Source organism: Hyla sarda, chromosome 11, assembly GCF_029499605.1.
Source record: "Hyla sarda isolate aHylSar1 chromosome 11, aHylSar1.hap1, whole genome shotgun sequence".
In the NCBI taxonomy this organism is placed as follows: Eukaryota; Metazoa; Chordata; class Amphibia; order Anura; family Hylidae; genus Hyla; species Hyla sarda.
In genome coordinates, this window is record NC_079199.1 from 103,771,123 (window position 1) to 103,843,040 (window position 71,918).

The following is a 71,918-nucleotide window of genomic DNA, read 5'->3' on the forward strand; positions in this document are numbered from 1 at the left end:
TCACCGCTGCCCTGGATGTCGCCCTCCATCGCTGTGTCCCCGCCGCTCCGGACCGTCACCGCTGCCCTGGATGTCGCCCTCCATCGCTGTGTCCCCGCCGCTCCGGACCGTCACCGCTGCCCTGGATGTCGCCCTCCATCGCTGTGTCCCCGCCGCTCCGGACCGTCACCGCTGCCCTGGATGTCGCCCTCCATCGCTGTGTCCCCGCCGCTCCGGACCGTCACCGCTGCCCTGGATGTCGCCCTCCATCGCTGTGTCCCCGCCGCTCCGGACCGTCACCGCTGCCCTGGATGTCGCCCTCCATCGCTGTGTCCCCGCCGCTCCGGACCGTCACCGCTGCCCTGGATGTCGCCCTCCATCGCTGTGTCCCCGCCGCTCCGGACCGTCACCGCTGCCCTGGATGTCGCCCTCCATCGCTGTGTCCCCGCCGCTCCGGACCGTCACCGCTGCCCTGGATGTCGCCCTCCATCGCTGTGTCCCCGCCGCTCCGGACCGTCACCGCTGCCCTGGATGTCGCCCTCCATCGCTGTGTCCCCGCCGCTCCGGACCGTCACCGCTGCCCTGGATGTCGCCCTCCATCGCTGTGTCCCCGCCGCTCCGGACCGTCACCGCTGCCCTGGATGTCGCCCTCCATCGCTGTGTCCCCGCCGCTCCGGACCGTCACCGCTGCCCTGGATGTCGCCCTCCATCGCTGTGTCCCCGCCGCTCCGGACCGTCACCGCTGCCCTGGATGTCGCCCTCCATCGCTGTGTCCCCGCCGCTCCGGACTGTCTCTGCTGGCCGGGATCGTCGCTCTTCATCACATCACTGCGCATGCCGCTCCTATTGGATGACGGGGCGACGTGATGATGACAAAGGAGAGCGACGGCGATGCAGAGTATCCTGAAGAGGACGCTCCGGAGCGCAGGGGACAGGTGTGATCATCAACGGACCACATGGGGCACCTTAAAAGGCTGGGCATTATCGGCAACATAATTGCTGATACCGATAATTGGTCGATCCCTAAATATATAAATATATACAAATACATTATATATATAAATACACATATATATATATATATATATATACACACACACACACACACACACACAAATGAGCAGAAATTGTCCATAGAGTGGGGCCCTATCAAGCCAAGGGCCCAGCATTCCCATCCCCTTCAGTTCATAGCACCGAGGCAGCCAATCACAAGCCAGCAGTGGAAGGAATGAGATGCTGGGCACGCTAAACAATCGGCCCCACCTTGTGGACACTTGGGGTAATACCTCTGAATAGCTGTCCAACCCTATCTGGTCCTGTGAGCAGTTACACTAAACAAGAACATTCATCAGATCCTTTTATTACTAAATATTGAGGATTTTTACTCCAATGTGGAGCCAAATCTTCTATACCCGAATACCACTTAAAAGTATTCACACCCTAGGATGCAGGGACAGTCAGGCAGGACATAAGACACAGGATTGTTTTATTTCACTTTTATTAGAAAACCCTCCATTGTTCCACAAGGGGGCAGTGTAGAGCCCAGTGCTCAGTAGCGCCCCTTCCCTGTACAGATGACACTTAGCAGGTAAAAGGCTTTTGCACCCAAAAAAAATAAAATAAAAAAATAATCGTCCCATAGACACAATTATAAGGGTTTATGCTGCTGTGGTGGCACCGACAGAGTAACTGCACATCCATAGTGACCCTCCCCACAGGAAAAAAAAAAATTTTTTTTTGTTGTTGTTGAAGTCAATGAATATGCCCCAATATTCGTGAGGTCATGGAGCGCCACACACTGGAGATCAGATGGTGCCAGAGCTGCCTCAGGGGGGCGCCTGGGGTTTCCTGGAGAAGGCAGCAGTAGGTGGTGAGGTATGACACAGCTAGTCCGGAGTATGAGGACCCCCTCAGTTCTTCTTGGGTTTGGGGGTGTCGTATTTTCTCTTGCTTGAAAACCAGAGGAGGAGTGGGATCCCGATGGAGGGCAGAGTCATCACTCCGAAGGCCGCCCAGTCCAGCTATAGGGAGAAAACAAGAATGTCAGTGTGACAGAGCCGCCATCCTACAGATAAGGCTGCAGCAGCGCCCCCTAGTGAGCACACTATGTGCAGACACAATCTGAACAAGAGAACCCAGATCTTAGTAAATTATTACAGAATGTGGCTGACCGGACCCACGTGTACCATCACAAGTATTTACTGTGTCCCCTGCTGACGCAGTACAAAACAGAAAAATACGTCGGGTCTTTGGTGACACTCAGTAGCATTTGGATTTTTAATGACGGCGACAGCCAGGTTGGTATTATCCATCTTGACTCAGTTTTCTGGTAATGTAAACAACATATTTACTACCATGACCCCCTTGCAGAAGCGTTTTTTTTTTAATTTTTTTTACACAATCAATGTGTCTTCAGCTGTTGCAAAACTACAACTCCCAGCATGCCCGGACAGCCGTTGGCTGTCCGGGCATGCTGGGAGTTGTAGTATTGCAACAGCTGGAGACACTTTTTTGCAAAACACTGCTTTATGGACACATTTTTAGATTATTCATTGTCCCATCCATGTAGCCATTTGGGGGCTTGTTTTTTTTTTTTGCAGGATGAGTTGTATTTTTTAATGGCAATGTTTTGGGGTACATAAAACAGTTTTTTTTTTTTAATTAAATTTGTTTTGTGGGGCAAATGGAGAGAGAAAGGCAAATGTAAAATTAATTTTCCTTACACCAAACAGGATAAATAAAATGTGAGAAATATGATAAATCCCCTCCCCTGAGGAAGCTTCAGAGAAACCCGTCAGGCACACTGATACCACAGCGGTCTGTATGTGTGTAGTATTGCACCTGCCCTCCTAGCTGGCAGGGTAATTATAATAGCCACTGGGGTGGGGGATTATTAATCCGTGTCCCCCCCCCCCCCACACACACACACACACGTGCAGTTTCTATGTCATTTAAGAAATGGCACATGTAACATAATAAATTGTGAGAATTTTTTAAAATGAGGGGAAAAAACTAAGCAGACTAGGGAGTGGAGTATACGCGTGCAAAAATTATACGCAGATTACAAATACAACAAATCTGTGCAGGCTAAGCCACGCCCCCTTCTCGTGCAAAAATGTCATGCATTGTGCTGTGTATGATCTGAGCACTGACAGGCTGACCCCTCACCCCAACAACCTCTGCAGCAATGCTGGCAGCACTCACATTTCTATTTCCCCACAGACAACCTTTGGATATGACGCTGAGCACGTGCACTCAAAAAATGACGAACTTCAAGAACAATAGCGCAAAACAATCCTAAATAATCAGATGATCTATCCCATGAATCAGGTACAACTACATGAACCAGCATTGCTGCACTCTCATGGATTATATACGTATATCTGCACGGCTTCGGTCACATGACTATTGTACTGAGTAACACGGTCACGGTCATATTTGCTGTATGACTATATCGGCTCTTTATTGGATGATGTATATAGGTCTCAGCGATGTCTCGTCTGTAAAGTTTATGAGGAATTCTCCTAATAAAGCAGAAATATGGGATTTTATGATTCTGTTTTCTTTGTTGGTTTGGTACAATTGTTGTACGGCTGCAGTTCATTTTGTACAGGTGTCTTAGCCCAAGATTAAAGGGGTACACCCGGGAACTGAATCCCATCAGGATAGGGCATAAGTATCTGATTGCGGGGGAGGTCGGACCACTGGGACCCCCCGTAATTGCCTGTACAGGACGCTGGCTACTTACATGTCTGTGGCGCACTCCGGTCCTGACCTTCCTGGAGGAATACGTGACGGCCAATCACCCGCTGAGGTGGGAGACCACTGTACAGGAGATCAGCGGGGGTCCCAGTGATCAGACAGGGGATAAGCCTCTGATATGTTCAGGTCCCTGTACTTCACTAAATCCATCCAGTTCTCATTAACAGCTCTAACCCAACCATTGTTTTCTTGTACTTTGTATTGATGTTAGGGACCCTGATAAGTGTTGGGACCTTTTTAATGTAAACGTTGCGTTAAACGATTTCTATCACTAATACTTTAATGGTAAGTTCCTTCAGTGCATAACATTTTTTTTTTTTTTGACGAGCTGGAGACATCAAAATGAATTGTGATTCCTCATTTCCCAGGACTACCCCCTTTAAATGTTATCCCCCGTCCACAAGGAACTGTCTGACTGGTGGGTGGTGCAAGTGCATTAATATATATATACAAAGGATAGGGGATAAGATGTCAGATCGCCGGGGTCCCGCTGCTGGGGACCCCGGGGATCGCTGCTGCAGCACCCCGCCATCATTAATGCACAGAGCGAGATCGCTCTGCACGTAATGACGGGCGATACAGGGGCCGGAGCATCGTTACGTCATGGCTCCGCCCCTCATGACGTCATGGCTCCGACCCTCGTGACGTCATGGCTCCGCCCCTCGTGACATCACGGCCCGCCTCTGTCAATACAATGGGTGGGGGACGTGGCGGTCATCACGCCCCCTGCCATAGACTTGCATTAAGGGGACGGGCCGTGATGTCATGAGGGGTGGAGCCATGACGTCACGCTGCTCCGGCCCCTGTATCGCCCGTCATTACGTGCAGAGCGATCTCGCTCTGTGCAGTAATGATGGCGGGATGCCGCAGCGGCCATCCCCGGGGTCCCCAGCAGCGGGACCGCGGCGATCTAACATCTTATCCCCTATCCTTTGGATAGGGGATAAGATGCCAGGGGCGGAGTACCCCTTTAAAAGTGCAGCTTCATTGTGTGTGTATGTCCATGTTATAGGTGCAGATTCATAATATATAAGCACACAATGAATCTGCACTATATAATATTATATATATATATATATATATATATATATATATATATATATATATATATATATATATATATATATTTTATAGTTGCAGATTCCGCTGTGACCGGTATAGATATTTCCCATCATATCTGACTTCATACGTCCATAAATTCTACATAATAAAGAATCAGGACTCCTGAAGGCGTCGCTACTTACAAAATGTGGGGAGAACCGTCTGTCGAACTCTCTCTGAGCCAGGATCCCTCCTTGTCCGGGGGCGCTGGTGTACCCCACCTGTCAGCAGAAGACAAGACGTCACCCTCAGTTATCACTGGCTGCCCCCACAATGTTCCTGTTTATCTATGGCCACTGGACTGACTGGTACTTACCACAACCTGAGAGCCCTCCTGAGCCAGGTAAGTGATGGTGGCAGAGGTGAAGTTGAAGTACCCGGCCTTTAGGGGGCGCAGGACCACGGTGTGGGAGACGTTGCTGGCTCTGAAGACGGGGGAGAGTTAAGGAAAAAGGACACAAGGGGGTGAGAGGCACAGACATAGCATAACGGGAGGACCCCTAATGTAGGATCGGGGGGGGGGGGGGGGGGGGGACACTGACACCATCGTCATAAGCCGACTGTCCTCTTAAAGGGCCCATGTGGGTGCAGTATTCAGCCTGACATGAGATGGGGCATCAGTCAGTGACCCATCCAGTCAGCGTAACGCTAGACTGGTGTGTCTCCAGCTGTTGCAAAACTACAACTCCCAGCATGCCCGGACAGCCGAAGGCTGTCCGGGCATGCTGGGAGTTGTAGTTTTGCAAAGAGTTACAGAGGCAGGAAATAGTCATCAGGGCAACAGGGCATCTAGAAGACACCCCGCTATCCACCACCAGCTGGAAAGAACATGGGGTAAAACAAAATTTTTGTTCTTGCACTCCTTATGGTAAATAAAAAAAAAATAATCTTTCTAATATACTTTGTATAAAATAAAAAAAATAAAAAAATAATAATAATAATAATAATAATAATGAAAAAATAGATTTCTATGTTTTGTGTTAAAAAAAAAACTGCCACTAGGTGTCTCCCTACTTGTCCAGAGCACATTTCCCCCCAAGCCCCCCCCCCCCCATCTCTTGCACAGACTTTGGACTCCTGCTGGCCTGGCAGAAGTCCAAAATCAGGAAATGCAGTCTGGAGTGCTAAGGTGTGTGTGCAGCCTTAGCCAATCACAGCTCATTGCACACTGAACTTCTCTGGGCTGTGTGTAGCAGAGTGAGGGAGGAAGTTCTCCCCTGTATGGCTTCAGATGATGTCACGCCTGCTGGGGAACGCCCCTTCCCAGTCTGTGAATCTGATTGAGCAGAAAATACAGAGCAATATCCAGGTAGAAAACTAAAAAATAATAAAAATAAAGGCCGGGGGTGGTTTATCATGATGGGGGCAGTGACCTAGGGGGGGAATTATATAATTTTACAAGATCATGACAGGTACTCTTTAAGTGAAAGGATACGGGGCGATTCTGTCCCATTTAACATTCAGCATCCCGGAGACGATCCCGAAGTCCTCAGGAGGGAAGGAATCGTCGGAAAGCTCCACATCCAGGGCGGCGCTAGAGAGAAGAGAGGCAAATTATAAATACAGGACCCTGGGGTACAGAATCACTCCTCAGGGGTCTCACTGGTTTATTACTAATAATACCCCTAAGATCACTCAACCCCTGGAAGAGTATAAGGCAATGGCCCCAAACTTGTGGACCTCCAGCTGTTGCAAAACTACAACTCCCAGCATGCCCAAGGTTGTAGTTCTGCAACAGCCGGAGTTCGAGAGTTTGAAATAAAAAAAAAAAAACAGATTTAATTGAACTCTGTGACCACAATGGGGCGTCATTCAACTATTAGAGTCAGAAAGGGTAAAAGTAACTGGGATTATACTTGTATGTACACTGGGTGTTTACTCACGAGCAGTCAGGAGTCTGGGAAAGCTGGATGATAGGCATTCCGTCACCAAGCTTTCCCGGAAACCAAACTAACCAGGACCTGTACGGACGCGGCCTTACGCACACTGTATGAACAGGCAGATCTCCCTGCAGGAGCTTGGGTAGGATGGGTGACTGGCTATATGAAATCAGGCATAGCGATCATCACCTTGCTTTCCTAAAGGGGTGCTCCAGTGTTTAAAAACCACTCCGTGTCTGGTCTCCATTGTCATAGCTGTACATGAGCAGCGGAGGGGTCACCGCAAGCCCTGGCAGATCTACCAGACAGGACTCCAGGAAAGCTGGGTGAATGGCAGTACAAATATTAAAGCAGTTTCCTGATGTGGTCTGTGTTTAACCCCTTAAGGACTCAGGGTTTTTGCATTTTCGTTTTTTCCTCCTTACCTTTTAAAAATCATAACCCTTTCAATTTTCCACCTAAAAATCCATATGATGCTTATTTTTTGCGTCGCCAATTCTACTTTGCAGTGACATTAGTCTTTTTACCCAAAAATTCACGGCGAAACGGAAAAAAAAATAATTGTGCGATAAAAATCGAAGAAAAAATGCCATTTTGTAACTTTTGGGGGCTTCCGTTTCTACGCAGTGCATATTTCGGTAAAAATTACACCTTATCATTATTCTGTAGGTCCATACGGTTAAAATGATCCCCTACTTATATAGGTTTGATTTTGTCGCACTTCTGGAAAAAATCATAACTACATGCAGGAAAATTTATACGTTTAAAAATGTCATCTTCTGACCCCTATAACTTTTATTTTTCCACGTACAGGGCGGTATGAGGGCTCATTTTTTGCGCCGTGATCTGAAGTTTTTATCGGTACAATTTTTTGTTTTGATCGGACTTTTTGATCGCTTGTTATTCATTTTTTAATGGTATAAAAAGTGACCAAAAATACACTTTTTTGGACTTTGGAATTTTTTTGCGCGTACGCCATTGACAGAGCGGATTAATGATATATTTTTATAGTTCGGAAATTTAAGCACGCGGCGATACCACATATGTTTATTTTTTATTTTTTTATTTACACGGTTTTATTTTTTTTATGGGAAAGGGGGGTGATTCAAACTTTTATTAGGGAAGGGGTTAAATGACCTTTAACACTTTTTTTTTACTTTTTTTTTGCAGTGTTCTAGGTCCCATAGGGACCCTATAACACTGCACACACTGATCATTATTATCCCATAGGAACCTATAACACTGCACACACTGATCTCTTATACTGATCATTATTATCCCATAGGAACCTATAACACTGCACACACTGATCCCGTATACTGATCATTGTTATCCCATAGGGACCTATAACACTGCACACACTGATCTCCTATGCTGATCATTATTATCCCATAGGGACCTATAACACTGCACACACTGATCATTATTATCCCATAGGAACCTATAACACTGCACACACTGATCTCTTATACTGATCATTATTATCCCATAGGGACCCTATAACACTGCACACACTGATCATTATTATCCCATAGGAACCTATAACACTGCACACACTGATCTCTTATACTGATCATTATTATCCCATAGGGACCTATAACACTGCACACATTGATCTCCTATGCTGATCATTGTTATCCCATAGGGACCTATAACACTGCACACACTAATCCCTTATACTGATCATTGTTATCCCATAGGGACCTATAACACTGCACACACTGATCTCGTATACTGATCATTGTTATCCCATAGGGACCTATAACACTGCACACACTGATCTCCTATGCTGATCATTATTATCCCATAGGGACCTATAACACTGCACACACTGATCTCTTATACTGATCATTATTATCCCATAGGGACCTATAACACTGCACACACTGATCATTGTTATCCCATAGGGGCCTATAACACTGCACAGACTGATCTCTTATACTGATCATTGTTATCCCATAGGGACCTATAACACTGCACACACTGATCTCCTATGCTGATCATTGTTATCCCATAGGGACCTATAACACTGCACACATTGATCTCCTATGCTGATCATTGTTATCCCATAGGGACCTATAACACTGCACACACTGATCTCTTATACTGATCAATATTATCCTATAGGGACCTATAACACTGCACACACTGATCTCTTATACTGATCATTGTTATCCCATAGGGACCTATAACACTGCACACACTGATCTCCTATGCTGATCATTATTATCTCATAGGGACCTATAACACTGCACACACTGATCTTATACACTGATCATTATTATCCCATAGGGACCTATAACACTGCACACACTGATCTCTTATATTGATCATTATTATCCCATAGGGACCTATAACACTGCACACACTGATCTCTTATACTGATCATTATTATCCCATAGGGGCCTATAACACTGCACACACTGATCATTGTTATCCCATAGGGACCTATAACACTGCACACATTGATCTCCTATGCTGATCATTGTTATCCCATAGGGACCTATAACACTGCACACACTGATCTCTTATACTGATCAATATTATCCTATAGGGACCTATAACACTGCACACACTGATCTCTTATACTGATCATTGTTATCCCATAGGGACCTATAACACTGCACACACTGATCTCTTATACTGATCAATATTATCCTATAGGGACCTATAACACTGCACACACTGATCTCTTATACTGATCATTGTTATCCCATAGGGACCTATAACACTGCACACACTGATCCCTTATACTGATCATTGTTATCCCATAGGGACCTATAACACTGCACACACTGATCTCCTATGCTGATCATTATTATCCCATAGGGACCTATAACACTGCACACACTGATCCCTTATACTGATCATTGTTATCCCATAGGGACCTATAACACTGCACACACTGATCATTGTTATCCCATAGGGGCCTATAACACTGCACACACTGATCTCTTATACTGATCATTATTATCTCATAGGGACCTATAACACTGCACACACTGATCTTTTATACTGATCATTATTATCTCATAGGGACCTATAACACTGCACACACTGATCTTATACACTGATCATTATTATCCCATAGGGACCTATAACACTGCACACACTGATCTCTTATACTGATCATTATTATCTCATAGGGACCTATAACACTGCACACACTGATCTCTTATACTGATCATTATTATCTCATAGGGACCTATAACACTGCACACACTGATCTTTTATACTGATCATTATTATCTCATAGGGACCTATAACACTGCACACACTGATCATTATTATCCCATAGGGACCTATAACACTGCACACACTGATCATTATTATCCCATAGGGGCCTATAACACTGCACACACTGATCATTGTTATCCCATAGGGACCTATAACACTGCACACATTGATCTCCTATGCTGATCATTGTTATCCCATAGGGACCTATAACACTGCACACACTGATCTCTTATACTGATCAATATTATCCTATAGGGACCTGTAACACTGCAAACACTGATCTCTTATAATGATCATTGTTATCCCATAGGGACCTATAACACTGCACACACTGATCTTATACACTGATCATTGTTATCCCATAGGGACCCATAACACTGCACACACTGATCTCCTATACTGATCATTGTTATCCCATATGGACCTATAACACTGCACACACTGATCTCTTATACTGATCATTATTATCCCATAGGGACCCATAACACTGCACACACTGATCTCCTATGCTGATCATTATTATCCCATAGGGACCTATAACACTGCACACACTGTTCTCTTATACTGATAATTGTTATCCCATAGGGACCTATAACACTGCACACACTGATCTCTTATACTGATCATTATTATCCCATAGGGACCTATAACACTGCACACACTGACCTCTTATACTGATCAATATTATCCCATAGGGACCTATAACACTGCACACACTGATCTCCTATACTGATCATTATTATCCCATAGGGACCTATAACACTGCACACACTGATCTCCTATGCTGATCATTATTATCCCACAGGGACCTATAACACTGCACACACTGATCATTGTTATCCCATAGAGACCTATAACACTGCACACACTGATCATTGTTATCCCATAGAGACCTATAACACTGCACACACTGATCTCCTATACTGATCATTATTATCCCATAGGGACCTATAACACTGCACACACTGATCTCCTATACTGATCATTATTATCCCATAGGGACCTATAACACTGCACACACTGATCTCCTATGCTGATCATTATTATCCCATAGGGACCTATAACACTGCACACACTGATCATTGTTATCCCATAGAGACCTATAACACTGCACACACTGATCTCTTACACAGATCACTGGCATGTATTAACACGCCTGTGATCAGTGTTATCGGTGCTTGACTGCTCCTGCCTGGATCTCAGGCACGGAGCAATCATTCGTCGATCGTACACAGAGGAGGCAGGTAAGGTCCCTCCCGGTGTCCTGTAAGCTGTTCGGGACACCGCGATTTCACAGCGGCGGTCCCGAACAGCCCAACTGAGCAGCCGGGATACTTTCACTTTAGAAGCGGCGGTCAACTCTGACCGCCGCTTCTAAAGGGTTAATACCACACATTGCCGTTGATGAGCGCCGGGACCGACACGATGTGATGCGAGGTCGCAGCGCGACCCCGCTTCATATGGCGGGAGCTGGCGCAGGACGTAAATATACGTCCTGCGTCGTTAAGGGGTTAAAGGGGTACTCCACTGGAAAACATTATTTTAAATCAACTGGTGGCAGAAAGTTACATATTTGTAAATTACTTCTATTTAAAAATCTTTACCCTTCCAGTACTTATCAGCTGCTGTATGCTCCAAAGGAAGTTCTTCTCTTTTTGAATTTCTTTCCAGTCTTATCACAGTGCTCTCTGCTGACACCTCTGTCCATGTCAGGAACTGTCCAGAGTAGGAGCAAATCCCCATAGCAAACCTCTCCTGCTCTGGACAGTTCCTGACATGGACAGAGGTGTCAGCAGAGAGCACTGCGGTAAGACAGAAAAAGAACTACACAACTTCCTGTGGAGCATACAGCAGCTGATAAGTACTGGAAGGGTTAAGATTTTCTTAATAGAAGTCATTTACAAATCTGTTTAACTTTCTGGCATCAGTTGATTTAAAAAAAAAAAAATAATAATAATAATAATAATAATAATAATTAAATAATAATGTTTTCCAGTGGAGTACCCCTTTAACATACTCCAGCTTTTGAAAAACGTATCTCTATGAACAGGATACGGGATAAGTATCTGATCGCGCTGGTGGGGGGGGGGGGGGGGATATTGGGGGTCTGACCGCTGGGACCCCCATGAACAGAACAGGGCCCCACATGCTTCATGCATTCTCTATGGGGGTCTCAGACTCATGAGCACTGTACTTGTGGATCTCCAGCGCCCCCCATAGAGAGACACACTCCATGCACTGGGGACCATATGTCTGTACATCATGGGGGTTCCAGTGGTCAGACCCCCTACGATCAGATACTTATCCCCAATCCTGTGAATAGGAGACAAAAATTTAGAAAATGCTTGACACCTTGACACTTGTTACTACTATCCACCCAGCTTTTCTGGAGTCCTGACTGGTAGATCTGCTGCTGTTTCTGGTGACCCCTCCTGTGATCTTGTGAAGATATATATATTACTATAGTCTCCACACTGCCGTCCCCCCAAGGAGCAGATAAACCCCCCCACCCTGTGGCCCCTGCGGCCCTCACCTGGAGCCCACATTGTAGATGTTATACTGCAGCGTCAGGTCCTTCCCCTCCACCGCGTATCTGTTCAGTAGGGTCTTTGACGCCAACAACCGGGCGCCTTCCTCGCACCGGACGACCGCCAAGAGGGCGAGCAGCGCAGCAAATAACGTCTTCATCTGCAGGGAAGAGAGAAGCGTCAGCGTGAAACAAAAAAAAACGGTCTTAAAGGGACAGTACACTCATTCATTAACTGTGTGAGTTACCTGCACATCACATGACCTGTATCGTCTTATGTCAGTGGTCAACAAACGTTGCAAAACTACAACTTCCAGCATGCCCGGACAGCCAACGGCTGTCCGGGCATGCTGGGAGTTGTAGTTTTGCAACAGCTGGAAGTTCACAGTTTGGAGATCACTATAAGAATAAAGATAAATGTCCCTTTAAAAGCTAATACAACCCCCATCAGATCCTCCCATAATACACATACTAGACTATTAATATGAAATAATAAAGCAGAGGCCTCCGAGGCTCCAGTAAGACCCATAGTAACACATACGGCTCCATACGTCATGTATAAGGCATTACAACGTAGAGATGAAGGGGCCGCTCAGTACATATACGTGGCCCCGTCACCACCACCACCACCCCCTTCGGCCCCTCTTACCCCGCCGGTTTCCAGCTCACACTGACTCCACACCGGGCTCTACGTGATCACACACTGAGGAAGGACACGTCAACCCGCGACAGAACGGATATCCGGCCCCGCTGTGCCCGAGCATCATGGGAAATGTAGTCAGGGCCGGCCGTGCCGAGTCACGTGACCATGTATCCTGGCAACGCGGTGCTGTGAGAGAAAAACCGCCTGCGCCCGCGGGAAATACAACACTCGTCTGAGGAGAGCGATGACGTCACTGCACTAATATATATTACTTATATGTATAGAGCGGTGACGTCACTACTGTAATATATATCACTTATGTGTATTGAGCGGTGACGTCACTACTGTAATATATATCACTTATATGTACACCCCTAGATTAATGCTGTGAGGTAAAAAATATTGTGAGGTGAAATAAGAATCCTCACTATGCCCCTCTAGATGAATGTTATGAGGTAAAACCTCAAATATTACAAATAAAATCTTACTATACCCCCTAGATAAGTATTGTGAGGTAAAATCCCCTAAATGTAAAATATATATATATATATATATTAAAGTACTAAAATCTCACTATACCGCAAAATGGAAACTGTGAGGTAAAAAAAAAAACTAAATATAAAACAAATTCTCACAATACCATAGACAAATACTACGTGACAAAAAGCTCCAAATGTAATTCTTATTATATATAAATACTGTGAGGTAAATACCCCTGTATACAAAATAAAAAAAATAAAAATGGAGAGATTTATTAAAACCTGTGTAGCGGAAAACTTGGCAGTTGCCCATAGCAACCGATCAGATCGCTCCTTTCATTTTTCAAAAACCTTTTAACCCCTTAAAGGAGTAGTCCAGTGGTGACCCAGTGGTGAACAACTTATCCCCTGTCCTAAAGATAGGGGATAAGTTGCAGATCGCGGGGGGTCCGACTGCTGGGGCCCCCTGCGATCTCCTGTACGGAGCCCCGATAGCCTGCGGGAAGGGGACGTGTCGACCTCCGCACGAAGCGGCGGCCGACACGCCCCCTCAATACAACTCTATGGCAGAGCCGAAGCGCTGCCTTCGGCAATCTCCGGCTCTGCCATAGCGATGTATTGAGGGGGGCCTGTCAGCCGCCGCTTCGTGCGGGGGTCGACACCCGCTATCTGGCCGGAGAGCCTGGCCCCCGTACAGAGAGATCGCAGGGGGGCCCCAGGGGTTGGACCCCCCACGATCTCAAACTTATCCCCTATCCTTAGGATAGGGGATACGTTTTTCACCACTGGACTACCCCTTTAAGGACCCAGCCCATTTATACCTTAAGGACCCGGCCATTTTTTGCACATCTGACCACTGTCACTTCAAGCATTAATAACTCTGATGCTTTTACCTTTCATTCTGATTCCGAGATAGTTTTTTTCGTGACATATTCTACTTTATGTTAGTGGTAAAATTTCATCGATACTTGCATAATTTCTTGGTGAAAAATTCCAAAATTTTATGGAAAAATTTAAATTTTTGAATTTTTTTTTAACTTTGAAGCTCTCTGCTTATAAGGAAAATGGACATTCTAAATAAATGATTCACATATACAATATGTCTACTTTATGTTTGCATCATAAAATTGACGAGTTTTTACTTTTGGAAGACACCAGAGGGCTTCAAAGTTCAGCAGCAATTTTCCAATTTTTCACAAAATTTCCAAAATCACAATTTTTCAGGGACCAGTTCAGGTTTGAAGTGGATTTGAAGGGCCTTCATATTAGAAATACCCCATAAATGACCCAATTATAAAAACTACACCCCCCAAAGTATTCAAAATGACATTCAGTAAGTGTGTTAACCCTTTAGGTGTTTCACAGGAATAGCAGCAAAGTGAAGGAGAAAATTCAAAATCTTCATTTTTTACACTCGCATGTTCTTGTAGACCCAGTTTTTGCATTTTTACAAGGGGTAATAGGAAAAAAAAGCCCCCCAAAATTTGTAACACAATTTCTCTCGATTAAGGAAATACCTCATATGTCAAGTGTTCGGCGGGCGCACTAGAGGGCTCAGAAGGGAAGGAGCGACAATGGGATTTTGGAGAGTGAATTTTGCTGAAATGGTTTTTGGGGGGCATGTCACATTTAGAAAGCCCCTCTGGTGCCAAAACAATAGAAAACCCCACATGGCATACCATTTTGGAAACGACATCCCTCAAGGCACGTAACAAGGGGTCCAGTTAGCCTTAACACCCCACAGGTGTTTGACAAATTTTTGTTAAAATCGGATGTGTAAACGAAAAAAAAATTTCACTAAAGTGCAGTTTTTTCCCCCAAATTTACAATTTTTACAAATGGTAATGGGAGAAAATGCCCCCTAAAATTTGTAACCCCATCTCTTCTGAGTATGGAAATACCCCATGTTAGGACGTAAAATGCTCTGCGGGGGAACTACAATGCTCAGCAGAGAAGGAGTCACATTTGGCTTTTTGAAAGGAATTTTTTTTTTAACTAAAATGCAGTTTTTTCCCTAAATTTTACATTTTTACAAGGGGTAATAGGAGAAAATGAGCCCAAAAATGTGTAACCCTATCTCTTCTGAGTATGGAAATACCCAATGTGTGGATGTCAAGTGCTCTGCTGGCGAACTACAATGCTCAGAAGAGGAGGAGCGCCATTGAGCTTTTGGAAAGACACGGCACAAGGGGATTAAGATGAAAGGGGGGGAAAATAAAGAAAACTCTGAATGAGGAGGTGTGTCATGCGACGTTTCGGCCGTCCAATTACAGCCTGCTTTCTCAAGCAGGCTGTGATTGGACGGCCGAAACTTCGCATGACTTTGGGTGAATAAACCTCACAAACCGTTTTTCACTACATTGGTGTGCTGCTGGATTTACTTATTTTTTGGATATCTACTTCACGACTCCTGACCAGAGCCTATACCGGCTGGCACCCGGCACCTGAGCAACTTTTAGTTGTGCTGCTTCCTCCTTTGTGTTTCGTATATATATATATATATATATATATATATATATATAGTGCTATATTTCTTCTTTTTACGTGTACTTTTCCCTCACATTCTGGTATTTGTAGTCCTTTTCGCCCTTCCTCTCCCTATAAGCACCTCCCCCCTCATACACCTGTCCTACATCTTTCCTCTCACAGAATCGTCCTCAAAATGGCGTCCGATCCAGCTGCTGGTCACACCCAGTAGAGCCAAATTTGGCCAATTTGGTTTCCAAATTGCGAACCCCAGATGTTGCAAAACTACAACTCCTAGCATGCCCGGACAGCCAACGGCTGTCCGGGCATGCTAGGAGTTGTAGTTTTCCAGTATCTGGAGGGCATCCATCTTGTGGTAAATCCTGACAGGATAACTTTATTAGGCGGTTCCGTACGATTACGATACCCAATGTATAGAGTTCCGTTGTGTTTTACTATTATAAAAAAAAACTTACAATTTTTTAAAATAAAACCTTTGCACCCCCATATTCTGACCCCTCATAGGATACAAAGAGATGCAACTTTTGTTGTTTGTTTTTTTTGGCCTGAAAAAAAATGCCACACGCTGCGCCAAACCTTCTCATTTTTCAGCTGTTTTTTTGTGGCGTGTTTTTTTTTTCTTTTCAATATTGTATATTAGTATAGGTGTTCTTTTAATTTGGCGCGTTACCCCTCTGTGATTCTTACATCATGTGACTCCAGGGTTTCTATTGGGGAATTAGGGGGGATGGGAACACCAATATCCATACAAACATGGCAATTCACCTATAGAAAATGCCATGATTGAAAAAAATTCCAGGGTACGCTGCTATTTTGAAAAACTGCCATTGAGCCATAAAACACCAGAAAATGGTGATAAAATGTAAAAAATTATAATAATAATAACTCTATGTAGATCTGGCTTTGCATATTTTCCTATTGCAGTGGACCTCCTTATGGTACAAAACTACAAGTCTCAGCATGTCCGGATTGACTCTCAGCTAACATCTGACCACAACATTTTTGGTGTCACCACTAGGGGTCAGTGTGGAGCTGATTTTTCTCTATGATGTCACCACTAGCTGTCAGTGAGCAGATGATTTTCTCTATGATGTCACCACTAGGGGTCAGTGTTGAGCTGATTTTCTCTATGATGTAACCACTAGGGGTCAGTGAGGAGCTGATTTTCTCAATGATGTCACCACTAGGGGTCAGTGTGGAGCTGATTTTCTAAATGATGTCACCACTAGGGGTCAGTGTGGAGCTGATTTTCTCTATGATGTCACCACTAGGGGTCAGTGTGGAGCTGATTTTCTCTATGATGTCACCACTAGGGGTCAGTGTGGAGCTGATTTTCTCTATGATGTCACCACTAGGGGTCAGTGTGGAGCTGATTTTCTCTATGATGTCACCACTAGGGGTCAGTGTGGAGCTGATTTTCTCTATGATGTCACCACTAGGGGTCAGTCTGGAGCTGATTTTCTCTATGATGTCACCACTAGGGGTCAGTGTGGAGCTGATTTTCTCTATGATGTCACCACTAGGGGTCAGTGTGGAGCTGATTTTCTCTATGATGTCACCACTACGGGTCAATGTGGAGCATATTTTCTCTATGATGTCACCACTAGGGGTCAGTGTAGAGCTGATTTTTCTCTATGATGTCACCACTAGCTGTCAGTGAGCAGATGATTTTCTCTATGATGTCACCACTAGGGGTCAGTGTTGAGCTGATTTTTTTTTTTTTTTTGAAACTGTAGTTTTTATTAAAGATTTTACATGTGAAGAAATCCAAACAGGGATATAACACAAAAAACATTGCAGAGGCTGAGGCCCCAGATAATACCACAAGGTACGAAGCAGAAACAGGCAGGTAGGTAGTCAGATCAAGCCCGTAGGCGGCAATAAAACAAACACCCAGCAATCAACAACTGGAAAGTAGTCAGAATAATCAAACAATCCACCGCCAGGTGAAAGAACTGAAAAGGCTTGGCAAGCCAAAAACAAGGAAGGGGGTAGAATGGAGTTAACAGACAGACAACACCAAAGACAGACACAACCGACCACAAAAGGGCAGAGGAAAGGGAGGAAAAAAGAAGGGAGAGAGAGAGGAAAAAGTCAAGGCGGCTGTCTATCGGAGAAGCGATCCCAGAGCTGTTGAGCTGATTTTCTAAATGATGTCACCACTAGGGGTCAGTGTGGAGCTGATTTTCTCAATGATGTCGCCACTAGGGGTCAGTGTGGAGCTGATTTTCTCTATTATGTCACCACTAGGGGTCAGTGTGGAGCTGATTATCTCTATGATGTCACCACTGGGGGTCAGTGTGGAGCTGATTTTCTCTATGATGTCACCACTAGGGGTCAGTGAGGAGCTGATTTTCTCTATTATGTCACCACTAGGGGTCAGTGTTGAGCTGATTTTCTCTATGATGTAACCACTAGGGGCCAGTGAGGAGCTGATTTTCTCTATGATGTCGCCACTAGGGGTCAGTGTGGAGCTGATTTTCTCAATTATGTCACCACTAGGGGTCAGTGTGGAGCTGATTATCTCTATGATGTCACCACTAGGGGGTCAGTGTGGAGCTGATTTTCTCTATGATGTCACCACTAGGGGTCAGTGAGGAGCTGATTTTCTCTATTATGTCACCACTAGGGGTCAGTGTTGAGCTGATTTTCTCTATGATGTAACCACTAGGTGTCAGTGAGGAGCTGATTTTCTCGATGATGTCACCACTAGGGGTCAGTGTGGAGCGGATTTTCTCTATGATGTCACCACAAGGGGTCAGTGTGGAGCTGATTTTCTTTATGATGTCACCACTAGGGGTCAGCGTGGAGCTGATTTTCTCTATGATGTCACCACTAGGGGTCACTGTGGAGCTGATTTTCTCTATGATGTCACCACTAGGGGTAAGTGAGCAGCTGATTTTCTCTATGATGTCACCACTAGGGGTCAGTGTGGAGCGGATTTTCTCTATGATGTCACTACTAGTTCAGTGTGGAGCTGATTTTCTCTATGATGTCACCACTAGGGGTCAGTGAGGAGCTGATTTTCTTTATGATGTCACCACTAGGGGTCAGTGTGGAGCTGATTTTCTCTATGATGTCACCACTAGGGGTCAGTGTGGAGCTGATTTTCTGTATGATGTCACCACTAGGGGTCAGTGTGGAGCTGATTTTCTCTATGATGTCACCACTAGGGGTCAGTGTGGAGCTGATTATCTCTATGATGTCACCACTAGGGGTCAGTGAGGAGTTGATTTTCTCTATTATGTCACCACTAGGGGTCAGTGTGGAGCTGATTTTCTCTATGATGTCACCACTAGGGGTCAGTGTGGAGCTTATTTTCTCTGATGTCACCACTAGGGGTCAGTGTGGAGCTGATTTTCTCTATGATGTCACCACTAGGGGTCAGTGTGGAGCTTATTTTCTCTGATGTCACCACTAGGGGTCAGTGTGGAGCTGATTTTCTCCATGATGTCACCACTAGGGGTCAGTGAGGAGCTGATTTTCTCAATGATGTCACCACTAGGGGTCAGTGTGGAGCTGATTTTCTAAATGATGTCACCACTAGGGGTCAGTGTGGAGCTTATTTTCTCTATGATGTCACCACTAGGGGTCAGTGAGGAGCTGATTTTCTCTATTATGTCACCACTAGGGATCAGTGTGGAGCTGATTATCTCTATGTTGTCACCACTAGGGGTCAGTGTGGAGCTGCCCCTCTCCATGATGTCACCACTTGGGGTCACTGTGGAGCTGATTTTCTCTATGATGTCACCACTAGCGGTCAGTGAGCAGCTGATTTTCTCTATGATGTCACCACTAGGGGTCAGTGTGGAGCTGCCCCTCTCCATGATGTCACCACTAGGAGTCAGTGTGGAGCTGCCGTTCTCCATAATGTCACCACTAGGGGTCAGTGTGGAGTTGATTTTCTCTATGATGTCACCACTAGGGGTCAGTGTGGAGCTGCCCCTCTCCATGATGTCACCACTAGGGGTCAGTGAGCAGCTGATTGTCTCTATGATGTCACCACAAGGGGTCAGTGTGGAGATGATTTTCTCTATTATGTCACCACTAGGGGTCAGTGAGGAGCTGATTTTCTAAATGATTTCACCACTAGGGGTCAGTGTGGAGCTGATTTTCTCTATGATGTCACCACTAGGGGTCAATGTGGAGCATATTTTCTCTATGATGTCACCACTAGGGGTCAGTGTAGAGCTGATTTTTCTCTATGATGTCACCACTAGGGGTCAGTGTTGAGCTGATTTTCTAAATGATGTCACCACTAGGGGTCAGTGTGGAGCTGATTTTCTCTATGATGTCACCACTAGGGGTCAGTGAGGAGCTGATTTTCTCTATTATGTCACCACTAGGGTTCAGTGTGGAGCTGATTATCTCTATGATGTCACCACTAGGGGTCAGTGTGGAGCTGATTTTCTCTATGATGTCACCACTAGGGGTCAGTGAGGAGCTGATTTTCTCTATGATGTCACCACTAGGGGTCAGTGTGGAGCTGGTTTTCTCTATGATGTCACCACTAGGGGTCAGTGTGGAGCTGATTTTCTCTATGATGTCACCACTAGGGGTCACTGTGGAGCTGATTTTCTCTATGATGTCACCACTAGCGGTCAGTGAGCAGCTGATTTTCTCTATGATGTCACCACTAGGGGTAAGTGAGCAGCTGATTTTCTCTATGATGTCACCACTAGGGGTCAGTGTGGAGCGGATTTTCTCTATGATGTCACTACTAGTTCAGTGTGGAGCTGATTTTCTCTATGATGTCACCACTAGGGGTCAGTGAGGAGCTGATTTTCTTTATGATGTCACCACTAGGGGTCAGTGTGGAGCTGATTTTCTCTATGATGTCACCACTAGGAGTCAGTGTGGAGCTGATTTTCTGTATGATGTCACCACTAGGGGTCAGTGTGGAGCTGATTTTCTCTATGATGTCACCACTAGGGGTCAGTGTGGAGCTGATTATCTCTATGATGTCACCACTAGGGGTCAGTGAGGAGTTGATTTTCTCTATTATGTCACCACTAGGGGTCAGTGTGGAGCTTATTTTCTCTGATGTCACCACTAGGGGTCAGTGTGGAGCTGATTTTCTCTATGATGTCACCACTAGGGGTCAGTGTGGAGCTTATTTTCTCTGATGTCACCACTAGGGGTCAGTGTGGAGCTGATTTTCTCCATGATGTCACCACTAGGGGTCAGTGAGGAGCTGATTTTCTCTATGATGTCACCACTAGGGGTCAGTGTGGAGCTGATTGTCTAAATGATGTCACCACTAGGGGTCAGTGTGGAGCTGCTTTTTGTGGCCCTTCCATGATGTCACCACTAGGAGTCAGTGTGGAGCTGCCGTTCTCCATAATGTCACCACTAGGGGTCAGTGTGGAGTTGATTTTCTCTATGATGTCACCACTAGGGGTCAGTGTGGAGTTGATTTTCTCTATGATGTCACCACTAGGGGTCAGTGTGGAGCTGCCCCTCTCCATGATATCACCACTAGGGGTCAGTGAGCAGCTGATTGTCTCTATGATGTCACCACAAGGGGTCAGTGTGGAGCTGATTTTCTCTATTATGTCACCACTAGGGGTCAGTGAGGAGCTGATTTTCTAAATGATTTCACCACTAGGGGTCAGTGTGGAGCTGCTTTTTGTGGCCCTTCTCATCCATCACTCGCGGACTGCAGCATCTTCACCTTATTTAGTCATGTTAGGGTGTAGCTCACTAGTTGGCACCAAAAACTACAACTCCCAACATGCAGCGCGGAGCCCTATAGTTGGTCTATGGAGCAGAACGAGAGATCTCGCGGCAGCCATACACTCTGTATACGCAGTAACCAAGCACAAGGACTACATTTCCCGTCAAGCAGCGTTGCCTGTCACGTCCGCGCATGCGTAGAACCCAAGCGGTTACCATGCGGCTTTCAACGGCAAGTGCGACGCCAACCAAGCTTACGCAGCCTAGCCCTTCTAGCCCCGCCCTCTGTCAGGGGATTGGCGGAGACGCCGTGGCGGCGGCTCCTATTGGTCGGCGGGGTGATGCCGTTCTGTTAGGGTGTGCTCAGGAGGCGGCTTTGCTCTTTCTTTCTCCAGAAGCTTCTTCCCTTTGCCGACTCCGTGGTGTCCTCCTCCAGCCGCCGCCAGGATGATGGGCCGCCCGGTACTCGTGTTAAGTGAGTGTCCGCTGGGCCGGGGACGGGAATACCGTCTGACAGAGGGGAAGGCCCCGGGAAATCCGCTCAGTCATAGTCCGGGCCCCTGAGGGCCACAGCGCCAATACCTCTGCTTGTTGTCAATATAAGGAAACATTCAGAAGATTAAATGCAGTCCAGACCTAGTGCTGGTCTCAGCTGAGGGTTTGGTACAATGTATCTGGCCCAGGGAGTCCTATATACCAGTTGTGGTATTGCAAAACTACAACTCCCAGCATGCCCGGACAGCCTCTGGCTGTCCGGGCATGCTGGGAGTTGTAGTTTTGCAACAGCTGGAGGCACCCTGGTGTAGAAACACTCCTCTATACATATAGGCAGAACAAATCATTGCTTGCTGTTTGTTACAATGTGTCAGGCTGGAGTTCTGAGGCTACGCTGGGCTGAAATTGTAACAAACCCTCACCTGTGAGTAGTATTTGGGTCGTGGAATAATGTCGCTTACTGACACTCGCATAGGCTCTGTGTATGGGAGGGAGTGAGAGCTTATATGTTATACATAGTGAGGACTCAGTATACGGGAGTTATGGCGGCTCGGGTGGTGAGGTGCATTGTGGGGCAGATCCTGTCCCCTCGGTCTGATAATGTGACGTTTGTGTCTCAGGTCAGAACATGAAGAGAGAGTCTGGGAGAAAGGTCCAGACCGGGAACATAAACGCTGCAAAGGTAGGTGCATCCCGGACAAACCCCCCAATACATCCTGGACCGGACCCCCCGGCATATCATGGACAAGCCCTCCCAATGGCCTGAGATCAGAACAAATCAGACGAGCCCCTGATACATCCTGGACCGGACCCCCCCGACATATCATGGACAAGCCCTCCCAACGGCCTGAGATCAGAACAAATCAGACGAGCCCCTGATACATCCTGGACCGGTCCCTGGCTGCCCAGTACATCCCAGACGAGCCTCCCCAAAATACATGCATGACTGCGCCTGTCATACATTCCAGAAGAGCCCCCCCCTGACTGCTCAATACATCCCAGATGTGCCCCAAATCTCTAAGATTAGTGCATCCCAGACTTGGCCCCCCAACTGCTGAGATCAGTACATCCCAGACGATTGCCCCGCCCTGACGGCTGAGATCAGTACATCCCGGACGATTCGCGCCCCCCCAACTGCTGAGATCAGTACATCCCGGACGATTGCCCCGCCCTGACGGCTGAGATCAGTACATCCCGGACGATTCGCGCCCCCCCAACTGCTGAGATCAGTACATCCCAGACGATTGCCCCGCCCTGACGGCTGAGATCAGTACATCCCAGACGATTGCCCCGCCCTGACGGCTGAGATCAGTACATCCCAGACGATTGCCCCCTGACGGCTGAGATCAGTACATCCCGGACGATTTCCCTCCCCCCCCCCCCCCCTCTGATGGCTGAGATCAAGTACATCCCGGACGATCTCCCCCCCCCCCCTGACGGCTGAGATCAGTACATCCCGGACGATCGCCCCCTCCTCTGACGCCTGAGATCAGTACATCCCGGACGATCGCCCCCCCGACGGCTGAGATCAGTACATCCCGGACGATTTCCCTCCCCCCCTCCCCCCCCCCCCCCCCCCCCTCTGATGGCTGAGATCAGTACATCCCGGACGATCGTCCCCCCTCCTCTGACGCCTGAGATCAGTACATCCCGGACGATCGCCATGACGGCTGAGATCAGTACATCCCGGACGATCGCCCTGGCGGCTGAGATCAGTACATCCCGGACGATCGCCCCCCCCCCCTTACGGCTGAGATCAGTACATCCCGGACGATCCCCCTGACCTTCTCCCATCACATCCTGGACCAGCGCCCCAACCGCTAAACTTTGTGCGACCCCTTTCACATCCCGGATGAGCCCCCTGACCGCTTCTTGTCTCTTGTAGACCATCGCAGACATAATCCGCACCTGCCTGGGACCTCGCGCCATGATGAAGGTTAGTGACCGCCTAGATTGTAAGCTCTTCACCATCGCACAGAGACATCTATAGTAAATCCTCATTACTTTTCAGATGTTGCTGGACCCAATGGGAGGAATTGTGATGACCAATGACGGAAACGCCATCCTGCGTGAGGTGGGTGATGGGCAAGACCCCCATACTCCTATTGATCAGTGCCATGGGTGTATCCTCAGGCTATACATGCCGAGTCCTGGTGACACAGCTCATGTTTGTACTACATTGTAGCAGCCCTTCAGCTGTGTGAGCAGGACTTGACATATGTGATGTAAGATGTTTAGCAATGGGGGCTCGGTAGGGGGCGCTATAGTTTGCTTCACTGACACTTCCCCTTATGTCTTCATTAGATCCAGGTGCAGCACCCGGCCGCCAAATCCATGATTGAGATCAGCCGCACGCAGGACGAGGAGGTTGGAGATGGCACCACGTCTGTCATCATCCTGGGTGAGGCTGGTGCCCTCTTCTCTGGGCTGTTGGGTGGTATCGGTGATCTCGCTCGTACTCATTGCTCCCTCTTCTGCCCACAGCTGGGGAGATGCTTTCCGTTGCTGAGCAGTTCCTGGCTCAACAGATGCACCCGACTGTAGTGATCAGCGCCTACCGCAAGGCCCTGGACGACATGATCGCCACGCTAAAGGAGATCAGGTGACCGCCCGTCTGCTGCTAGTACAGGTCACGCAGGGTTTGTCTCGAGTGGTACATTGGGGCTTTTCTATCTGCCACTCAGGAGCATCGGAAAGCTGGAGGGAACCTATAGGTGACCAATAAAGGGGTACTCCAGTGGGAAACAAATTTTTTTCATATCAACTGGTGCCAGATAGTTAAACAGGTTAATGACTACTGTAAAAAAAAAAATCCTAATCCTTTCAGTACTTATCCGCTTCTGCCTGCTCCACAAGAAGTTGTGTAGTTCTTTTCTGTCTGACCACAATGCTCTCTGCTGACACCTTCTGACATGGACAGAGGTGTCAGCAGAGAGCACTTTGGTCAGACAGAAAAGAACAACTCAACTTCAGCAGCTAAGTACTGGAAAGATTAAGATTTTATATAAAAGGGATTTACAAATCTGTAACATTCTGCCACCAGTCTTCTTTTCTCTCCCCCCCCCCCCCCCCCCACCAGAGTACCCCTTTAACTTTTGTGTCAAACATTTATTGTGGTCTCTTAAACCTTCACGGTAAACAACTCTACAAACCCTGACTGCGCTTTCTCCCTGCAGCACCCCCGTGGACACAAGCGACCGGAAGCTGATGCTGAACATCATAAACAGCGCCATCAACACCAAGGCCATCAAACTGTGGGCAGATCTGGCCTGCAACATTGCCCTGGACGCGGTAAAGACGGTGGAGTTTGAAGAGAACGGCAGAAAGGAGTTTGACATCAAACAGTACGCCAAAGTGGAGAAGGTGAGTCCTGGATCCGGGGACCTGGTGCCTGCAGTCAGGTGGGAGCTGCTGGTCCTGGTTTACATTGTCTCTCATTTCCAGATTCCAGGCGGGATCATTGAAGATTCCTGTGTCCTGCGCGGCGTCATGGTGAACAAGGATGTCACACACCCCAAAATGAGGAGGTTAATCAAGAACCCGCGCATCATCCTCCTGGACTGCTCCCTGGAGTACAAGAAGGGAGAGAGCCAGGTATGGCCGTCCGGTGTATAGACTGGAACACTCTGAGCTAATAGGGGCCACAGCTAAATATGACACGTCCGTAGGGGCCACAGCTAAAAATGACACGTCCGTAGGGGGCCACAGCTAAATATGACACGTCCGTAGGGGGCCACAGCTAAATATGACACGTCCGTAGGGGGCCACAGCTAAATATGACACATCCGTAGGGGGCCACAGCTAAATATGACACGTCCGTGGGGGGGGGGGGGACCACAGCTAAATATGACGCGTCCGTAGGGGGGACCACAGCTAAATATGACGCGTCCGTAGGGGGGACCACAGCTAAATATGACGCGTCCGTAGGGGGGACAACAGCTAAATATGACGCGTCCGTAGGGGGGACAACAGCTAAATATGACGCGTCCGTAGGGGGGACAACAGCTAAATATGACGCGTCCGTAGGGGGGACAACAGCTAAATATGACGCGTCCGTAGGGGGGACCACAGCTAAATATGACGCGTCCGTAGGGGGGACCACAGCTAAATATGACGCGTCCGTAGGGGGGACCACAGCTAAATATGACGCGTCCGTAGGGGGGACCACAGCTAAATATGACGCGTCCGTAGGGGGGACCACAGCTAAATATGACGCGTCCGTAGGGGGGACCACAGCTAAATATGACGCGTCCGTAGGGGGGACCACAGCTAAATGACACGTCCGTAGGGGCACAGAGCAAATCCTGGGTGTATTCAGCCACCACTTGAGGGAGCTCACTGTAGATTGATTAAAGGGGTATTCCGGCTTTATACTTAGGATAGGGGATAAGATGTATGATTGAGGGGGTGCCGTTGCTGGGGACCCCCGCAATCTCGGTGCAGCCCCGGCATTCTGTGTTGGGCGCTGCATCAGAGACGGGGACATCACGGCCACGCCCCTCCATTCATGTCTATGGGAGGGGGCGTGACTTCACTAGGGAGCGTGGACGTAACATCCCCGTCTCGGACGCAACGCCCAGCACAGAATTCCGGGGCTGCACCGAGATCGTGGGGATCCCCAGCGACTGGACCCCTGCAATCAGACATCTTATCCCCTGTCCCAGTGTTTCCCAACCAGGGTGCATCCAGCTGTTGCACAACTACAACTCCCAGCATGCCCAAACAGCCTTCGGCTGTCTGGGCATGCTGGGAGTTGTAGTTCTGCAACAGCTTGAGGCACTCTGGTTGGGAAACACTGCCGTATCCTTTTGGATAGGGGATAAGATGTTGTATAAATCTGCTTACGTGGGCCCCTAGTGGTGGCTGCAGGGACTCCTCTACGTCTGTGTATATGATGATCATAGTATTTGGGTCCGGTCAGAATAATTAAAGGGGTATTCCAGGCAAAACCTTTTTTTATATATATTTCAACTGGCTCCGGAAAGTTAAACAGATTTGTAAATTACTTCTATTAAAAAATCTTAATCCTTCCAATAGTTATTAGCTTCTGAAGTTTTCTGTCTAACTGCACAATGATGATGTCACGTCCCGGGAGCTGTGCATGATGGGAGAATATCCCCATAGGAACTGCACAGCTCCCGGGACGTGAGTCATCAGAGAGCAGTTAGACAGAAAACAGCAACTCAACTTCAGAAGCTAATAACTATTGGAAGGATTAAGATTTTTTAATAGAAGTAATTTACAAATCTGTTTAACTTTCCGGAGCCAGTTGATATATAAAGTCTTGGCCTGGAATACCCCTTTAACCCTTTCTGTTCTGCCCCCGCAGACTGAGATCGAGATTACCCGGGAGGAGGACTTTTCTCGCATCCTGCAGTTGGAGGAGGAATATATCCAGCAGATCTGTGAGGACATTGTCAGACTCAAGCCCGACCTTCTGATCACAGAGAAGGGGATCTCAGGTAAGTGCCGCGCTCCATACCCTGCGCCATCTCTCTGTGCTGTGGAGCGTTCTGAACGCTATCGCTCTCTGGTATCAGCTGTTGTTCTGTGCTGGGTTTTCCCACCCTAAAACATCAAAATAAAGTCCCTGATGGGGATTAGGGCTTCCTAAGGCTATGTTCACACATCAGAATTTCTGAGCGGAATTCTGCAGGAATATTCTGCAAAATTTACTGCACATTATATGCAATGGGATTCTGCAGTTTTTTTTTTTTTTTTTCTCACAGCGGGCATTCTGCCGTGGAAATTCCACATTCTTTAACCCCTTAAAGGAGTAGTCCAGTCCTGAAAAAAATATCCCCTATCCTAAGGCTAGGGGATAAGTTTCAGCCCGCAGGGGGGGTTCGACCACTGGGGCTGCCGGGGCAAGGGGGCGTGTTGACTACCGCACAAAGCAGCGGCTGACCCGCCGCCTCAATACAGCGTTACGGCAGAGCCGGAGATTGCCGAAGGCAGCACTCCGGCTCTGCCATAGTTTTATTGAGGGGGCGTGTCAGCCGCCGCTTCGTGTGGTGGTCAACACGCCCCCTTAGGATAGAGGATACGTTTTTCAGGACTGGACTACTCCTTTAAGGACCACAGGGTTTTAAATTTTGGCACTTTCTTTTTTTCCTCCTCACCTTCTAATAATCTGAAAGCTTTAAAGGGGTACTCCCGCGCTTAGGCATCTTATCCCCTATACAAAGGGTAGGGGATAAGATGCCTGATCGCAGGGGTCCCGCCGCTGGAGACCCCCATGATCTTGCATGACGCACCCCGTTTATAATCAGTCCCCAGAGCATGTTTGCTCTGGGTCTGATTACCGGCGACCACAGGGCCAGCGGTGTGTGATGTCACGCTCTGCCCCTCAATGCAAGCCTATGGGAGGGGGTGTGACAGCTGTCACGCCCTCTCCCATAGGCTTGCATTGAGGGGGGTGGAGCGTGACATCACATGGGGCGGAACCTTGACGTCACTATGCTCCGGCCCCGTGATCGACAGTAATCAGACCCGGAGTGAACGCGCTCCGGGGACTGATTTTAAAAGGGGTGCGGCGTGCAAGATCACGGGGGTCCCCAGCGGCGGGACCCCCACGATCAGGCATCTTATCCCCTAAGCGCCAGAGTACCCCTTTAAACTTTCCACTTACAGACCCATATGAGGGCTTTTTTTTTTTTTTTCTTTGCGCTACCAATTTTGCTTTGTAATGACATCAATAATTTGTGGGGCAAAATTGAAAAGGAAAAAAAAAAAATTGGGGGCTTCTGATTCTACACTGGGCACTTTTCAATAAAAAAATGACACCTTCTCTTTATTCTGTAGGTCCATACGATTAAAATGATCCCCTACTTATATAGGTTCGATTTTGTTTTACTTCTGTAAAAAAAAATTTTTTTTTACTTTTTGTGCCATGATCTGTAGTTTTAGTGCGGTTTAATTTAATTATATATATATATATATTTTTTTTATAGTTGGGACATTTTACGCACCTGGGATACCACGTTTGTTTTTTGTTTACATTTTTATTTTTCGGAAAAGGGGGTGATTCAAACTTAGTGAAGGGGTTAAATCACATTTATTTATTTTTTAAACTATTTTTATTTGTCCTTGTGTTGCATACACTGTTCAATGCCATAAATGATATGGAAAGACTGTTATGGATTAGAAAAGAGAAGCCTCCATCTTTGTTCTAATCGTGTCCTCTATTATTTTGTTCCTGTATTTAATGAAATTAAGAACCTGAACGTGTGAACGCACAACGAGGTCTGATTATTATTGGTTTATCGGATATTGTAGTCTTTGGTATAACATACATATATATATATATATATATATATATATATATATATATATATATATATATATATATATATATATATATATAATTTATTTCTGTGGTTCTCATTGGTTTATTGGCTATTTTAGTCTCTGTCTCTTATATATTTTCTTTCTCTTAGATCTTGCTCAGCATTATTTGGTGAAAGCCAACATCACCGCCATCCGGAGGGTGCGCAAGACTGACAACAACAGAATAGCGAGGTAATGTGAGGGGGCGCCAGGATTGGCGGTGGGGGGGATGGGTGTCATGTGATGTCAGCGCTGGTGTCTCCCCTAATTGTGGTGCATTTATATGAATAATAGGTTTTTGTGCTGATGTTTGTCTGAACTATTTCTCCTCCCCCCTTCAGGGCCTGTGGCGCTCGTATCGCCAGCCGCACAGATGAGCTTCGGGAGGAGGATGTAGGGACAGGCGCTGGGCTCTTTGAGATCAAGAAGATCGGTGATGAGTATTTTACATTTATCACAGAATGCAAAGACCCCAAGGCCTGCACCATTATGCTGCGCGGGGCCAGTAAGGAGATCCTGGCGGTGAGTGCGCCCCCTGCCTGTGACGTGTGACTGCTCAGAGTACAATAAACCCATTTATTTATAATATCCATCTTGTGTCCTATTGTAGGAGGTAGAGCGCAACCTCCAGGACGCCATGCAGGTCTGCCGCAACGTGATGATTGACTCCTACCTGGTGCCAGGAGGGGGCGCTTCTGAGATGACTGTAGCCCATGTCCTCACTGAGAAGTCCAAGACCATGACCGGGGTGGAGCAGTGGCCGTACCGCGCTGTGGCTCAGGCTCTGGAGGTCATTCCGAGGACGCTGATTCAGAACTGCGGAGCCAGCACTATCCGGGTGCTGACATCACTGCGGGTGAGGACGGGTCCTGGGGTGGTGTCCGCTGCAGGGGGATGATGGGAGTTATAACAATCACTGTCTTATCTACAGGCAAAACACACACAAGACGGCTGCCAGACCTGGGGTGTGGACGGCGAGACTGGGGTGCTGGTGGACATGAAGGAACTGGGAATCTGGGAGCCATTGGCTGTGAAACTGCAAACATACAAAACTGCTGTAGAGGTAAGGAGGAGCCCTCTGGATCCCTCTAGTACAGTGTTTCCCAACCAGGGTTCCTCCAGCTGTTGCAAAACTACAACTCCCAGCATGCCCGGACAGCCGAAGGCTGTCCGGGCATGCTGGGGGTTGTAGTTTTGAAACAGCTGGAGGCACCCTGGTTGGGAAACACTACTTTAGTTAGTAGTACATGGAGGCTACTTCTTCTAGACATCTTGAAATACCAGGGTCACAATTTGTGGGGGCGCTGACTTTAAAGGGTTAATCCGGTGGAAAAGCTAAACAGATTTATAAATGGCTTCTATTAAAAAATCTTAATCCTTCCAGTTCTTATTAGCTGCTGAATACTACAGAGGAAATTATTTTCTTTTTGGAACACAGAGCTCTCTGCTGACATCACGAGCACAGTGCTCTCTGCTGACACCTCTGTCCATTTTAGGAACTGTCCAGAGCAGCATATGTTTGCTCTGGGGATTTTCTCCTACTCTGCACAGTTCTTAAAATGGACAGAGATGTCAGCAGAGAGCACTGTGCTCGTGATGTCAGCAGAGAGCTCTGTGTTCCAAAAAGAAAAGAATTTTCTCTGTAGTATTCAGCAGCTAATAAGTACTGGAAGGATTAAGACTTTTTTTAATAGAAGTGATTTACAAATCTGTTTTAACTTTCTGGCACCAGTTGATTTAAAAAATAAATAAAAATAAAATAGTTTTCCACTGGAGTTCCCCTTTAAGCTGTACTCGTGTTAATCCGCTGTTCTCTGCCGCCCGTAGACCGCCATCTTGTTGCTCCGTATCGATGACATTGTGTCCGGTCACAAGAGGAAGGGAGAGGATCATGGGAGGGCGGCTCCAGCAGCTCCAGAGAACCCCCAGGAGTGACGACCTATGATCATGTGACCCACGGTTTGCTGATCCCTCCAGGAAGCGCTTCCAGCACTTGAGGAGACGTCTCGGCAGACGCAGATACTTCGGCATGTTATGTGTTTGTGTGCTGCGCTGTGGTGGGAGACGTTCCTTTTTTTTGTATTTATTACTGTCTGAGTGGATGGGGGCGCAAACGTAGTTTGGGAGGGGTGCCCGGCAAGATGGCGCACATCCTGACCCCAATAAAATAAAACTTCATTTCAAACTAAGACTTGTGTGAGATCTGGATTATTTATAGAAGGTGAATGTGCAGTTCACCCAGTCATCCTGCAGGGGGCACTGTGACAGGAATGACATCTGGTGATGGAAGACCCTGCTATGACTGTCTTCTGTTATCAGGAAGGCTGCCTGACCAGTTGCCCATAGCAACCAATCAGATTGCTGCTTTTATTTTTGAAAAGGCCTAAAAAAAAAAAATGAAGCGATCTGATTGGTTGCTATGGGCAACTGGTCAACTTTTCCTCTGCACAGGATTTAATCTCCCCAAGCGACCCTAGGTGAGTGTCCGTAAATGGAGACCCTGGGGGGGGGGAATTCTTAGGCTGCATGCACACCACGTTTTTGCAATTCAGATCCTGTATCAGGTTTTTGATGGGAAACTGATTCCTCAAAACCGGACTAAACTGTATCAAAACGTGTGAACAAATTGTAATCCGTGTACAGTTTGAAGAATGATGTCCGGTTGCATCCGTTTTTTTTAAAGAAAATAAAGAGTACGTTAACTTTTTACTCCATTATGAATAAAGTTTCACTTGTTTGATTGAAATTCCAAGAAAAAAAAAACTGCAAAGTCAAAAACCGTATGGTGAAAACCGGATGGAACCCTACGCACGTACGGTTCCCATTGACTCCCATGTTAAAAAAATTATAATAATAATTATACGGTTTAATATGGTTTTTCACCCGGGCCAAATAAACGTGGTAGTCAGCGGTTTTGGGTACGGGTAAAAAAAAGGACAAAACTGACTAAACCTGATGATTTGTTTGACATATGTTTTACAATATTAAGTTAATGCATACGGTTTTCTATACGGTTTTGTGCGGTTTTTAATATGAAACTGTAGACGGGAGCTGTATAGCAAAAACGTGGTGTGCGTGCAGCCTTAGACTATATTCACACCTCAGCATGTCTGTACCGACCGCGCCGATTCCGCAGAAAACGGACAGGTTCATTCTTTCTGTGGACACGGAAATCGTAATTTCCGGCGTGTGGACAGCGCAGCAGAAAACCATTAATTACAATAGGACTCTGCTGCGCAATCTCTCTGTGAATCTCCCAATGTGGAATCCCACACGGAAAACTCCGAGGTGTGAACTTAGCCGTTAGAGATGAGCGAACTTACAGTAAATTCGATTCGTCACGAACTTCTCGGCTCGGCAGTTGATGACTTTTCCTGCATAAATTAGTTCAGCTTTCCGGTGCGCTGGAAAAGGTGGATACAGTCCTAGGAGACTCTTTCCTAGGACTGTATCCACCTTTTCCAGCCCACCGGAGCACCGGAAAGCTGAACTAATTTACGCAGGATAAGTCATCAACTGCCGAGCCGAGAAGTTTGTGACGAATCGAATTTACTGTAAGTTCGCTCATCTCTAGTAGCCGTATTGGTAGTCCTGACGTTGCAGGTTTGAGGCTGCGGTTTTGTCTCTCCTTTTCACGGTTTACGTCGGTGCGTTTTAATTTTGCTGTATGCAAAAAACGTGGTCAACAAGGCAAAAAAAAATCCTATATGTTAAATGGAAACAAAAACAGTGTGAACGTGTCCTAAGGGATACACACGCAGACAAATTCTGCGACCCAAAAAATTGTGACACTTACGATTTGTCGGTAAAAAAAAAATCAATCGCAGGTCGCAATCGAGTTGTTGTAGTTGCACATATGTAAGAACAGGTTCACACTGCGCTTCTATCTCTGAGTCGCTGTTTCTGTTAAAGTACATGAATTCGCAGGACGCACAAAATGTGGTCAGGAACGCCATTGTGTGCAGCAAAAAATATCTATAATGTTAAAGGGGTACTCCACTGCCCCAGAGTCCGGAACATTTCTGTTCCGAACGCTAGGTGGGGGCTGTGAAGATCGTGACGTCACGCCACGCCCCCTCAATGCAAGTCTATGGGAGGGGGCGTGGCGCTGCCACGCCCCCTCCCATAGACTTGCATTGAGGGGGCGTGGTGTGACGTCACGATCCGCGCAGCCCCCACCTAGCGTTTGGAACAAAAGTGGCAGTGACTTCACGACCCGCGCAGCCTGCACCCAGCGTTAGGAACAAAATGTTCCAAAAGCTGGGGCAGTGGAGTACCCCTTTAAAGGGGTACTCCTGTGGAAAACTTATTTCATTTTTATTTTATTTTTTTTAATCAATTGGTGCCAGAAAGTTTGTAAATTACTTCTATAAAAAAAAAAAAATATCTTAATCCTTCAGCACTTATTAGCTGCTGAATAATACAGAGGAAATTATTTTCTTTTTTGAACACAGAGCTCTCTGCTGACATCACGAGCACAGTGCTCTCTGCTGACATCTCTGTCCATTTTAGGAACTGTCCAGAGCAGCATATGTTTTCTATGGGGATTTTCTCCTATTCTGGACAGTTTTTAAAATGGACAGAGATGTCAGCAGAGAGCTCTGTGTTCCAAAAAGAAAATAATTTCCTCTGTAGTATTCAGCAGCTAATAAGTACTGGAAGGATTAAGATTTTTTTTTTAATGGAAGTAATATACAAATCTGTTTAACTTTCTGGCACCAGTTGATTTAAAAAAAATAAAATAAATAAATCCTCGGGAATACCCCTTTAAGTCAATGGATTGTAGACGTTATAGGCATCGTTATGGACAGAAGAGACACTGTAGGCATCGTTATGGACAGAAGTAGACGTAGGCACCGTTATGGACAGAAGAGACACTGTAGGCATCGTTATGGACAGAAGTAGACGTAGGCACCGTTATGGACAGAAGAGACACTGTAGGCATCGTTATGGACAGAAGAGACGCTGTAGGCACCGTTATGGACAGAAGAGACGCTGTAGGCACCGTTATGGACATAAGTAGACGTTGTAGGCATCGTTATGGACAGAAGTAGACGTTGTAGTCACCGTTATGGACAGAAGAGACACTGTAGGCACCGTTATGGACAGAAGTAGACGTTGTAGGCACCGTTATGGACAGAAGTAGACGCTGTAGGCACCGTTATGGACAGAAGTAGACTTTGTAGGCATCGTTATGGACAGAAGTAGACGTTGTAGGCACCGTTATGGACAGAAGAGACACTGTAGGCACCGTTATGGACAGAAGTAGACGTTGTAGGCATCGTTATGGACAGAAGTAGACGTTGTAGTCACCGTTATGGACAGAAGAGACACTGTAGGCACCGTTATGGACAGAAGTAGACGTTGTAGGCACCGTTATGGACAGAAGTAGACGCTGTAGGCACCGTTATGGACAGAAGTAGACGTTGTAGGCACCGTTATGGACAGAAGTAGACGTTGTAGGCACCGTTATGGACAGAAGTAGACGTTGTAGGCACCGTTATGGACAGAAGTAGACGCTGTAGGCACCGTTATGGACAGAAGAGACACTGTAGGCATCGTTATGGACAGAAGAGACGCTGTAGGAACCGTTATGGACAGAAGTAGACGTTGTAGGCACCGTTATGGACAGAAGAGACGCTGTAGGCACCGTTATGAACAGAAGAGACGCTGTAGGCACCGTTATGAACAGAAGAGACGCTGTAGGCACCGTTATGAACAGAAGTAGAAGCTGTAGGCACCGTTATGGACAGAAGAGACGCTGTAGGAACCGTTATGAACAGAAGTAGACGCTGTAGGCACCGTTATGGACAGAAGAGACGCTGTAGGCACCGTTATGAACAGAAGTAGACGCTGTAGGCATCGTTATGGACAGAAGAGACACTGTAGGCACCGTTATGGACAGAAGAGACGCTGTAGGCATCGTTATGGACAGAGGAGACGCTGTAGGCACCGTTATGAACAGAAGTAGAAGCTGTAGGCACCGTTATGGACAGAAGTAGACGCTGTAGGCACCGTTATGAACAGAAGAGACGCTGTAGACACCGTTATGAACAGAAGTAGATGCTGTGGGCACCGTTAAGGACAGACATAGACTCTGTAGGCACCGTTATGGACAGAAGAGACACTGTAGGCACCGTTATGGACAGAAGAGACGCTGTAGGCATCGTTATGGACAGAAGTAGATGCTGTGGGCACCGTTAAGGACAGACATAGACTCTGTAGGCACCGTTATGGACAGAAGAGACGCTGTAGGCACCGTTATGAACAGAAGTAGACGCTGTAGGCATCGTTATGGACAGAAGAGACACTGTAGGCATCGTTATGGACAGAAGAGACGCTGTAGGCACCGTTATGGACAGAAGAGACGCTGTAGGCATCGTTATGGACAGAAGAGACGCTGTAGGCATCGTTATGGACAGAGGAGACGCTGTAGGCATCGTTATGGACAGAAGAGACGCTGTAGGCATCGTTATGGACAGAGGAGACGCTGTAGGCATCGTTATGGACAGAAGAGACGCTGTAGGCATCGTTATGGACAGAAGAGACGCTGTAGGCATCGTTATGGACAGAAGACACGCTGTAGGCACCGTTATGGACAGAAGTAGACGCTGTAGGCACCGTTATGGACAGAAGTAGACGCTGTAGGCACCGTTATGGACAGAAGAGACACTGTAGGCATCGTTATGGACAGAAGAGACGCTGTAGGAACCGTTATGGACAGAAGTAGACGTTGTAGGCACCGTTATGGACAGAAGAGACGCTGTAGGCACCGTTATGAACAGAAGTAGATGCTGTAGGCACCGTTATGGACAGAAGAGACGCTGTAGGCACCGTTATGGACAGAAGAGACGCTGTAGGCACCGTTCTGGACAGAAGTAGACGCTGTAGGCACCATTATGGACAGAAGAGACGCTGTAGGCACCGTTATGAACAGAAGAGACGCTGTAGGCACCGTTATGAACAGAAGAGACGCTGTAGGCACCGTTATGAACAGAAGAGACGCTGTAGGCACCGTTATGAACAGAAGTAGAAGCTGTAGGCACCGTTATGGACAGAAGAGACGCTGTAGGAACCGTTATGAACAGAAGTAGACGCTGTAGGCACCGTTATGGACAGAAGAGACGCTGTAGGCACCGTTATGAACAGAAGTAGACGCTGTAGGCATCGTTATGGACAGAAGAGACGCTGTAGGCACCGTTATGGACAGAAGAGACGCTGTAGGCATCGTTATGGACAGAGGAGACGCTGTAGGCACCGTTATGAACAGAAGTAGAAGCTGTAGGCACCGTTATGGACAGAAGTAGACGCTGTAGGCACCGTTATGAACAGAAGAGACGCTGTAGGCACCGTTATGAACAGAAGTAGAAGCTGTAGGCATCGTTATGGACAGAAGAGACGCTGTAGGCACCGTTATGAACAGAAGTAGACGCTGTAGGAACCGTTATGGACAGAAGTAGACGTTGTAGGCACCGTTATGGACAGAAGAGACGCTGTAGGCACCGTTATGGACAGAAGTAGACGCTGTAGGCACCGTTATGAACAGAAGTAGACGCTGTAGGCACCGTTATGAACAGAAGTAGACGTTGTAGGCACCGTTATGGACAGAAGTAGACGCTGTAGGCACCGTTATGGACAGAAGTAGACGCTGTAGGCACCGTTATGGACAGAAGAGACGCTGTAGGCACCGTTATGAACAGAAGTAGACGCTGTAGGCATCGTTATGGACAGAAGAGACACTGTAGGCACCGTTATGGACAGAAGAGACGCTGTAGGCATCGTTATGGACAGAGGAGACGCTGTAGGCATCGTTATGGACAGAAGAGACGCTGTAGGCATCGTTATGGACAGAAGAGACGCTGTAGGCATTGTTATGGACAGAAGAGACACTGTAGGCACCGTTATGGACAGAAGAGACGCTGTAGGCACCGTTATGGACAGAAGTAGACGCTGTAGGCACCGTTATGGACAGAAGAGACGCTGTAGGCATCGTTATGGACAGAAGTAGATGCTGTGGGCACCGTTAAGGACAGACATAGACTCTGTAGGCACCGTTATGGACAGAAGAGACGCTGTAGGCACCGTTATGAACAGAAGTAGACGCTGTAGGCATCGTTATGGACAGAAGAGACACTGTAGGCATCGTTATGGACAGAAGAGACGCTGTAGGCACCGTTATGGACAGAAGAGACGCTGTAGGCATCGTTATGGACAGAAGAGACGCTGTAGGCATCGTTATGGACAGAAGAGACGCTGTAGGCATCGTTATGGACAGAGGAGACGCTGTAGGCATCGTTATGGACAGAAGAGACGCTGTAGGCATCGTTATGGACAGAGGAGACGCTGTAGGCATCGTTATGGACAGAAGAGACGCTGTAGGCATCGTTATGGACAGAAGAGACGCTGTAGGCATCGTTATGGACAGAAGTAGACGCTGTAGGCACCGTTATGGACAGAAGTAGACGCTGTAGGCACCGTTATGGACAGAAGTAGACGCTGTAGGCACCGTTATGGACAGAAGTAGATGCTGTGGGCACCGTTAAGGACAGACATAGACGCTGTAGGCATCGTTATGGACAGAAGAGACACTGTAGGCACCGTTATGGACAGAAGAGACGCTGTAGGCACCGTTATGGACAGAAGAGACGCTGTAGGCACCGTTATGAACAGAAGTAGACGCTGTAGGCATCGTTATGGACAGAAGAGACGCTGTAGGCACCGTTATGAACAGAAGTAGACGCTGTAGGCACCGTTATGGACAGAAGTAGACGCTGTAGGCACCGTTATGGACAGAAGTAGATGCTGTGGGCACCGTTAAGGACAGACATAGACGCTGTAGGCATCGTTATGGACAGAAGAGACACTGTAGGCACCGTTATGGACAGAAGAGACGCTGTAGGCACCGTTATGGACAGAAGAGACGCTGTAGGCACCGTTATGAACAGAAGTAGACGCTGTAGGCATCGTTATGGACAGAAGAGACGCTGTAGGCACCGTTATGAACAGAAGTAGACGTTGTAGGCATCGTTATGGACAGAAGAGACACTTTAGGCATCGTTATGGACAGAAGAGACGCTGTAGGCATCGTTATGGACAGAAGAGACGCTGTTTATTGAAATAATGGACCGAACTGGAGATCCTGTAGAGCCTTGTGTATCCGCAACTACCTCTAACACATGGAATCCAAATATCTGTAAGATGGTTTTTCCCCAGGCTCTCTGGGCATGCCTGGGAGTTGTAGTTTTGCAGCAGCTGGAGGCACCCCTGGTTGAGAAACACTGAGCAATACTATATACTATTATATAGTCCAACATGCTGGGAGTTGTAGTTTTGCAACAGCTGGAGGCACCTCTGGTTGGGAAACACTGTACTAGAGGATCCAGATGCCTTGGGCCGTGCCTCCTCCTTACCCTCGCTGGGAGTTGTAGTTTTGCAGCAGCTGGAGGCACACTAGTTGGGAAACACTGATCTATAGGAATGAATTGAGGCGGTTGCCCATAGCAACTATTGCGCCTAATTTCCCAGAAGGCTGCTGGGGCTGGTTTGTTACTCAGGAATAAGGGGACTTTGGCCATCTATTGTGTTTTGGGCCCTAAACTTCCCTTTAATTTTGTTTTTAGTTTTGATATATAGTGCACTTCGCCTTTAAGAGCTCTGGCTCCTCCCCCTCGGGCTGCGGTCAGCTGACTGCGAGTCACATGCCTCGGGCGGAAGCGCCGGTGCCGGACAACAGTCATGTGTACGCGGGTCTGGCTGCTGCTCCTGGTCGGGGCGCTGGGGGTCCGGGGGGCCCCTGAGGACGAGGAGACCCGCCAGGTGAGGACAGCGGGGGGCGCTGTAGAGTAACCTACTGCAGTTTGCGGAGACTACAACTCCCACAATCCCCCGGGAGGCTGGGGAACAGCTGGCGGCGGTTATTATGGCTCGTGCTTCTTTGGGCAGGCTGGGAGTTGTAGTTCCCGAGCTCTAGGGGGGCTTATAGCACCTGGGGGCCGCATGTGAACTATGATTTGATGCTGGGACCTGTAGTTCCACATTGTACAGTTATGTCCCACAGGCTTTGTTTTCTGTCTTGCTGGGATTTGTAGTTCTCCCCCAGTATATGCAGTGGGGGGGGGGGGGGGGGGGGGGGGAATCTCCAGGGGGAGGGGCTAAGGTGTTTTTCTCAGCAGCTCTGACCCTGACTCATCAACCAGAAACTCATTGGCCCCTCCCCCAGCACTGGCCCCGCCCACTTCACCTGAAGAGGAACTGATACCAGTGCAGTGTGTACAGAGTCCAAAAGGTCCTGAGGGGTCGGACGTTACATATAGGGGTCCTCTCCTGTCTCTGAGGGGTCGGACGTTACATATGGGGGTCCTCTCCTATCTCTGAGGGGGCGGACGTTACATATCGGGGTCCTCTCCTGTCTCTGAGGGGTCGGGCGTTACATATCGGGGTCCTCTCCTGTCTCTGAGGGGTCGGACGTTACATATGGGGGTCCTCTCCTGTCTCTGAGGGGTCGGACGTTACATATAGGGGTCCTCTCCTGTCTCTGAGGGGTCGGATGTTACATATCGGGGTCCTCTCCTGTACTGAGGGGTCGGACGTTACATATGGGGGTCCTCTCCTGTCTCTGAGGGGTCGGGCGTTACATATGGGGGTCCTCTCCTGTCTCTGAGGGGTCGGACGTTACATATAGGGGTCCTCTCCTGTCCTCTCTGAGGGGTCGGACGTTACATATAGGGGTCCTCTCCTGTCTCTGAGGGGTCGGACGTTACATATAGGGGTCCTCTCCTGTCCTCTCTGAGGGGTCGGACGTTACATATAGGGGTCCTCTCCTGTCTCTGAGGGGTCGGACGTTACATATGGGGGTCCTCTCCTGTCTCTGAGGGGTCGGACGTTACGTATGGGGGTCCTGTCTCTGAGGGGGCGGACGTTACATATAGGGGTCCTCTCCTGTCTCTGAGGGGTCGGACGTTACATATAGGGGTCCTCTCCTGTCTCTGAGGGGTCGGACGTTACATATAGGGGTCCTCTCCTGTCTCTGAGGGGTCGGACGTTACATATAGGGGTCCTCTCCTGTCTCTGAGGGGTCGGACGTTACATATAGGGGTGCTCTCCTGTCTCTGAGGGGTGGGACGTTACATATGGGGGTCCTCTCCTGTCTCTGAGGGGTCGGACGTTACATATAGGGGTCCTCTCCTGTCCTCTCTGAGGGGTCGGACGTTACATATAGGGGTCCTCTCCTGTCTCTGAGGGGTGGGACGTTACATATGGGGGTCCTCTCCTGTCTCTGAGGGGTCGGACGTTACATATAGGGGTCCTCTCCTGTCCTCTCTGAGGGGTCGGACGTTACATATGGGGGTCCTCTCCTGTCTCTGAGGGGTCGGACGTTACATATGGGGGTCCTCTCCTGTCTCTGAGGGGGTCGGACGTTACATATAGGGGTCCTCTCCTGTCTGAGGGGTCGTACGTTACATATGGGGGTCCTCTCCTGTCTCTGAGGGGTCGGACGTTACATATGGGGGTCCTCTCCTGTCTCTGAGGGGGCGGACGTTACATATAGGGGTCCTCTCCTGTCTCTGAGGGGTCGGACGTTACATATGGGGGTCCTCTCCTGTCTCTGAGGGGTCGGACGTTACATATGGGGGTCCTCTCCTGTCCTCTCTGAGGGGTCGGACGTTACATATAGGGGTCCTCTCCTGTCTCTGAGGGGTCGGACGTTACATATAGGGGTCCTCTCCTGTCTCTGAGGGGTCGGACGTTACATATAGGGGTCCTCTCCTGTCTCAGGGGTCGGACGTTACATATGGGGGTCCTCTCCTGTCCTCTCTGAGGGGTCGGACGTTACATATGGGGGTCCTCTCCTGTCCTCTCTGAGGGGTCGGACGTTACATATGGGGGTCCTCTCCTGTCCTCTCTGAGGGGTCGGACGTTACATATGGGGGTCCTCTCCTGTCTCTGAGGGGTGGGACGTTACATATGGGGGTCCTCTCCTGTCTCTGAGGGGTCGGACGTTACATATGGGGGTCCTCTCCTGTCTCTGAGGGGTCGGACGTTACATATAGGGGTCCTCTCCTGTCTCTGAGGGGTCGTACGTTACATATGGGGGTCCTCTCCTGTCTCTGAGGGGTCGGACGTTACATATGGGGGTCCTCTCCTGTCTCTGAGGGGGCGGACGTTACATATAGGGGTCCTCTCCTGTCTCTGAGGGGTCGGACGTTACATATGGGGGTCCTCTCCTGTCTCTGAGGGGTCGGACGTTACATATGGGGGTCCTCTCCTGTCCTCTCTGAGGGGTCGGACGTTACATATAGGGGTCCTCTCCTGTCTCTGAGGGGTCGGACGTTACATATAGGGGTCCTCTCCTGTCTCTGAGGGGTCGGACGTTACATATAGGGGTCCTCTCCTGTCTCTGAGGGGTCGGACGTTACATATGGGGGTCCTCTCCTGTCCTCTCTGAGGGGTCGGACGTTACATATGGGGGTCCTCTCCTGTCCTCTCTGAGGGGTCGGACGTTACATATGGGGGTCCTCTCCTGTCCTCTCTGAGGGGTCGGACGTTACATATGGGGGTCCTCTCCTGTCTCTGAGGGGTGGGACGTTACATATGGGGGTCCTCTCCTGTCTCTGAGGGGTCGGACGTTACATATGGGGGTCCTCTCCTGTCTCTGAGGGGTCGGACGTTACATATAGGGGTCCTCTCCTGTCTCTGAGGGGTCGGACGTTACATATGGGGGTCCTCTCCTGTCTCTGAGGGGTCGGACGTTACATATAGGGGTCCTCTCCTGTCTCTGAGGGGTCGGACGTTACATATAGGGGTCCTCTCCTGTCTCTGAGGGGTCGAACGTTACATATGGGGGGGTCCTCTCCTGTCTCTGAGGGGTCGGACGTTACATATAGGGGTCCTCTCCTGTCTCTGAGGGGTCGGACGTTACATATGGGGGTCCTCTCCGGTCTCTGAAGGGTCGGACGTTACATATGGGGGTCCTCTCCTGTCCTGAGGGGTCGGACGTTACATATAGGGGTCCTCTCCTGTCCTCTCTGAGGGGTCGGACGTTACATATGGGGGTCCTCTCCTGTCTCTGAGGGGTCGGACGTTACATATGGGGGTCCTCTCCTGTCTCTGAGGGGTCGGACGTTACATATGGGGGTCCTCTCCTGTCTCTGAGGGGTCGGACGTTACATATAGGGGGTCCTCTCCTGTCTCTGAGGGGTCGGACGTTACATATAGGGGTCCTCTCCTGTCTCTGAGGGGTTGGGCGTTACATATGGGGGTCCTCTCCTGTCTCTGAGGGGGTCGGACGTTACATATGGGGGTCCTCTCCTGTCTCTGAGGGGTCGGGCGTTACATATGGGGGTCCTCTCCTGTCTCTGAGGGGTCGGACGTTACATATGGGGGTCCTCTCCTGTCCTCTCTGAGGGGTCGGACGTTACATATAGGGGTCCTCTCCTGTCTCTGAGGGGTCGGACGTTACATATAGGGGTGCTCTCCTGTCTCTGAGGGGTCGGACGTTACATATAGGGGTCCTCTCTGAGGGGTCGGACGTTACATATAGGGGTCCTCTCCTGTCTCTGAGGGGTCGGACGTTACATATAGGGGTCCTCTCCTGTCCTCTCTGAGGAGTCGGACGTTACATATAGGGGTCCTCTCCTGTCTCTGAGGGGTCGGACGTTACATATGGGGGTCCTCTCCTGTCCTCTCTGAGGGGTCGGATGTTACATATGGGGGTCCTCTCCTGTCCTCTCTGAGGGGTCGGATGTTACATATGGGGGTCCTCTCCTGTCTCTGAGGGGGCGGACGTTACATATGGGGGTCCTCTCCTGTCTCTGAGGGGTCGGACGTTACATATGGGGGTCCTCTCCTGTCTCTGAGGGGGCGGACGTTACATATGGGGGTCCTCTCCTGTCTCTGAGGGGTCGGACGTTACATATGGGGGTCCTCTCCTGTCCTCTCTGAGGGGTCGGACGTTACATATAGGGGTCCTCTCCTGTCTCTGAGGGGTCGGAGGTTACATATAGGGGTCCTCTCCTGTCTCTGAGGGGTCGGACGTTACATATGGGGGTCCTCTCCTGTCCTCTCTGAGGGGTCGGACGTTACATATAGGGGTCCTCTCCTGTCCTCTCTGAGGGGTCGGACGTTACATATGGGGGTCCTCTCCTGTCTCTGAGGGGTCGGACGTTACATATGGGGGTCCTCTCCTGTCCTCTCTGAGGGGTCGGACGTTACATATAGGGGTCCTCTCCTGTCTCTGAGGGGTCGGACGTTACATATAGGGGTCCTCTCCTGTCTCTGAGGGGTCGGACGTTACATATAGGGGTCCTCTCCTGTCTCTGAGGGGTCGGACGTTACATATGGGGGTCCTCTCCTGTCCTCTCTGAGGGGTCGGACGTTACATATGGGGGTCCTCTCCTGTCCTCTCTGAGGGGTCGGACGTTACATATGGGGGTCCTCTCCTGTCCTCTGAGGGGTCGGACGTTACATATGGGGGTCCTCTCCTGTCTCTGAGGGGTGGGACGTTACATATGGGGGTCCTCTCCTGTCTCTGAGGGGTCGGACGTTACATATAGGGGTCCTCTCCTGTCTCTGAGGGGTCGGACGTTACATATAGGGGTCCTCTCCTGTCTCTGAGGGGTCGGACGTTACATATGGGGGTCCTCTCCTGTCCTCTCTGAGGGGTCGGACGTTACATATAGGGGTCCTCTCCTGTCTCTGAGGGGTCGGACGTTACATATGGGGGTCCTCTCCTGTCTCTGAGGGGTCGGACGTTACATATGGGGGTCCTCTCCTGTCCTCTCTGAAGGGTCGGACGTTACATATAGGGGTCCTCTCCTGTCCTCTCTGAGGGGTCGGACGTTACATATGGGGGTCCTCTCCTGTCTCTGAGGGGTCGGACGTTACATATGGGGGTCCTCTCCTGTCTCTGAGGGGTCGGACGTTACATATGGGGGTCCTCTCCTGTCTCTGAGGGGTCGGACGTTACATATGGGGGTCCTCTCCTGTCTCTGAGGGGTCGGACGTTACATATAGGGGTCCTCTCCTGTCCTCTCTGAGGGGTCGGACGTTACATATGGGGGTCCTCTCCTGTCTCTGAGGGGTCGGACGTTACATATAGGGGTCCTCTCCTGTCTCTGAGGGGTCGGACGTTACATATGGGGGTCCTCTCCTGTCTCTGAGGGGTCGGACGTTACATATAGGGGTCCTCTCCTGTCTCTGAGGGGTCGGACGTTACATATAGGGGTCCTCTCCTGTCTCTGAGGGGTCGAACGTTACATATGGGGGGTCCTCTCCTGTCTCTGAGGGGTCGGACGTTACATATAGGGGTCCTCTCCTGTCTCTGAGGGGTCGGACGTTACATATGGGGGTCCTCTCCGGTCTCTGATGGGTCGGACGTTACATATAGGGGTCCTCTCCTGTCCTCTCTGAGGGGTCGGACGTTACATATGGGGGTCCTCTCCTGTCTCTGAGGGGTCGGACGTTACATATGGGGGTCCTCTCCTGTCTCTGAGGGGTCGGACGTTACATATGGGGGTCCTCTCCTGTCTCTGAGGGGTCGGACGTTACATATAGGGGGTCCTCTCCTGTCTCTGAGGGGTCGGACGTTACATATAGGGGTCCTCTCCTGTCTCTGAGGGGTCGGGCGTTACATATGGGGGTCCTCTCCTGTCTCTGAGGGGGTCGGACGTTACATATGGGGGTCCTCTCCTGTCTCTGAGGGGTCGGGCGTTACATATGGGGGTCCTCTCCTGTCTCTGAGGGGTCGGACGTTACATATGGGGGTCCTCTCCTGTCCTCTCTGAGGGGTCGGACGTTACATATAGGGGTCCTCTCCTGTCTCTGAGGGGTCGGACGTTACATATAGGGGTCCTCTCCTGTCCTCTCTGAGGGGTCGGATGTTACATATGGGGGTCCTCTCCTGTCTCTGAGGGGTGGGACGTTACATATGGGGGTCCTCTCCTGTCTCTGAGGGGTCGGACGTTACATATAGGGGTCCTCTCCTGTCCTCTCTGAGGGGTCGGACGTTACATATAGGGGTCCTCTCCTGTCTCTGAGGGGTCGGACGTTACATATAGGGGTCCTCTCCTGTCCTCTCTGAGGAGTCGGACGTTACATATAGGGGTCCTCTCCTGTCTCTGAGGGGTCGGACGTTACATATGGGGGTCCTCTCCTGTCCTCTCTGAGGGGTCGGATGTTACATATGGGGGTCCTCTCCTGTCTCTGAGGGGTTGGACGTTACATATGGGGGTCCTCTCCTGTCTCTGAGGGGGCGGACGTTACATATGGGGGTCCTCTCCTGTCTCTGAGGGGTCGGACGTTACATATGGGGGTCCTCTCCTGTCTCTGAGGGGGCGGACGTTACATATGGGGGTCCTCTCCTGTCTCTGAGGGGTCGGACGTTACATATGGGGGTCCTCTCCTGTCCTCTCTGAGGGGTCGGACGTTACATATAGGGGTCCTCTCCTGTCTCTGAGGGGTCGGAGGTTACATATAGGGGTCCTCTCCTGTCTCTGAGGGGTCGGACGTTACATATGGGGGTCCTCTCCTGTCCTCTCTGAGGGGTCGGACGTTACATATAGGGGTCCTCTCCTGTCCTCTCTGAGGGGTCGGACGTTACATATGGGGGTCCTCTCCTGTCTCTGAGGGGTGGGACGTTACATATGGGGGTCCTCTCCTGTCTCTGAGGGGTCGGACGTTACATATGGGGGTCCTCTCCTGTCTCTGAGGGGTCGGACGTTACATATAGGGGTCCTCTCCTGTCTCTGAGGGGTCGGACGTTACATATGGGGGTCCTCTCCTGTCTCTGAGGGGTCGGACGTTACATATAGGGGTCCTCTCCTGTCTCTGAGGGGTCGGACGTTACATATGGGGGTCCTCTCCTGTCCTCTCTGAGGGGTCGGACGTTACATATAGGGGTCCTCTCCTGTCCTCTCTGAGGGGTCGGACGTTACATATGGGGATCCTGTCCTGTCTCTGAGGGGTCGGACGTTACATATGGGGATCCTGTCCTGTCTCTGAGGGGTCGGACGTTACATATAGGGGTCCTCTCCTGTCTCTGAGGGGTCGAACGTTACATATGGGGGTCCTCTCCTGTCCTGAGGGGTCGGACGTTACATATAGGGGTCCTCTCCTGTCCTCTCTGAGGGGTCGGACGTTACATATGGGGGTCCTCTCCTGTCTCTGAGGGGTCGGACGTTACATATGGGGGTCCTCTCCTGTCTCTGAGGGGTCGGACGTTACATATAGGGGGTCCTCTCCTGTCTCTGAGGGGTCGGACGTTACATATGGGGGTCCTCTCCTGTCCTCTCTGAGAGGTCGGACGTTACATATAGGGGTCCTCTCCTGTCTCTGAGGGGTCGGAGGTTACATATAGGGGTCCTCTCCTGTCTCTGAGGGGTCGGACGTTACATATGGGGGTCCTCTCCTGTCCTCTCTGAGGGGTCGGACGTTACATATAGGGGTCCTCTCCTGTCCTCTCTGAGGGGTCGGACGTTACATATGGGGGTCCTCTCCTGTCCTCTCTGAGGGGTCGGACGTTACATATGGGGGTCCTCTCCTGTCTCTGAGGGGTGGGACGTTACATATGGGGGTCCTCTCCTGTCTCTGAGGGGTCGGACGTTACATATGGGGGTCCTCTCCTGTCTCTGAGGGGTCGGACGTTACATATAGGGGTCCTCTCCTGTCTCTGAGGGGTCGGACGTTACATATAGGGGTCCTCTCCTGTCTCTGAGGGGTCGGACGTTACATATAGGGGTCCTCTCCTGTCTCTGAGGGGTTGAACGTTACATATGGGGGTCCTCTCCTGTCTCTGAGGGGTCGGACGTTACATATAGGGGTCCTCTCCTGTCTCTGAGGGGTCGGACGTTACATATGGGGGTCCTCTCCTGTCCTCTCTGAGGGGTCGGACGTTACATATGGGGGTCCTCTCCTGTCTCTGAAGGGTCGGACGTTACATATAGGGGTCCTCTCCTGTCCTCTCTGAGGGGTCGGACGTTACATATGGGGGTCCTCTCCTGTCTCTGAGGGGTCGGACGTTACATATGGGGGTCCTCTCCTGTCTCTGAGGGGTCGGACGTTACATATAGGGGTCCTCTCCTGTCTCTGAGGGGTCGGACGTTACATATAGGGGGTCCTCTCCTGTCTCTGAGGGGTCGGACGTTACATATAGGGGTCCTCTCCTGTCTCTGAGGGGTCGGGCGTTACATATGGGGGTCCTCTCCTGTCTCTGAGGGGGTCAGACGTTACATATGGGGGTCCTCTCCTGTCTCTGAGGGGTCGGGCGTTACATATGGGGGTCCTCTCCTGTCTCTGAGGGGTCGGACGTTACATATGGGGGTCCTCTCCTGTACTGAGGGGTCGGACGTTACATATAGGGGTCCTCTCCTGTCTCTGAGGGGTCGGACGTTACATATAGGGGTCCTCTCCTGTCCTCTCTGAGGGGTCGGACGTTACATATAGGGGTCCTCTCCTGTCCTCTCTGAAGGGTCGGACGTTACATATAGGGGTCCTCTCCTGTCCTCTCTGAGGGGTCGGACGTTACATATGGGGGTCCTCTCCTGTCTCTGAGGGGTCGGACGTTACATATGGGGGTCCTCTCCTGTCTCTGAGGGGTCGGACGTTACATATGGGGGTCCTCTCCTGTCTCTGAGGGGTCGGACGTTACATATAGGGGGTCCTCTCCTGTCTCTGAGGGGTCGGACGTTACATATGGGGGTCCTCTCCTGTCTCTGAGGGGTCGGACGTTACATATGGGGGTCCTCTCCTGTCTCTGAGGGGGTCGGACGTTACATATGGGGGTCCTCTCCTGTCTCTGAGGGGTCGGACGTTACATATGTGGGTCCTCTCCTGTCTCTGACGGGTCGGACGTTACATATAGGGGTCCTCTCCTGTCCTCTCTGAGGGGTCGGACGTTACATATAGGGGTCCTCTCCTGTCTCTGAGGGGTCGGACGTTACATATAGGGGTCCTCTCCTGTCCTCTCTGAGGGGTCGGACGTTACATATAGGGGTCCTCTCCTGTCCTCTCTGAGGGGTCGGACGTTACATATCGGGGTCCTCTCCTGTCTCTGAGGGGTCGGACGTTACATATAGGGGTCCTCTCCTGTCTCTGAGGGGTTGGACGTTACATATGGGGGTCCTCTCCTGTCCTCTCTGAGGGGTCGGACGTTACATATGGGGGTCCTCTCCTGTCTCTGAGGGGTCGGACGTTACATATAGGGGTCCTCTCCTGTCTCTGAGGGGTCGGACGTTACATATGGGGGTCCTCTCCTGTCTCTGAGGGGGTCGGACGTTACATATGGGGGTCCTCTCCTGTCTCTGAGGGGTCGGGCGTTACATATAGGGGTCCTCTCCTGTCTCTGAGGGGTCGGACGTTACATATGGGGGTCCTCTCCTGTCTCTGAGGGGGTCGGACGTTACATATGGGGGTCCTCTCCTGTCTCTGAGGGGTCGGACGTTACATATAGGGGTCCTCTCCTGTCTCTGAGGGGTCGGACGTTACATATAGGGGTCCTCTCCTGTACTGAGGGGTCGGACGTTACATATAGGGGTCCTCTCCTGTCTCTGAGGGGTCGGACGTTACATATAGGGGTCCTCTCCTGTCTCTGAGGGGACGGACGTTACATATGGGGGTCCTCTCCTGTCTCTGAGGGGGTCGGACGTTACATATGGGGGTCCTCTCCTGTCTCTGAGGGGTCGGGCGTTACATATAGGGGTCCTCTCCTGTCTCTGAGGGGTCGGACGTTACATATGGGGGTCCTCTCCTGTACTGAGGGGTCGGACGTTACATATAGGGGTCCTCTCCTGTCTCTGAGGGGTCGGACGTTACATATAGGGGTCCTCTCCTGTCTCTGAGGGGTCGGACGTTACATATGGGGATCCTGTCCTGTCTCTGAGGGGTCGGACGTTACATATAGGGGTGCTCTCCTGTACTGAGGGGTCGGACGTTACATATGGGGGTCCTCTCCTGTCTCTGAGGGGTCGGACGTTACATATAGGGGTCCTCTCCCTTTTCTTCCATCCTATATAGTAATGATGTTTTCTCTCTTTATAGATTTACCTGCAGTTTAACCCCGGCTTTTCCAACTCCTCAGTGAATTTGCTGCACACCCGGGCAGTGGGGAATGGCAGCACCATCCACTATGTTTGGAGCACTATTGGAGCCCCCACAGTCCTTCTCATCTATACAGAGACCCCACATAGTGACCTGCGGGTCAACTGGACCAAACTCCTCTCCTCGGACCCCTCGGGAGCCATCACCATGGACCCAGCAGACAGCGTGCTGTACTCCACCGCCCTCACCTTCACCAGGGTAAGTGCTCAGGGTTATAGGTCAATAACTTTCAGTAGACATATACATTTCTCTGCAGCTGTCACCCAGCTTTCCTCTAGCCCTGAATGGTAACTCAGTCCTTCTCTTTCCTTCCCCAGATATTTGAATATAGAGACGTGAACAACACGGCCAACTTCTCTGGCACTGCAGAAAAGTACTTTTACCCCCCCTATGACCTGGGCAACTTTGTGTGGGAGAACGCCAACGACACCCTGAACGCCTCCTCCTCCTCCTTCCGTCTGACGGGGGTCGACCAATCCGATCCCACCGGGAGCTTCAGAAATGGAAGTGTCAGCTTCAGGGTGAGTACTAATGTGTTCACCCCCTCGATCCCTGCTACCCCTCGCTGCCGATCCCTGCTACCCCTCGCGCTGGCGCTGCCGATCCCTGCTACCCCTCGCGCTGGCGCTGCCGATCCCTGCTACCCTTCGCGCTGGCGCTGCCGATCCCTGCTACCCCTCGCGCTGGCGCTGCCGATCCCTGCTACCCCTCGCGTTGGCGCTGCCGATCCCTGCTACCCCTCGCGTTGGCGCTGCCGATCCCTGCTACCCCTCGCGCTGGCGCTGCCGATCCCTGCTACCCCTCGCGCTGCTGATCCCTGCTACCCCTCGCGTTGGCGCTGCCGATCCCTGCTCACATTCTGTCACTTTAAGATTAATGTCTGATTTTTACCAGCCCTTATTCTAGTGTTTCCCAACTAGGGTGCCTCCAGCTGTTGCAAAACTTCAATTCCCAGCATGCCCGGACAGCCTTTGGCTGTCCGGGCATGCTGGAAGTTGTAGTTTTGCAACAGATGGAGGCACCCTAGTTGGGAAACAGTACCTTACTCTGCAGACTCCCCCCTCGGTATTGACCTCTTGCTCCTCCCCCCTTAAGGTATCTGCATACGACAGACCCGGACGAGATGCCTCCGCGCCGCGGCTCCTTCACACCGCCAACTGCACCAAGCTGGAGTTCATGATCTCGGGGGTCCAGCCGCGGGGAAACCACTCGCGTTTTGCTCTGGAGATGGTGACGCTAGAGAAGAAATCGGGACACAAGAAGGTGCGGTCTGTCCGCTCCATAGATGATGAGTACACGCCGACCATTTTTGAGGTACGAGGCGCTGGTTGGGGAGCAGTCATATTGGGGATCGTACTGATAACATGCGCTCATACTGTCTGTTTATCCCCAGGTGGTAGAGCTGGTGTCTGATGCCCCCAATGCCAGCCATGCCCGTGGCTATTTCCAGTGGAAATCTGTGGCGTACGGGTCAGTCAATGGCACCAGGGCAGACTCTCTCCCGTGTGCTGTGTACAAACCTCACAATATGAACGGGACGCTGCCAGTGCCCAGTATTATCCAGGCCTTCTATGGGGAGCAGCTGAGCAGCCAATACAACCTGCAGGCTCTAAACGTGTCTTATGGGATCGCAGATGGGGACTTCTATGACAAAAACAAGTTCCTAGGATGGTGAGTGTGCCCCCGAGTGTCGGCGCGTCGCTGTCCTGTGCCCCCGAGTGTCGGCGCGTCGCTGTCCTGTGCCCCCGAGTGTCGGCGCGTCGCTGTCCTGTGCCCCCGAGTGTCGGCGCGTCGCTGTCCTGTGCCCCCGAGTGTCGGCGCGTCGCTGTCCTGTGCCCCCGAGTGTCGGCGCGTCGCTGTCCTGTGCCCCCGAGTGTCGGCGCGTCGCTGTCCTGTGCCCCCGAGTGTCGGCGCGTCGCTGTCCTGTGCCCCCTAGTGTCGGCGCGTCGCTGTCCTGTGCCCCCTAGTGTCGGCGCGTCGCTGTCCTGTGCCCCCGAGTGTCGGCGCGTCGGGCCCCCCCCACCCCGATTGTCGTTGTGTCATTATTGTGTCCGTGTTTGTCTCGATCTTTGCTTCTGGTTTCATTATGGTAATGAGGGATTCTTTGTCGCAGGTCGGTGCTGGTCGGGTACGGCGCTCCTCCTCGTGACTCTTTCTCCATCTTGGTCATCTGTATCATGGCAGTGGCGCTGGGGATACCATTGTTGCTACTGATAATGGGCGCCATCTTGGTCTTATTCATGAAGAAGCAAGCTTTCACCATCTATGAGCCCATCAACTAAAGGCCGGGCCCACTGACAGCGCCCCCATCATTGCACATACTGACGTTTACACAGCAATAAACCAGGGTGCCAGTTGGCGCCAATTCAGGGATCTACCAGGCGGATGGTTCAGTAGTTTTATTTACAGGATGAATCTGTGATCGGCCTCATGAACCCTCCGGGTGACGCACAAGAGGCCACGACATCTGCTGAATCGTTCTGCCAGTAATATTGCCTTCCTCCTCGCGGTTGTACCGCACATGTGACCGCCATTCCTGGATGACCCCCCCCCCCCCAATCACTACAACCGTGAGCCCGATGTGCCAACAACACCGCCCTAATGGCCATTAGCCGCCTTTCAAGTGTCCACCTTAATTCCCTGACCAATCAGAGTTCAGCTTTTATTTTCTAAATTCCACTGGATAATGAAAGCTCATTTGTTTGGTTTCTACGGGCAACCATTGTGTTCTATGAGGCTTTTGAATTCAGAATCTTTATTTGTACTCCTCAGATTGAGTTATTACATCTGTATTCCAACCTTACAGGAGCCTCCGCGTAACAATATATCATGTAAAATCTACATTTTTGCACCATTGTGGCTGGACTTACCCTCAGGCAGCGTTCACTAACCTCTGGCGCTCCAGCTGAACTACATCTCTCAGCATGCCTGGAGCGTTCTGGGGGTCGTAGAGAGCCGCAGGTTGGAGACCGCTGGTTTCTGGCCAGTTTCATGTGAGTTCGTCACGGGAATTTTTGCGTCCGTATTACAAAGCGCCGGTCCCCACATGACTTGTTTTTGTTGAACTGAACCGAAATGTTCGTAATACGGGCGCAAAAAAATTACATGGAATGAAACCAGCCGACAGAGTATTCTTTTTGTTTCCATAAAGCCCAGACCCCATAGCCCTGTGCTGTGACCCCCTGAGGCCCGGACCCCATAGCCCTGTGCTGTGACCCCCTGAGGCCCGGACCCCATGGCCCTGTGCTGTGACCCCTGAGGCTCGGGCCCCATGGCCCTGTGCTGTGACCCCCTGAGGCCTGGGCCCCATAGCCTTATGCTGTGACCCCTGAGCCCAGGACCCCATAGCCCTGTGCTGTGACCCCCTGAGGCCCGGACCCCATAGCCCTGTGCTGTGACCCCCTGAGGCCCGGACCCCATGGCCCTGTGCTGTGACCCCTGAGGCTCGGGCCCCATGGCCCTGTGCTGTGACCCCCTGAGGCCCGGGCCCCATAGCCTTATGCTGTGACCCCTGAGCCCAAGACCCCATTGCCTTATGCTGTGTCCCCCTGAGGCCCGGACCCCATAGAAATGGGCTGTGTCCCCCTGAGGCCCGGACCCCATATCCCTGTGCTATGACCCCATAGCAATGGGCTGTGTCCCCAAGGCCCAGACCCCATAGTAATGAGCTATGTCCCCCAAGACGCGGACCCTATAGCCCTGTGCTGTGACCCCTGAGGCCTGGACCCCATAACAATGTGCTTAAACCCCGTAGCCCTATGCTGTGACCCTGGAGGTCCAGACCCCATATCCCTGTGCGGTGACCCCCAAGACCCGGACACGATAGCCCAGTGCTGTCACCTTTGAGGCCCGGACCCCATATTCCTTTAGTATTAGATCCTGTAAGGTGAGTCCTCCATGGATGATAGAGGCCGCTGTCATTAGAGGGTCCCCCTGCCATTAATGGGGGGACTCGGTCTGTACTATGGTTAGGTAGGTGGGACATGTCACAGTAACATCCATGTGATGCCAGGACACAAGGTCTCCAGACGGCTTGTCTTCTTCCCATAGTGCATCTCTTCCCCATACACCAGGCTGCCATGTCAAGTTTTTCGGCAGTTTGCTTTACAGCAGTTCTTCTGTGAGATCAGACCAGATGGGTCTTTCGGTCCCCAGTCACCCTTGGACACTTAGTCGGTACTAACCACTACACCAGTGTTTTCTAGCAAGCCTCCAGCTGTTGAAAAACTACAACTCCCAGCATGCCCGGACAGCCAACGGCTGTCCGGGCATGCTGGGAGTTGTAGTTTTGCAACAGCCGGAACCATACTGCAAACACCCAACAAGACCGGACATGTTATGGCTCCTCCGTGTAAGGCATGACCCCATTTTTATTTTAGTAACGTTCTGTTGTATTATGTCTTTAGACTCCAGTCACAGCCAAAGCTGCATCCACGATTCACTTGTTTCTCATATACAGTTTGCTGGATATAAAAACAGACTGCTGCCCCCTGCTGGTTCAGTACATGTTCTGCTGCAGTGGATTGGGGACCTCATCGCACATTGTAAAGCATTGCAGTGCATTGGACATTTGGGATCTGTCAGCCCCATGTAGCAAGCAGCAGAATTCCAAATTCAGCTTTAAAGGGGTACCCTACTCGAAAACCCTATTTTTTTTTTTAATCAACTGGTGCCAGAAAGTGAAACAGATTTGTAAATTACTTCTATAAAAAAAAAATCTTAAGTACTGGAAGGATTATCAGCTGCTGTTATGATCCACAGGAAGTTCTTTTCTTTTTGAATTTCCTTTCTTTCTGACCACAGTGCTCTTTGCTGACACCTCTGTCCATTTTAGGAACTGTCCAGAGCAGAATATGTTTGCTATGGGAACTTGCTCCTACTCTGGACAGTTCCTAAAATGGACAGAGATGTCAGCAGAGAGCACTGTGGTCAGACAGAAATTCAAAAAGTAAAGCACTGACTGTGGATCATAACAGCAGCTGATAAGTCCTGGAAGGATTAAGTTTTTTTTTTTAATAGAAGTAATTTATAAATCTGTTTCACTTTCTGGCATCAGTTGATTAAAAAAAATATAGTACCACCCCTTTAAGTGTGACTGGAGTAGACGCAATATAAGATCGACAAGATGTCACGTGACTTTCCAGGCTTCTGATTGGCTGATCTCATTGCTCTATTCAGGCCATTCCTTGTTTAATTTTGTTGTTTTTTTTTTAAATCCTTTTTACTTGAATTTTTGCTGTACTTTCGGTTCTGTCTTAGACTCTGATGACCTTTGTGTTTTTATTTTAACTTTGTTTTCAGTAAAAAAAAAGTTTGTAAAATTGTGCGTTTTCCCGATGTTTCAATCACATGGCGCCAATTCACATATTGAATAGTATATATGTTACTCTAGTCACATCCAAAGCTGCAACACCTTGCTGTTCCCCCTTGTGTTCAGGGCCTGTAATGCTCAGATGACTTGCATTCTGGGCAGGGCCGGTTTTAGGCTTAGCGTGACCCTGGGCAAAATCAAGAGGGGCCCCAAAAGTCGTAGTAGTGCACTAAACAGATTTGAACATTTTTGGTCACTTCAAATACCATAAAAAATATCTAAAAAGCAATTGAACAGTCCCATCAAAACAAAAATGGTAAAAACTACAAATCACAGCGCAAAAAGTGACCCTAATACATCATATACAGGAAAATAAGAGTTATAGGGATCAGAATAGTACAATTTTATATTTTAGGTGCAGTATAGATCCCCCACACTAGGTTGACAGTAAAGACTCCACATTAGGTTGTAGTTCCCCCACATTAGGTTGGCAGTATAGTTTCCCCCACATTAGGTTGGCAGTATAGTTTCCCCCACATTAGGTTGTAGTTCCCCCACATTAGGTTGGCAGTATAGTACCCCCACATTAGGTTGGCAGTATAGTTTCCCCCACATTAGGTTGTAGTTCCCCCACATTAGGTTGGCAGTATAGTTTCCCCCACATTAGGTTGTAGTTCCCCCACATTAGGTTGGCAGTATAGTTTCCCCCACATTAGGTTGTAGTTCCCCCACATTAGGTTGGCAGTATAGTACCCCCACATTAGGTTGGCAGTATAGTTTCCCCCACATTAGGTTGTAGTTCCCCCACATTAGGTTGGCAGTATAGTTTCCCCCACATTAGGTTGGCAGTATAGTTTCCCCCACATTAGGTTGTAGTTCCCCCACATTAGGTTGGCAGTATAGTTTCCCCCACATTAGGTTGTAGTTCCCCCACATTAGGTTGGCAGTATAGTTTCCCCCACATTAGGTTGTAGTTCCCCCACATTAGGTTGTAGTTTCCCCCACATTAGGTTGGCATTATGTTCCCCCACATTAGGTTGGCATTATGTTCCCCCACATTAGGTTGGCAGTATAGTTTCCCCCACATTAGGTTGGCAGTATAGTTCCCCCACATTAGGTTGGCAGTATAGTTCCCCCACATTAGGTTGGCAGTATAGTTCCCCCACATTTGGTAGGCAGTGGCCCCCATAGACATACAGCCTTCTGCTATATACAGTGTATGGCTGGAGGCTGTATGTCTGTACTGCCCCCCTTCAGTGCTCCGACCACCGCTCCTCTGGTCCGGGGTCACGATCTGCTGCTATGGCCTCAGGGATGTGGGAAATGTAGCGGCCGATGCCCGGGACATGCAGTTCTGGGCACCAGGCAGGTGAATACTTCGGGCAAGCAGCGCTAAATGCCGGGAGAAGTCACATGACGGGCCCCGTCACTAAACTGCTATAGACCACAGCTGGATGATGCAGCCTATAGCGAACCTTCCTGGCGGTGGTGTTCGTGGTGAGTGATGTAATCGCAAGTGCTGCGCAGGACGCTGGGACGCTGACGTCCTATGCGGCGCTTGTGATGTCATCACTCATCACTCACCACCGCCAAAAAGTCCCTGCAGGGAACCGGGAGATGTAAGTAGAGGTGCGTTACCTACTCAAACTTGGCTACTTACTACTTAAGGGAGGACATACCTACCACTAGGGGTTAACCTATCTACTCAGGGCAGTGCAGCCCAACATGATGCCTCCAGCTGTTGCAAAAATACAACTCCCAGCAGCTGGAGGCACCCTGGTGGAAGAACACTGACTTAGGTGGTATAATTGTTTAAATGGGAGCCCTACCTGCCAGGGGTCATATCTATCTAGGGGCCTTTCTACCTACTGGGGAGCTCTACCTGATGGGGGTCATATCTATATGGGGTTTGTGTACCTACTGGGGAGCCCTACATGATGGGGGTCATATCTATATGGGGGTCTGTGTACCTACTGGGGAGCCCTACATGATGGGGGTCATATCTATCTAGGGGCCTTTCTACCTACTGGGGAGCTCTACCTGATGGGGGTCATATTTATATGGGGTCTGTGTACCTACTGGGGAGGCCTATATGATGGGGGTCATATCTATATGGGGTCTGTGTACCTACTGGGGAGCCCTACATGATGGGGGTCATATCTATCTAGGGGCCTTTCTACCTACTGGGGAGCTCTAGCTGTTGGGGGTCATATCTATATGGGGGTCTGTGTACCTACTGGGGAGCCCTACATGATGGGGGTCATATCTATCTAGGGGCCTTTCTACCTACTGGGGAGCCCTACCTGATGGGGGTCATATCTATATGGGGGTCTGTGTACCTACTGGGGAGCCCTACATGATGGGGGTCATATCTATATGGGGGTCTGTGTACCTACTGGGGAGCCCTACATGATGGGGGTCATATCTATCTGCGGACCTGTCTACATATGGGGGAGCTCTACCTAATGGGGGTCATATCTATATGGGGGTCTGTGTACCTACTGGGGAGCCCTACATGATGGGGGTCATATCTATATGGGGTCTGTGTACCTACTGGGGAGCCCTACATGATGAGGGTCATATCTATCTGCGGACCTGTCTACATATGGGGGAGCTCTACCTAATGGGGGTCAAATCTGTCTGGGGCTCTGTCTGCCTACTGAGGGAGCCCACCCTTCCTACCAACTGGGGTGGACGGACATATCTATCTGGGGCATTATTTACTTACTAGGAGAGCCCTACCTACCTGATGAGGGGACGCACCTACCTGCTAAAGGGACATACTTTCCTGAAGGGGGAATGGGGTGGACTTACTTTTTAATTTCCACACCCCTGGGCCTATAGGCCATAGCAGTAGGTCCTGGGCCTGGAGAAGTGGTGGTCGGAGCACCGAAGAGGACGTGCAGCTGGTAACTTAACAAGCTGGCCAGCGCGCGTCCTCTTCCTCGATGCTCCACTCCTCCGTTCCTATGGGCGCACGCACGGGACTTCAGTGACGTCCCTGCATGCGCTACCTCCCGGGACATCCTTGTGTCCAGAAAAGATCTTTGGGGACACAGGGATGTCCTGAATGTGAGGGGGGAAATTAATCTCAGGGGGGGCAATGGCCCTCCCCCCCCCCCCCCCCCCGGTTCTGCCACTGAGCAGCCCACAAGGGGCCCTGGGCAATTGCCCGGTTTGCCCCACCTTAATGCCAGCCCTGATTCTTGGATATTGCTATAGTGTGCGCTGTAGGCTGGGTATACGGGCAAGAGGCCTAATTGTGGATGCAGCTCCAGATGTAATTGGAGTAAATGTTTTTTTAATTTCAGGGATTATAAAATAAAGCGAAATTCAATGTTTCATAAAGTGAAATATTTTATTTTTCAAACTATAAAAACCAGTGTTCCCATCTGTAACAGTAAAGAAAAGTTCCCGGTTTGGGTGCGTTCACACTTTTTTTTCGGTGTAATTCTGTAAATTTGCAGCTAAACCGCAGCAAGGACAGTAATTCAGTTTCAAAGGGAACACAGTCCAAGTGATAGTTGAACTACGTGTCCATGGTGCCCCCTATTGTCCTTAAGCTGTAACCTCAGGGGATTGTATGTGTCTGTACAGGAATTTAAAGGGGATCTCCATTTTATTATCAATAAACTTTGTGGGCCACTATTTTGGTCCCCCTGGCGGTTCCCAGTCTCACAAGACATAATACAAGGTAAGATCACATGATCTGCTTGTATCTACAAACTGGGGGGTTATCGTCTTATAGGAAGGTTCTCTTTGTTGCCCACAGCAGATCTTATATATTGTTCTGCTGAACAAAGAGAATCTCACAAAAAGATAGCAGGATCCCCCCTTCTTTTAAGGGGTACTCTGGGGGAAAAAGTGTTTTTAAATCAACTGGTGCCATAATGTTATACAGATTTGTAAATTACTTTTATATAAAAATCTTAATCCTTCCAGTACTTATCAGCTGCTGTATGCTCCAGAGGAAGTTGTGTAGTTCTTTCCAGTCTGACCTCATGGCTCTCTGCTGACACCTCTGTCCATGTCAGGAACTGTCCAGAGTAGAAGCAAATCCCCGTAGCAAACCTCTCCTGCTCTGGACAGTTCCTGACATGGACAGAGGTGTCAGCAGAGAGCACTGTGGTCAGACTGGAAAGAACTACACAACTTCCTGTGGAGCATACAGCAGCTAATAAGTACTGGAAGGATTAAGATTTTTATATTGAAGTAATTTACAAATCTGTATAACTTTCTGCCACCAGTTGATTTCAAAACATTTTTTTCCTCCGAAGTACCCCTTTAATTTAAAACAGGATAAATTCTTTAAAGGGGTACTCCACTGGAAAAAAAAAATTTTTTTTAAATCAACTGGTGCCAGAAAGTTACACAGATTTGTAAATTACTTCTATATAAAAATCTTAATCCTTCCAGTACTTATCAGCTGCTGTATGATCCACAGGAAGCTCTTTACTTCTTGAATTTCCTTTCTGTCTGACTACAGTGCTCTCTGCTGACACCTCTGTCCATATCAGGAACTGTCCAGGGCAGGAGAGGTTTTCTATGTGGATTTGCTCCTACTCTGGACAGTTCCTAAAATGAACAGAAGTGTCAGCAGAGAGCACTGTGGTCAGACTGAAAAGAACTGCACAACTTCCTGTGGAGCATCCAGCAGCTGATAAGTACTGGAAGGATTAAGATTTTTAAATAGAAGTAATTTACAAATCTGCTTAACTTACTGGCACCAGTTGAAAAAAATGTTTTCCAATGGAGTACCCCTTTAAGTCCTCGAGTCTCAAAAGTATGAAATGGTTATATGTTGCTTCTGTAACAAGCTAAAAAAAACGTCTCATTTTCCCTCCACACAAACAAAGCAAAAATCACTACATAGCGTCCTCATCTGTCCACTCCTTACCGCCATAGCAACCTATCGGAATCCATCATCTTTAATAGAAGATTGTGATTGGTTGCCAGGGGCACAGTGATGGAGTTGATGTGATGTCTCGGTTTCCTATAGAGAAGGCTGAGGAATCCTCCTAACCCTCACACGTGGCGCCATCCGACAGAGTACAGGTATGTTGCCCCATAGCGGGCTGACGTTCAGTGCGTGGAGATGACAGGACCAGAAGTGACTGACGTATCACTGTCCCCGGCAGCAGAATGTTCGGTCGCCATCATCATGTTTGGGTCCTTAATGTTTTTTATGCCCAGGATGAATGTTTTTCTCCATCTAATCTTCCTGCTCTGACTGCAGCATCTTACTGCTACTCCATGGCGCGCTCACCCGTCTCAGGGTCAACTCCCACATCCGTCTCTATAAAGAGTCAAAGATTTAGTTACACAGTGTTAGAGATTCATATTATAAAAGAACAAATCAGACAAGATGGCCGAGCAGGAGTTGAAGAGGGGCAATGGTGAACCCCATAGCGGTGCCCAAAATATACAATCTACTGTACATATGAGGGAGAATAGACTGGAGGCATTTTATAAGACACTATAACACAGTGATATATCCTGCAGATTATTACATCTCTGACCTCTCTATAGATATAGTGATATATCCTGCAGATTATTACACCTCTGACCTCTATAGATACATAGTGATATATCCTGCAGATTATTACACCTCTGACCTCTCTATAGATACATAGTGATATATCCTGCAGACTATTACACCTCTGACCTCTCTATAGATACATAGTGATATATCCTGCAGATTACACATCTGACCTCTCTATAGATACATAGTGATATATCCTGCAGACTATTACACTTCTGACCTCTCTATAGATACATAGTGATATATCCTGCAAACTATTACACCTCTGTCCTCTCTATAGATACATAGTGATATATCCTGCAGATTATTACACCTCTGACCTCTCTATAGATACATAGTGATATATCCTGCAGACTATTACACCTCTGACCTCTCTATAGATACATAGTGATATATCCTGCAGATTATTACACCTCTGACCTCTATAGATACATAGTGATATATCCTGCAGATTATTACACCTCTGACCTCTATAGATACATAGTGATATATCCTGCAGATTATTACACCTCTGACCTCTCTATAGATACATAGTGATATATCCTGCAGACTATTACACCTCTGACCTCTCTATAGATACATAGTGATATATTCTGCAGATTATTACACCTCTGTCTTCTCTATAGATACAGTGATATATCCTGCAGATTATTACACATCTGACCTCTATAGATACATAGTGATATATCCTGCAGATTATTACACCTCTGACCTCTATAGATACATAGTGATATATCCTGCAGATTATTACACCTCTGACCTCTATAGATACATAGTGATATATCCTGCAGACTATTACACCATTGACCTCTCTACAGATCTGCAGAACATTACGCAGGACACTCACCCATACTGGAGATGCTGGGTGATGGAGGAGACGCTGCCTCGTGTTGATGTTGCTCTCCGCGATAGGACATAGAAGAGTAAGCAGAATCTGTGTCCGGTCGTTCTACGTCCCGATGGCTCTGCATGGCGTGTATGTGGGGATGGGCGAGCCGCATGTGTGGAGATGGCGGCAGTTCAGACACGCGAATGGTTGAGACCGGCTCCAGCTCCACGTCACCCTCGTATCCACCATTGAAGATGTTGGTGTTTGCCGGTTGCGCGTTGTTGTTGCTCGCTGCTCGCTCCACCCCCCCTCTGTGGCCAGCCTGGTGGATGCTGAACCCAGAGACGGAGCGCTCCGTGGGCGACCATTTTTCGCTGGTTTTCGACGGTGACACGTCAGCATGGTGGACATCTAGAAGAAAGAAGACACAATTTAGGGTGGTAGAGAGAGGCTTGGTATCTACTCCTGGGGGTCATCTCCCAGAAACAAGATGGCCGTCCCCTAACCTAATGATAGGAAACTGAAACCGCGGCATAAGTAGCAATACCTGAGGGTATTAATAATACCGCCATATATATCAGAGAACCCATGTGGAACGCAAAATGCCACCATCTTTTTCTTGTGGCCTCCTCAACCTCTGGTAACCATAGTAACTTTTATAGTTACAGCAGTGATCTGTTAAAGGGGTACTCCGGTGGAAAACTTTTTTATTTATTTATTTATTTTTTAAATCAACTGGTGCCAGAAAGTTAAACAGATTTGTAAATTACTTCTATAAAAAAAATCTTAATCCTTCCAGTACTTATTAGCTGCTGAATACTACAGAGGAATTTCTTTTCTTTTTGGAACACAGAGCTCTCTGCTGACATCACAAGCACAGTGCTCTCTGCTGACACCTCTGTCCATTTTAGGAACTGTCCATAGCAGCATATGTTTGCTATGGGGATTTTCTACTACTCTGGACAGTTCTTAAAATGGACAGAGGTGTCAGCAGAGAGCACTGAGCTCGTGATGTAAGCAGAGAGCTCTGTGTTCCAAAAAGAAAAGAATTTCCTCTGTAGTATTCAGCAGCTAATAAGTACTGGAAGGATTAAGATTTTTTTATAGAAGTAATTTACAAATCTGTTTAACTTTCTGGCACCAGTTGATTTAAAAAAGAAATAAAGTTTTCCACCGGAGTACCCCTTTAACTGTGGACCTTCAGATGTTGCAAAACTACAACTCCCATGCTGGGAGTTGTAGTTTTGCAACTTCTGGAGGTCTACAGTTTGAAGACCGCTGTCCTAAAGGGATCTAGTATGGCATTGTTATGGAGGGTGATCATAGATGACACCCCCAGGGCAGAGACTATGAGAGGACCCGCCATTTACAGCCACAAGATGGCAGCGGAATGTACTGGTTGCGGAGTTCCTAATTTGGCATCGCGAAGCCCTGGGGATGTTTAGAAGACCGTCTTTTGTGTCAGCCATCACCGCTGGGAAAACCGGTCAGACTACTTTTCACCGCTGAGAGTTAGGAATCAGCGCCATGACCGAGAGGGGGGTGGACTATTAACTGTTTATTGCTCGGCATCTTATATAGAATTTTCATACATTTCAAGACATTCTCCAATGACTGCAATGCACAATGCTGCACCCGCTGGATGGGAGTGGTACTGCATTCTGGGAAAATTATAAATGAGTGTAGTCAATTTTGTAAGGAGGCCTTAGAACTATTATTTATGGGCAAAGTATTCAGCAAACCACCCCCCACCCCCCCAACCCAGAAAACCATCTACATTGTTATATATATATATATTGTTATATATATATTCGCTAGTGGATGCTTTCTGTCTTTATGGATCTTTTTTTTTGCAGGGCACAGAGTTACTATCTCTATTATGGTATTTATTGAGGGGCATTGTTAGGGCACTATCTTGACGGCACTATTTGTTGTAAGGTATTGTAATAGGCGCTATCTATATGGGGCTATTTATTGGAGCGCAATCTGCATTACGCTGTTTTCTATCTAGATGGCACTATTTTGGGGGCTTTCTCTACGGCACTGTTTAGTGGGTGGGTACTTACACTGGGATCCATTTCATTGTCAGGCATGATCTGTATTTTGTTCTTTGTTTACGCACAAACAACACTGCTCACAAAAATAAAGTGAACACTTAAACCACACAATGTAACTCCAAGTCACTGACACTTGTGTGAAATCCCACTGTCCACTCAGGAAGAACACTGATTGACAATCAATTCCACATGGAACAGACAACAGGTGGAAATTATAGGCAATCAGCAAGACACCCCCAATAAAGGAGTGGTTCTGCAGGTGGTGACCACAGACCACTTCTCAGGTCCTATGCTTCCTGGCTGATGTTTTGGTCACTTTTGAATGCTGGCGGTGCTTTCACTCTAGTTGCAGCATGAGACGGAGTCTACAACCCACACAAGTGGCTCAGGTAGTGCAGCTCATCCAGGATGGCACATCAATGCGAGCTGTGGCAAGAAGGTTTGCTGTGTCTGTCAGCGTAGTGTCCAGAGCATGGAGGCGCTACCAGGAGACAAGCAAGTACATCAGGAGACGTGGAGGAGGCCGTAGGAGGGCAACAATCCAGCAGCAGGACCGCTACCTCCGCCTTTGTGCAAGGAGGAGCAGGAGGAGCACTGCCAGAGCCCTGCAAAATGACCTCCAGCAGGACACAAATGTGCATGTGTCCACTCAAACAGTCAGAAACAGACTCCATGAGGGTGGTATGAGGGTCCGACATCCACAGGTGGGGGTTGTGCTTACAGCCCAACACTGTGCAGGACGTTTGGCATTTGCCTGAGAACATCAAGATTGGAAAATTCACCACTGGCGCCCTGTGCTCTTCACAGATGAAAGCAGGTTCACACTCAGCACATGTGACAGAGTCTGGAGACGCCGTGGAGAATGTTCTGCTGCCTGCAACATCCTCCAGCATGACCGGTTTGGCGGTGGGTCAGTAATGGGGGGGTGGCATTTCTTTCGGGGGCTGGATAGGGGATACGTTTTAGATCGCAGGGGGTGCGAGCACTGTGGCCCCCTGTGAATGTCTGTACAGAGCCCCGGCTCTCTCACAACCCGCGCCACACCCCCTCCATATGTCTCTATGGGAGAGCCGTTCGGTAATCTTTGGCCATTCGGGAATGACGCAAGTTTTTCTATAATGTCGGACATAAGACTTGTTCTTTAAGTTATTCCCTATCTGCAGGATAACAAGCAGATTGATGGGGGTCTGACTCCCGAGGAGAACTGAGTAATAAAGGGCAGTGTCTGCTTTGGAGTCAGAAATTTGGGATAAGTTTTGGGAGCTGGATTAGAGTTGTAACTTGACAGCAAATGGCATCTAAGAGCCCGACCCTCTATGCTGTCCTTATGGGACAAATGTGTAATAATTACCCCCCCCCCCCAAATGCTGCCCATGACAAACCACGCCCACAAACATACCACGCCCAGTTTAAAGTCATAGTCTCCCTGGAAAAATGTTTACAATGTTGGCACCTCCTGGATTTAGCCAGAGGAAAAAAGGTTTTATAATGTTATATCTGCCCCGACTTGTCTGACTCCTAATAACAGTGTGTAAAAGCCTCTAATGTCATCTTATCTATCTCATATCTCATATCTCCTATCTATCTATCTATCTCATATCTCCTATCTATCTATCTATCTATCTCATATCTCCTATCTATCTATCTATCTATCTATCTCATATCTCCTATCTATCTATCTCATATCTCCTATCTATCTAACTAGAAAGGGAAAAATCGTGGATAGCGTTTATTCCATTATAGTACAGAAGGCAACGTTTCAGCTGCTAACATGCAGCCTTTCTCAAGCATGTTAGCAGCTGAAACGTTGCCTTCTGTCCACAATTTTTCACAATCCCTGGGGGGCTGCAGTGTTCTTTCTACTTGTATGAAGCTTGGAGTCCTGTGACCTGGGATCCCCACTGAGTTGCACCCACCTCCCTTTTTGACCTGACGGTGTGCTGCTACCTTCTACTTTTTCCATCTATCTATCTATCTATCTATCTATCTCATATCTATCTATCTATCTCATAGCTATTATCTATCTCATATCTATCTATCTATCTCATATCTATCTATCTAGCGAAACCACAGGGAGATCAGCACAATGTCAGGTCCAGAGTACAGCAGGTGCAGGTGGGTGCAAGCAGACCATTATACTAGTCCCAGGCTGAATAAAGACACAGCTTGATGATCATAATTGGTGTGCTGCTGGACCGTTCTTGTGGATATCTATCTATCTATCTCAGATCTATCTATCTCTCTCATATCTATCTATCTATCTATCTATTTCATATCTATCAATCTCTCATATCTATCTATCTCACATACACGACCTGCACAACCCTAAGTGGAAATGTCCAAATTTGGTCCAGTGTCTATAATATTTTGTGTGGCCACCATTATTTTCCAGCACTTCCATAAAGGGGTTCTCCACCCCTGGACATCTTATCCCCTATCCAAAGGATAGGGAATAAGATGGCTGATCTAGGGGGCCCGCCGCTGGGACACCCTGGTGTTCGGGACATTTTTGTTCAAAACGCTGGGTTCGGGTGGCTGTGGTTGTGACGTCTTATAGACATGAATGGAGGGGGCAATTTTGTGATGTCACAACCACGGCTGCTTGGAGATTGTGGGGGTTACCAGCGGCCAGACCCCCACGAGCAGACATGCTTTGGATAGGGCATAAGATGTCCAGGGACAGAGTACCCCTTTAAGCCTCTTGGACATGGAGTTCACCAGATCTTCACAAGAATATATCTACTATAATACTGCCCCCTATATACAAGAATATAACTACTATAATACTGCTCCTATATACAAGAATATAACTACTATAACACTGCCCCCTATATACAAGAATATAACTACTATAATACTGTTCCTATATACAAGAATATAACTACTATAATACTGCTCCTATATACAAGAATATAACTACTATAATACTGCCTCCTATATACAAGAATATAACTACTATAATACTGCCCCCTATATACAAGAATATAACTAGTATAATACTGCCCCCTATATACAAGAATATAACCACTATAATACTGCTCCTATATCTACTATAATACTGCCTCCTATATACAAGAATATATCTACCAAATACTGCTCCTATATACAAGAATATAACCACTATAATACTGCTCCTATATACAAGAATATACCTACTATAATACTGCTCCTATATACAAGAATATAACTACTATAATACTGCTACTATATACAAGAATATAACTACTATAATACTGCTACTATATACAAGAATATAACTACTATAATACTGCTCCTATATACAAGAATATAACTACTATAATACTGCTCCTATATACAAGAATATAACTACTATAATACTGCTCCTATATACAAGAATATAACTACTATAACACTGCTCCTTATATACAAGAATATAAATATTATAATACTGCTCCCTATATACAAGAATATAACTACTATAATACTGCTCCTATATACAAGAATATAACTACTATAATACTGCCCCTATATACAAGAATATAACTACTATAATACTGCTCCTATATACAAGAATATAACTACTATAATACTGCTCCTATATACAAGAATATAACTACTATAATACTGCCCCTATATACAAGAATATAACTACTATAATACTGCTAATATATACAATTTAATGCAGGCCATGTTGAGTTGACAAATGGTGACTGGTGACTGACAATACTGAGACTGTGGTTACTTGTAGCCTCTTGTTTCTGCAGACTGGACTTGAGGCTCCTCTGACTCTGGACTCTCTAGACTGGACTGCACTGGACCTCAGCTTAGCAGAAAGAGCAAGGAAAGAGAGCGAGCTAACTCCTCCCAGGGCTTATATGGGGGAGACTAGTAGGGAGCCCATAGGTCACCCCTGGGATCACCTGGTCACTGGTACCTCCTGGGTAACAATCACATGACAACTCACATGACAACCTTCTTAAAGTTATAACACCTCTTTACACGTTTTATAATAGAACAATTGGTGAAACATATGTGAATGGGGGAACAAGTACAAGGGAGGCTCAGAGGACACTGCAGGAGGCTGCCTGACAGGACAGCAAGGGTACGGGGGTAACACCTCCCCTACTGGGCCACCACAAATATAACTACTATAACACTGCTCCATGACCATTGTGTGTGCTGCTAATATCTGCCAATCCAGTGTTTCCTATGTGTGATGTTTCCTGTGCAGGCAGTATTCGTTCATATTGAGGAGTCCTCAGTTTTGGGGGGTATTTTTGGGGTGTAGATGGTCATATAAAGATTCTTGCAGTTGTTGTTCCTACAGATTCAGACTCATGAACTGGTGCTGGATGACAACAGAGTTAACCACTAGTACCCATACAGGAAACCCCTTACCACCAGTACTTGTACTGCCAGCTCCTTGTCGCCGCCCCAGTGATAACATCTGGTAGTGCCACTCACCATAACTGCTGCTGCGACATCTGCGCTCACACTTCCCAAAGGGGAATCTCTGAAAAGTCCTTCTGAATATGCACTGCTTCCTCCTGCTGGGAGTCCGCTCTGCAGCCATCACTGAGGGATCTGACTCCTCTCTTCCTGGATTACAACCTGGGAGGTGGAGTCACATTGTTGTGTGACACCTGACAGGAAGACAACACCTGAGAACCTGCCGTGTTATTATAGAGAACAAGGTGTGGGAGACGGGAGGACAGAGACTACAGAGGGGAGAGTGCAAGAGGTAGAGAGAGGTAGAGAGACAATGCAAGAAATATTCAAGAGGTACAGAGACAGGAGGACAGAGACATACACAGAGACAGAGCGCAAGAGGTAGAGAGACAGCACAGAAGGTGGGAGTCATAAAGAGACTGTACTGAGAGGGGGCAGGGAGAGGTAGAGAGACAATGCAAAAAATATTCGAGAGGTACAGAGACAGGAGGAGAAAGACATACACAGAAGGTGGGAGTCATAAAGAGTCAATACAGAGAGGGAGGCAGAGACATACACAGAAGATGGGAGTCATAAACAGACAGTACAGAGAGGGAGGCAGAGAGTGCAAGAGGTACAGAGACATACACAGAAGATGGGAGTCATGAAAAGAGGTAAAGAGACAATGTACAAAATATTCGAGAGGTACAGAGACAGGCAAAGGAAGCTTGAGACAATACGACAGGGAGAGACAAGGGAGAACATAGAGTAAGAAACTAGAAAGGAGAAGCAGGAAAGAGGAAGGATGAGACAACAAGGGGCAAAAGAGGAAGATCCACTGAAGAGACGCCATTTAGTCTCCAGCCTAAACACCAAGAAACATAGAGGAAAAGAGACCATAGAATAAGTCAAAATGGAGCCCCTTGTGGACTGAAGCCATGTGGAGGAAGAGGCCATCTCGTGTTCGCCTCATCCCACCCCCAACACTGTCCAGTTTCCTCCTCCATGGTTACAACGTACATGGGGAAATGGGGCAATAGGCTGCCCACCGTACCTTGACCCAAAGCTTAATGACCCCCAAATCTCCCACCCTACTACATCATTTATAGTTGGGGTTTGTGGGGTGTAGACAACCATGGTTTATTAAAGCAGAACCGGTGACCCCCTCCTAGATGTTGTCACCTAGGGACATTAGGGACAAAAACATTGCTACCTCAGTCTAAAGGCAAACAAACAGAAGACGAGGTCTAATAATTAATAAAACCAGAGCTTTAAAAGGAGGTCAAATGATTGGCATCTCCTCTTATTCATGACTTAGAGACAACCTTGACCAGGCTGGGGCACTTGTGGATCCCATAGCAGTACCATAGGTAATGACATATAGGTGGGTTGGGGTGTACACTCAGGGTCCCTGTGTGAGAGCTCACCTTAACGTCAGATCAAGTGTCCTGTCACACCCAGGAGGTAAGAGGTTAAATGCCACCCGACTTTGAAATGACCTTACAGCAGGGACAGGAGTGTCCTGGTAAAAATCTGGCAGATAATAAGGTTTACAATCCGCAACATACAGCGAAATGTATATTTACTCCTGATAAATACTCCCTGATAAAACACACAGGAGACCTTGTGCAGGGAGAAGCGCTTCCAGGTACTGCAGAGCTTACAATCTAATTGTGATTGAAATGCTGAATGAATATATATATATATATATATATATATATATATATATTTATGCAAAATCATAAAATGTTGCAGTATCTTGTAATAACCTTTTTTATTGGACTAACAGAATTTTGTAGAGAAGTTTTCGGGATTCCTCCCTTTATCAAGTCCAAAGCAAATCTAAGCTCACAAGTAGAAGACACAGGTTACATCTCACAAATATGCAGGGGTTAAGGCAATAGATGTGGAGAATTCACACTAAGATGGGCCATAAATTGTCCTGTTATAGGAACATAAACTAAATAGATAAGGATGAGGAAAGGGGAGGGAGGGGGGAGCAGGGGAGAGACTGTAATTAAGCAGGATATAGTGAGAATACAGTACAGCACAGGTTATAAGAGAATACAGTACAGCACAGGATATAAGAGAATACAGTACAGGATATAAGAGAATACAGTACAGCACAGGATATAAGAGAATACAGTACAGGATATAAGAGAATACAGTACAGTACAGGATATAAGATAATACAGTACAGTACAGGATATAAGAGAATACAGTACAGGATATAAGAGAATACAGTACAGCACAGGATATAAGAGAATACAGTACAGGATATAAGAGAATACAGTCCAGCACAGGATATAAGAGAATCCAGTACAGCACAGGATATAAGAGAATACAGTACAGCACAGGATATAAGAGAATACAGTACAGGATATAAGAGAATACAGTACAGTACAGGATATAAGAGAATACAGTACAGCACAGGATATAAGAGAATCCAGTACAGCACAGGATATAAGAGAATACAGTACAGGATATAAGAGAATACAGTACAGTACAGGATATAAGATAATACAGTACAGCACAGGATATAAGAGAATACAGTACAGGATATAAGAGAATACAGTACAGTACAGGATATAAGATAATACAGTACAGTACAGGATATAAGAGAATACAGTACAGGATATAAGAGAATACAGTACAGCACAGGATATAAGAGAATACAGTACAGCACAGGATATAAGAGAATACAGTACAGGATATAAGAGAATACAGTACAGTACAGGATATAAGATAATACAGTACAGTACAGGATATAAGAGAATACAGTACAGGATATAAGAGAATACAGTACAGCACAGGATATAAGAGAATACAGTCCAGCACAGGATATAAGAGAATCCAGTACAGCACAGGATATAAGAGAATACAGTACAGCACAGGATATAAGAGAATACAGTACAGGATATAAGAGAATACAGTACAGTACAGGATATAAGAGAATACAGTACAGCACAGGATATAAGAGAATACAGTACAGGATATAAAAGAGTACAGTACAGCACAGGATATAAGGGAATCCTGTACAGTACAGGATATAAGATAATACAGTACAGGATATAAGAGAATACACTACAGGATATAAGAGAATACAGTACAGCACAGGATATAAGAGAATACAGTACAGTACAGGATATAAGAGAATCCAGTACAGCACAGGATATAAGAGAATCCAGTACAGTACAGGATATAAGAGAATACAGTACAGGATATAAGAGAATACAGTACAGTACAGGATATAAGAGAATCCAGTACAGCACAGGATATAAGAGAATACAGTACAGTACAGGATATAAGAGAATACAGTACAGTACAGGATATAAGAGAATACAGTACAGTACAGGATATAAAAGAGAATACAGTACAGTACAGGATATAAGAGAATCCAGTACAGCACAGGATATAAGAGAATCCAGTACAGTACAGGATATAAGAGAATACAGTACAGTACAGGATATAAGATAGTACAGTACAGTACAGGATATAAGAGAATACAGTACAGTACAGGATATAAGAGAGTACAGTACAGTACAGGATATAAGAGAATACAGTACAGTACAGGATATAAGAGAATACAGTACAGCACAGGATATAAGAGAATACAGTACAGCACAGGATATAAGAGAATCCAGTACAGCACAGGATATAAGAGAATCCAGTACAGTACAGGATATAAGAGAATACAGTACAGCACAGGATATAAGAGAATACAGTACAGCACAGGATATAAGAGAATCCAGTACAGCACAGGATATAAGAGAATACAGTACAGTACAGGATATAAGATAGTACAGTACAGTACAGGATATAAGAGAATACAGTACAGTACAGGATATAAGAGAGTACAGTACAGTACAGGATATAAGAGAATACAGTACAGTACAGGATATAAGAGAATACAGTACAGCACAGGATATAAGAGAATCCAGTACAGCACAGGATATAAGAGAATCCAGTACAGTACAGGATATAAGAGAATACAGTACAGCACAGGATATAAGAGAATCCAGTACAGCACAGGATATAAGAGAATCCAGTACAGCACAGGATATAAGAGAATACAGTACAGTACAGGATATAAGAGAATCCAGT

At 48.2% G+C, this 71,918-nt stretch overlaps 4 protein-coding genes across 14 annotated transcripts in view; 2 read left to right on the forward strand and 2 right to left on the reverse strand.

Moving 5' to 3' along the window:
• Positions 1-1,449: 1,449 nt before the first annotated feature.
• SSR2 (signal sequence receptor subunit 2) lies at positions 1,450-13,282 on the reverse strand. The gene is made up of 6 exons (XM_056546938.1): positions 13,136-13,282; positions 12,493-12,647; positions 6,278-6,376; positions 5,159-5,267; positions 4,986-5,063; positions 1,450-2,000 (listed from the first exon to the last, which is right to left on the reverse strand). Exons 2-6 carry the CDS (start codon positions 12,645-12,647, stop codon positions 1,890-1,892), a joined length of 552 nt encoding a protein of 183 aa, XP_056402913.1. The 5' UTR covers positions 13,136-13,282; the 3' UTR covers positions 1,450-1,889.
• A 130-nt stretch (positions 13,283-13,412) lies between these two features.
• CCT3 (chaperonin containing TCP1 subunit 3) lies at positions 13,413-31,784 on the forward strand. Of its 2 annotated transcripts, none has more exons than XM_056546935.1 (14): positions 13,413-13,431; positions 22,887-22,948; positions 24,152-24,202; positions 24,278-24,340; positions 24,571-24,667; positions 24,751-24,868; positions 25,443-25,629; positions 25,711-25,860; positions 27,596-27,728; positions 29,706-29,787; positions 29,937-30,117; positions 30,206-30,451; positions 30,527-30,658; positions 31,423-31,784. In XM_056546935.1, exons 2-14 carry the CDS (start codon positions 22,895-22,897, stop codon positions 31,528-31,530), a joined length of 1,602 nt encoding a protein of 533 aa, XP_056402910.1. In that variant the 5' UTR covers positions 13,413-13,431; positions 22,887-22,894; the 3' UTR covers positions 31,531-31,784. The 2 variants fall into 2 exon arrangements, with proteins under 2 accessions (XP_056402910.1, XP_056402909.1); XM_056546934.1 differs by lacking the exon at positions 13,413-13,431 and adding an exon at positions 21,997-22,246.
• Positions 31,785-39,253: 7,469 nt separating this feature from the next.
• GLMP (glycosylated lysosomal membrane protein) lies at positions 39,254-52,064 on the forward strand. Its single transcript, XM_056546936.1, has 6 exons — positions 39,254-39,411; positions 49,627-49,884; positions 50,004-50,207; positions 50,782-51,000; positions 51,080-51,357; positions 51,800-52,064. Exons 1-6 carry the CDS (start codon positions 39,331-39,333, stop codon positions 51,966-51,968), a joined length of 1,209 nt encoding a protein of 402 aa, XP_056402911.1. The 5' UTR covers positions 39,254-39,330; the 3' UTR covers positions 51,969-52,064.
• Positions 52,065-59,704: 7,640 nt separating this feature from the next.
• TMEM79 (transmembrane protein 79) overlaps positions 59,705-71,918 on the reverse strand; it is a 55,685-nt gene continuing 43,471 nt past the window's right edge. For all 10 annotated transcript variants that reach the window (XR_008848656.1, XR_008848651.1, XR_008848654.1 and 7 more), the window contains 2 exons: positions 61,387-61,779; positions 59,705-60,293 (listed from right to left, as the gene is read on the reverse strand). The gene's annotated coding sequence lies outside the window, so the exon portion shown is untranslated. The remainder of the gene's footprint in view (positions 60,294-61,386; positions 61,780-71,918) is intronic.

Bases quoted from the DNA above. Each gene is read 5' to 3' on its own strand.
- SSR2 (XM_056546938.1), bottom strand. From the start codon at position 12,647: ATGAAGACGTTATTTGCTGCGCTGCTCGCCCTCTTGGCGGTCGTCCGG. The intron at 5,064-5,158 runs GTAAGTACCAGT...TTCTGCTGACAG, and splicing joins AGGAGGGCTCTCAGGTTGTG to GTGGGGTACACCAGCGCCCC. The intron at 2,001-4,985 runs GTAAGTAGCGAC...TTCTCCCTATAG, and splicing joins GACGGTTCTCCCCACATTTT to CTGGACTGGGCGGCCTTCGG.
- CCT3 (XM_056546934.1), top strand. From the start codon at position 22,219: ATGATGGGCCGCCCGGTACTCGTGTTAA. The intron at 24,341-24,570 runs GTGGGTGATGGG...TGTCTTCATTAG, and splicing joins GAAACGCCATCCTGCGTGAG to ATCCAGGTGCAGCACCCGGC. The intron at 29,788-29,936 runs GTAATGTGAGGG...TCCCCCCTTCAG, and splicing joins GACAACAACAGAATAGCGAG to GGCCTGTGGCGCTCGTATCG.
- GLMP (XM_056546936.1), top strand. From the start codon at position 39,331: ATGTGTACGCGGGTCTGGCTGCTGCTCCTGGTCGGGGCGCTGGGGGTC. The intron at 39,412-49,626 runs GTGAGGACAGCG...CTCTCTTTATAG, and splicing joins AGGACGAGGAGACCCGCCAG to ATTTACCTGCAGTTTAACCC. The intron at 51,358-51,799 runs GTGAGTGTGCCC...TCTTTGTCGCAG, and splicing joins AAAAACAAGTTCCTAGGATG to GTCGGTGCTGGTCGGGTACG.